This window comes from Hippopotamus amphibius, chromosome 3 (assembly GCF_030028045.1).
Source record: "Hippopotamus amphibius kiboko isolate mHipAmp2 chromosome 3, mHipAmp2.hap2, whole genome shotgun sequence".
In the NCBI taxonomy this organism is placed as follows: Eukaryota; Metazoa; Chordata; class Mammalia; order Artiodactyla; family Hippopotamidae; genus Hippopotamus; species Hippopotamus amphibius.
Genome location: NC_080188.1, coordinates 42,019,662 through 42,091,750, shown reverse-complemented (window position 1 = coordinate 42,091,750; position 72,089 = coordinate 42,019,662). Strand labels below are relative to the sequence as shown.

General features: G+C 37.1%; 1 protein-coding gene and 1 pseudogene across 1 annotated transcript; one reads left to right on the top strand and one right to left on the bottom strand.

The window, feature by feature from the left end:
* Positions 1 to 5,763: 5,763 nt before the first annotated feature.
* LOC130849758 (UDP-glucuronosyltransferase 2B4-like) lies at positions 5,764 to 7,252 on the bottom strand (annotated as a pseudogene).
* Positions 7,253 to 25,910: 18,658 nt separating this feature from the next.
* On the top strand, positions 25,911 to 57,216 carry LOC130848587 (UDP-glucuronosyltransferase 2C1-like). Its single transcript, XM_057727035.1, has 6 exons — positions 25,911 to 26,675; positions 33,452 to 33,600; positions 35,182 to 35,313; positions 45,253 to 45,340; positions 46,672 to 46,891; positions 56,707 to 57,216. Exons 1-6 carry the CDS (start codon positions 25,955 to 25,957, stop codon positions 56,984 to 56,986), a joined length of 1,590 nt encoding a protein of 529 aa, XP_057583018.1. The 5' UTR covers positions 25,911 to 25,954; the 3' UTR covers positions 56,987 to 57,216.
* Positions 57,217 to 72,089: the final 14,873 nt, after the last annotated feature.

The following is a 72,089-nucleotide window of genomic DNA, read 5'->3' as shown; positions in this document are numbered from 1 at the left end:
AATAATTAAGATCTAGTCTTATATAAGACTAGAATAATTAAGATCTAGTCTAATATAATATTATTATCTATATTCACTATTCTGTACGTTAGATCTCTAAGACTTCTTACTATGAGATGCAGGTTTGTACTCTTAGAAAGCATCTCTTTTATTTTCCCAGGTCTCAGCCTCTGGTAAGCAACATATTTTTATTTTTACAAGTTTGACTTTTTTGGATTCCACATACAAAGGATATCACACAGTATTTGTCTTCTTTGTCTTTTCAAAAATTTAAACAAAAGTGACACACTTTAGCTAGACTAGCTAAGGAAAGAAAACTCATATAAATAAAATTAGAAATGAAAGGGAGACATTACAACTGATACATTAGAAATACATAGCGTGATAAGAAACTACTGTGCAGAATTAAATGCCAACAAATGACATGCCGAGAGGAATAGATAAAGTCCAAGAAACACACAATCTCTTAAGACTGAATCAGGAAGAATTAGAAAATCTGAACGGTCATAATTAGTACAGATATTGAATCAGTAATCAAAAATCTCCCAACTCAGAAAATCCCAGGATCAGAAGTCTTCACTGACAAATTCAGTGAAATATTTAAATAATAATTAATGCCAATCCTTCAGGAAGTATTCCAACAAATTATAGAGGAGAGAGGAAACACTTCCAAACCCATTCTGCAAGGTTGGTATTACCTTGATATCAAATAGATAAGGACATTACAAGTAAAGAAAGCTATAAACCAATAACCAGGATGAATATAGAGGGAAAAATTCTCTTCCAAATATCAGGAAGCCAAATTCAACAACACATTGAAAGAATTATATACCATGACAAAGTGGAATTTATCCTTGGGATGCAAGGATGGTTCAACGTACCCAAATCAATAAATGTAATACATTGCATTAATAGAATGAAAGATAAAATAACTTGACCATCTCAATAGCTGTAGAATAACATTTGACAAAACATAACACCCTTTCCTGATAAAAACCCTCAACATGCTGGGTATAGAAAGAACATACCTCAACCTAATAAAGACTACATATGATGAGCCTAAAGCTAACATGCTCAACAGTAAAGATTTGAAAGTTTTTTCGCTAAGACCAGGAACAAGACAAGGATGCCCACTCTCACACTCTTTCAACATAGTACTAGAGGTCCTAGCTAAAGCAGCTAGGCAAAGACAAAGAAATTAATGGCCTTCTAATCAGAAAGGAAGAAATAAAATTGTTTCTTTTTACAGACGACATGATTTTCTATACAGATAATTGCAGAGATTCAACCAAAAGCCTGAACCAATCAACAAATTCAATAAAGTTGTATGATACAGAATTAATTTACAGAAATTAGTTGCATTTCTCTATACTAATAATAAAACATCTCAAAAAATTGTCACATTTACAATAGTATCAAAAATAAATTGACTACAACAATAAAACGCCTAGAGGAAAACATAGGCAGAACTCTCTATGACACACATCAAAGCAAGATCCTTTTTGACCCACCTCCTAGAATCATGGAAATAAAATCAAGAATAAACAAAAGGGACCTAATGAAACTTAAAAGGTTTTGCATGGAGAAAGAAACCATAAATAAGACAAGAAGGCAATGTTCAGAACGGGAGAAAATACTTGCCAACAAAGCAACGGACAAAGGATTAATCTCCAAAATATACAAGCAGCTCATGCAGCTGAATACCAAAAAAGCAAATAACCCAATCCACAAATGGGCAGAAGACCTAAATAGACATTTCTCCAAAGAAGACATACAGATGGCCAACAAACACATGAAAAAATGCTCAACATCACTCATCATTAGAGAAACAGAAGTCAAAGCCACAATGAGGTATCACCTCACACCAATCAGAACGGCCATCATCACAAAATCTAGAAACAACAAATGTTGGAGAGGATGTAGAGACAAGGGAACTCTCCTGCACTGTTGTTGGGAATGTAAGTTGGTACAGCCACAATGGAAAACAGTTTGGAGGTTCCTTAAAAAACTGAAAATAGAACTACCATATGATCCAGTAATCCCACTATGGGCACATACCCAGAGAACACCATAATCCCAAAAGCAACATGTACCATAATGTTTATTGCAGCACTCTTTACAATAGCCAGGACATGGAAGCAACCTAAATGCCCATCAACAAATGAATGGATACAGAAGATGTGGCATATATATACAATGGAATATTACTCAGCTATAAAAAGGGATGAGATGGAGCTATATGTAATGAGGTGGATAGAACTACAATCTGTCATACATAGTGAAGTAAGTCAGAAAGAGAAGGACAAATATTGTATGCTAACTCACGTATACGGAATCTAAAAATGGTACTGATGAACTCAGTGAAAAGAATAAGGATGCAGATACAGAGAATGGACTGGAGAACTCCAGGTATGGGAGGGGGCGGAGGGTGAAGGGGAAGCTGAGATGAAGCGAGAGAGTAGCACAGACATATATATACTACCAACTGTAAAATAGTCAGTGGGAAGTTGTTGTATAACAAAGGGAGTCCAACTCGAGGATGGAAGATGCCTTAGAGGACTGGGGCAGGGAGGGTGGTGGGGACTCGAGGGGGGGCAGTCAAGGAAGGGAGGGAATATGGGGATATGTGTATAAAAACAGATGATTGAACCTGATGTACCCCCCCCCCAAAAAAATAAAATAAAATAAAATTAAAAAAAAAAAAAACTGAAAATAGAACTACCATATGATCCAGTAATCCACTATGGGCACATACCCAGAGAACACCATAATCCCAAAAGCAACATGTACCATAATGTTTATTGCAGCACTATTTACAATAGCCAAGACATGGAAGCAACCTAAATGCCCATCAACAGTTGAATGGATACAGAAGATGTGGCACATATATACAATGGAATATTACTCAGCCATAAAAAGGAATGAAATGGAGCTATATGTAATGAGGTGGATAGAGCTCATGTCTTTCATACAGAGTGAAGTAAGCCAGAAAGAGGAAAACAAATATTGTCTGCTATCACATATATATGGAATCTAAAAAGGAAAAAAAAAGGTACTGATGAACCCAGTGAGAAGAGAAAAAATAAGCATGCAGATGCAGAGAACGGACTGGAGATCATGAGGTTGGGGAGGCAGGGGGCAAAGGGGAAGCCCAGACGAACTGAGAGAGTAGCATAGACATATATATACTACCAGCTGTAAAATAGATAGCCAGTGAGAAACTGCAGTATAACAAAGGGAGATCAACTGGATGATGGATGATGTCTTAGAAGCCCGGGACGGGGAGGGTGGCGGGGAGTCACAGGAGGGAGGGAATATGGGGATATATGTATAAATACAGCTGATAGACTTTGGTGTACCTCAAAAACTGATCCAAGAGTGTAAAGCAGTTATATTCCAATAAAGAGCTAACAAAATAAAATAAAATTAAATGACTACAAATAAATTTAACCAATGAAGTGAAAAATCTATACAGTTATAACTACAAGATGTTGTTGAAAGAAACAGAAGAAGACACAAATAAAATGGGAAAATATCCTGTGTTCAGGGATCACAAGAGTTAATATTGTTAAGATATCCATAGTAGCCAAAGCCAACCTCAAATTATAATACAAAGCTATAGTATTTAAAACAATATGGCATTGGCCTAACTATAGACAAATAGAACAGTAGAACAGAATGCAGTATCCAGAATTAAAACCCTGCATTTATAGTCAACCAATATTCGACAATGAAGGCAAAACACCCAATGTGGAAATGTTACTTTGTTCTTTCTCTTCTGAGAAAACTAGTTACACACACGCAAAAAAGTGAAATGAGACCCATATCCTACACCTTTCACAAAAATTAACTCAAAATGTATCAAAGACTTAAGCATAAGACCAGATACCATAACACTCTTAAGAAAAAAAAGTGGGGAGAAGCTCCTTGACATTGGTCTTGAAAATAAGTTTCTTAGATATAAGGCACAAATCACAGCAGAAGAAAAACTCAACAGTAGGACCACATTAAACTTAAAAGCTTCTGCACAGCAAAAGAAACAATAAACAAGATGAAAATAAAATCTACAGAATGGGAGACAAGTTTTGCAAATGACATATTGAATGAGGTGTTGCTATCCAAAATATTGACGCATTTTGTAAAAAGTCTTAATTCTTCAAAAAGTACTGAAATTTTCTAGAAACCTAATAATTAATGGAAAAGTTAATTGTTTGAAAGAATGGTTTCTTTATGTAATGAAATCTTCACAATCATTGACTTGGATTCAATTCTTGTTCTGCAATGCAGTAACAGCATTTACTATTATGAATTATTATAATTATACTACTATTCATCTGTTCTTTGTCATTCTCCCTCTCCTCCTAACTTCCCCTCCTACCAACACTCTCACTTTCCTGAAACGAGAATGGGGAAATCTTTCAAAATATAGTTAGATAGCAAAGAACTTTCACTAATTTTATTTCAGCCTTTGGACACTGTGAAAATTACCATAGATAACCCAAACAATTTGCAATCCAATGAGAAATTGAGTTTTACTCTTGAAAAAGATATCAGTTATATTTTTCCACCAATAAAGGAGGCGACAAAAGGATCTCCTAAGAAATCACAAAATAGTTCACTAAAGATTGTTTACTTCCTATTTATGTCTTACGTAAATGTAAAACAGATCATATTAGTTTAAAACAGATTACATTCTAGCATCCTGTAAACTGAAGAGAATTCTTTACAATTTTAAACAATGAGCAGTTTTCAGATTCCAGTGGTACAAATTATTTGGTCTTTAGTATATGCGCAGAATTGATGATTCTTATATATTTAGCGTACATTTTCTCTGTGCTCATTGTGTTTGGCAGCTATGCTGTTGAGACCTATGTTCCTTAAGGGAGCTTTCTCTACTGAGGTTTTTGTATAGGGTTGGTGTAGGCAGAAAACATCTGTTCTAATACACTAAGTTCTCTCTTTCATGCTGTAAGATGTAAAACCTTGGGATTTCAAATGAGGTCTGATTTAAATGCTGATGGGAAAGCAAGGAAATGTTGAATTAGGCTGCAGAACTTGTTAGGGGATATACTTGTATTATTGAAGAATGGTCTTTTTTTTAGCTGGAGCACTGGTGAAGAGTTTCAATCTTCAGAAAATAATTTTAGCATTTTATCTTGTTCATCTGATTGCTAAAACCTTAAAAAATTCTTAACATTAAAAAATTTTAATTGTGTATTAAGTTATATTTTATTTGCATTAAACTTTATTAAGTTACTTTTATTAACTTAAAGTTTTAATTAAAAATTTTCTAAATTTACCTATAAATCATTCCATGCAATATCAACTCTCTAGGACTTTGCTAGAGGATACAATCTTGATGTGTTGGAAAGCCAGTTCAAATTCAAGTAGGAATTTAATCCAGGTGGTTGGCACATATTGTGTCATTGATAGTATGTAATAGCAACAAAATGACAGTAATGACAATAGTTAACATACCTTCTGGATCACCAAGTCTGTGCCAAGGACATTTTGGATGTTTCATATGTACTAATAATTTTTTCCCCACAAGAACAAAATGAGGTTGATACTAATATAACATTATGAGTTAATGCTGTCATATAAATTGTGTTGGTATAGAAGTATATGTTTCTAATTGTCAGGTTACTTTATCTAATTTCTCACATCTCTCTCACTGTTGCTAAACATTCTAAATAAGGAACGCAGGATTATTCCTAATGAAAATGCAAAGTAAACAAAGCAAAATAAGCAGGAATAGGTTACCTAAGGCAGGGCTTTGGCGGGTTTGCAATGGAAGCCTCCAAAAAATTCAAAAGTTGGTAGCAGTAGGTGAGGAAATTCAAAATCCCGATAGGTTCGAATGAACCACATTTCAGCTTTCCCCATTGTCTCTAATAATTTAGTGTGTCTTCCTGAAAGCCAAAACAAAAGCAACAGCAACAAAAGTTAGATCAAAAGAGAATATTGCCATGTGTATATACTAGGTAAATTTTGGAATGTAGTTTGGAATGACGTAGTCAAAGATGTTTAAATGTTTCTGCTTTTTGTTAAACAAACATATATGTATGTGTGTTAAATATAATATTATATAATGCAATGTAAGATGGAAACTGAGCTACACTAGTAGAAACAATTTCTAAATGCTACCCAGATACTTATGCTACAAATATGTGTGTCACTCTTCAATCTATATGTTCATTTATTAAGACATTTTATGAAGTTTCTAGTGACATTTTTTAAGTTAAAAAAAGAAGATTAGTCAGATGGATATACAATTGCTTGGAAAAGTCCTAAGTGTTTCAATGTGTGGTTTATGACTTCCTGGAGGGTCCTGTACTAGCAGTGGGCCACAGGATTATATCATACACCATAATTTAATGTTTCCATAATATTTATGGGATTGATGGAACATTTTATATTTTCATTTCATCATTTCATTTATAAGAGATGAATTATTGTGACTTTATACAAACACACCTTCCAAGGCACTAGGATAGTTAGGACATCATGCTACCAACTGAAGACATGATTTACCTAGTACTTCGCTGTAAAACTGAATCCAGTTTTCATTATATGCCTGGAACCAAAAGTGAAAATAAAGTACATATATCATATTTTTTACCCTTTCCATGAATGTCATGTGATCTCTTAATTCTGACCAGAAAACAGGTACGTAGGATGGTGTTAATGGAAGTCTTCCACTGTACTTTTCAAGTGAATAGCCAGGGAAGAAGCAAAGACTGTACAGTAAAGGCACTTTAAGTATCTCAGGCAGCAGCTCACCACAGGGTCCAATGGCATCTGTAAGAATGACATCAAACCTTGATTCCTGCAGTTTTATCAGAAGTTTCTTGCTCGAAACAACATCTTTACAGTTCTTCATAAGAACAACAGAATATTCCCATAATAAATTATTCACTGTTGAAAAATATGTCCAGAAAGAATCTTCTGCCAGATTAGTCCATTTCTCAATAAAATGCTTGACAAAATTCTCAAAATCATCTTTAGTTAAAGATGAAGGGAAAGTCTCCATGTCATAGCAGATGGTTTGTTGGAATCAATAATGGCAGCTGGAACATGTTAGAACAGTCACCTCAGAACCCCTCGTGACAAGTTCTTCCAGAATTGTCTTCATATTCATCCAATGACTATATTCCACTGGCCACACCAGCACCTTCTCACAACTCCCAGAGCTAAAGTAGCAAGTCAGCTGTAGTAGCGGCAGAAGTGAGAGCCATTTCATACACATCTTGCTCACATGTAATATTTAAAAAAAATACTCTGTCCTTTTGCTATTGCTCATGCTTATATTTAAGGAGAAATCAATCAGGAAGTTAAAATTTAACTCCTACACCTCAAGTAACTAAATTTTATGAATAGTCAGCAGCTGTGGACATCAAATGAAAGGGCAAAGTGATTATACAGTGTGTTTAATATTGTTTTGTCAATGTTATCACTGATCTAAAAGTCAATGAGCTTGCACGTGCATGTCAACTATATATTACATGACAGTAGACCAGTGTAACAGCACTGGCAAGTGAGAGGCTCTTGTGTCTGCAGTCTCCTTGACACAGAGTTAGAGATAAGGTGACATCAGAAAGATGGAGGGTTGGGAGCTCCAAACACTTTTATCCCCCATAAAAACAATAAAAAGAATAAACAAGCAAGTACAAACCCATGTAAATTACATTGGGAAAGCGCTGGACTACAACACAGAAGGAGCAGGAACCCTGCAGAATGCCAAAACTGAGGATGGCCACGTAGGAAGGCTTGGGAAAGATTTTACCTCGATTACTGCATCCTCCAGTTCAGAGCAGCCTGGCACCAGCAGGGATCCCCTCAGAGGGATTTCATCCCATGGGGAAAAGGAGAACAGAACTCCAGCAAGCCTTACCACCACCTCACCACCTCACCTCCTTGCAGACTTTGCTACTGAGGACTTGCACAGTCTTCACCAGCACTGATTCCATTTGACAGAGCTGCCCAGAATCCCTGCTTCTGTGTCTTTCCTGAGGCTGGGCGTGTCTCTGTGGTGAGCCCTGACGCTTGGGGCCCCATCACTCCTGTACCTTGCATTCCCTGGTTAAGTTGCCACAATGCCTTAGCATCTATGAGACTAGAGCTGCTGCTCTGTGCCCTTCCCCCAGACTCTAAGTGAGTGCTTTGTCTTGCCATAATGGGGGCAATGCTGCTATGCCTTTGGATCTCATCCTGTATCCCTAGTTGTGGCTTTGATGGCCATTACCTAGGCTGAGCTGCTGCTGTTCTACACACCATCGCTGTGCCCTAAGCCACGGTTTTAACCTATCATTGTTGGGGCTATAATCCTGCTACTTTGTACCTTACCCTGGGTCCCAGTTCAGCACTCTGACCCATCGTTACCAGGGCCACACCAGTGCTGCTCTGCATCACCCCACCATGACTTCTGGCTTTAATAGGTCCTCAGTAGGAGCATGCTGCTGCTACTCTGATTTCCCCTGGGGCCTGATTTGAAACCTGACCCACCATCCCCAGGCTGTACTGCTTCAGAACCCTTCACCTCTAGGCCCAGGCCATTGGTGGACCCTGTCATCTCAGGGCCTATACCACTGCTGCAACACCCCCCACCCCACTTAACATATTAATTGTATGTTGTGTCTAACAACTATATGCATGTTTTACATGCTTGCTTTTTATATTTGTTAAGAGAAGAAAGAAGAAGAAATATGTGTTTATGCAGTCTTCTATAATTAATTATCTTCACCAGTGTTCTTTGGTTTACCATGGTGATTAGAATTGTAGTCTGGGTTTACTTTCTTCAGCCTGAAGACCTCCCTTCAGGTTTTCCTGCAAGGCAGATTTGCTAGCAATGAATTCTTAGTGGGGGTTGAGGGAATGAGGAATATCTGTACTTTGCCCTAATTTTTTGTGCCCATGAAGGTGGAGTTTTTCCAGCACAACGTTTAAATTAATCCAATAACTAAAATCTGCAGGCCATACACGTACTTTCCCAGTCATTTCAGGGTCAAAGTGATGTAGATGCAACATGAAAAGGACACAGAGACTTGCACAGTCTTCATGATTAACTCTTGCTCAAACTATACCAGGGCTTAAGCTAAGTGCATGAAACTCACAATCCAAGGATCTGTCATGGACATTCCTAATCAATTTATACTAGGTTGGGCTGAACTTTGAATTGTCTACTTTGTATTAAAGTTTAAAATGAAATGCAACTGCAGTGATGGGGGAAAAAAGATTAATAATGTCAATAAAATAAGTTAGGGAAAAAACTCAGAAAAAGAGTTTCCAAACTTCTTTTAGAGGATATCAAAGCAAAGGGACAAAGTTAAACACACATCCATAACAACGTTTAATAAAGTTAAGAAAATCCATCATCATGTTATGCATATTCAATTAAGACTAGATTCTTTAGATATTTTCTCTCGTTTTATTTAAATATTCATTTCAACAGGATGGTCTCTCTAGTATTTTTCTTTCTTTTTTTTTATTTATGTATTGTTTATTTTATTGGCTGTGTTGGGTCTCCTTTTTGATGTGCGCAGGCTTTCTTTAGATGCAGTGAGTAGGAGCTACTCTTTATTGTGGTGTGCAGGCTCCTCGTTGCCGGGGCTTCTGTTGTTGCGGAGTATGGGCTCTAGGCACATGGGCTTCAATAGTTGCAGCACATGGGCTCGGTAGTTGTAGCTCAAGGCTCTAAAGCACAGGTTCAAAAGCTATGGCACACGGGCTTAGTTGCTCCATGGCATGTGGGATCTTCCTGGAGCAGGGATCGAACCCATGTCTCCCGCATTGGCAGGTGGATTCTCAACCACTGCGCCACCTAGGTAGCCCTCTCTAGTATTTTTCTAAATGATAATTATTGTAGATATTCTATATAGGAAAGAGACCATTACTTACCAACAGAAGGAGAGAATTTGTCCACAAAAAGAAGTGTTAAGGTAGGGAGATTTAAATATAAATATTCTGATGCTAAAGTGCCCTTTTTGCTAAAGCACATCTATCTTTTAGAAAAAAGGAAAATATATCTTTTTACTATTACTGCAGACATGAGTTCAAGTTTGGATTTGAGGTCAGATCATTATGTTGTGAGGAGATATCTTAGAATGGAAAAGGTTAGTCATGAAGAACATAACTTGATAATCTTATCCTTCCTTCAGAGTAGCCATTTCTACTTTGCTTTCTTGTTCTAAGATACTTCTTATAATGTAAAATTCCATCTTTTTGCTAGGATCGTCACACATGGAAGCCATGACCCCGTGTAGAAATGGATCCAATGATATTTAGAACAATAACTTCACTTATAATCCTTTCGCTTAAAAAGTTAATTTTCTTCAAGCAATTAATCAATAGGGGTATATTATGCTAATAACATCGTCATAGGAATAATTGGCTAATAAAGAAATTATAATTCATAATTATTCAAGGAGAAAATTACAAAAGCACCATGAGAGAAGTAAATTAAACAATCAGTTAATTTACCATGTAAAATTGCTGTAAATGATACATGTACAGATTTTCTGTTCAAATATTCAATTGTAAACTTCTTGTTAAGACTGTTATGTTTCTATTGCTTTTGTATGGAATGACATTGCAAAAATCAATAGGACCTTCTTTAACTGAAAAAAAAAAAGGAATCCTTCGATAGATATCATTGGATTTCTCAGAAGAAACTGGAGGCCTGTTCACAGTTGATTTGTATATTCAAAGTTCTGAAAGAAAAAAAACTGCAACCCCAAAATATTTTACCTGAAAATGACATCCTTTGGAAATAAAGGAGAGATAAATACTGTCGCAGATGAACAAAATCTTAGTCAGTACAAAATTTCAGACCAATGTCTTTGATGAGTGTGGATGTAAAAAATTTTCAAGAAGACATTAGCAAATTGAATGAAATAACAAAAAAAAAAACTGACCATACACCATGAGCAAATGGAATTTATCTCTAGGATTGGAGGACAGGTCAGCATACATAAATAAATAATGTGATTCACAATTCTAAGAAAATGAAAAACAACAATGATACAATCATCTCAATAGATGCCAAAAAAGTTTAAAAACATAACATCCTTTCATGCTAAAATTACTTAACAAGTTGGGTATACAAAAAACTTGATTCAACATAATGAAGACCATCTATGACAAGCCTACAGGTAGCATCATAGAAAACTATGAAAAAGTTTTTCCTCTGAAATCTATTAGGAATAACTTATGTGCCCTATTCTATAGAGCACTCGAAGTTCTGGCTAAAGCAATCAGGCAAGAAAAGGAAATAAAAGATATACAAATTGTAAAGGAAGAAGTAAAATTGTCTTCCTCTACAGATGAATGATCTTACAATCTTATGTATGGGACGTTCTAAGATTCCACCAAAAAACTGTTAAAAGCAATTAGTGGGTTCAGGGTATTTTCAGGATAAAAATCAACATATGGAAATGAGTTGTATTTCTGTACACTAACAACAAAACTTCTAAAAATGTGATAAAGAAAACAATCCTATTCAAAATAGCACAGATGAGGAGAATTAAATTGTTAAAATGCCCATACTAAACAAAGGTTACTTTATTCAATGCGATGAGTGTAAAAATTCCTAGGCCTCTTTACGTAAATAGGAGAAACAATCCTAATATGTGTATGGGCCATAGAACACCCTGAATTGCCAAAGCAAGCCTGAGAAAGGACAAAATTGAAGGCATCACACTTCTTGATTTCAAATTATGTTACAGAGCTATAGAAATCAAAACAATATGGCACTGGCATAAAAGAAAAGGTATTTATTTGTTCTCTTAATCTTAGTAAGTCTGGAAAAATAAGAGGATGTTCTATTACATGTGAGTTTAGTGAGTCACGAAATTTCTGCCTTACAAAAATTCCCTCTTTGTTAGAAAGCTTCTTCAGTTTCTACTTCAATTTTTCCACTCAAAGACTACTCCAAGTTGTTTAAACTGCTTAGTAATTAAGTTTTTTAAGTTATTGACTCAATTTCGGTCCATGATTGTGTAAAAGTGGAACCAGACTAAACCTCTGCCATAAACAACTAGAAAACTGACAAAGTATATGTAACAACTGTTTTCAGTTATCAACATGAGGCATCAAGAAACATGACAACTAAAAGGGAAACTAATTAGGTGAACCCTAAGATCACTATAGCTTTCCGACTACAGGCACTTTTGAGATTACATTGCCCAGAACAGAATCAACAGCAGAAACTGGGGTATCAATGAGTGAAGAAAAAGAAACTGGAGTTTGAAGAGAGTTGACATCTGGAATAGGAACAGCACAATTTGGAAATTCAAATTGTCCCACACTGTTTTCTACTGAAAAATTAAGTTGCTGAGGTAAGATTTTGTATTGACATGCTAAAGTGAAATTTCACTGATGGCCCTAAAATATCTCAATTTTTATATGACTTTTATATATCCCAGCCTTATAAACTCTTAAAATTGCTAAAATTTCAGCTTAATGGAATGTGACCTTTTTGCAGAGTTTCTGCAGATAATAAGATAAAGGCATTCCCAGTATAGGTGGCTATTCCTGTCAGGGTAAATAGCCAATGAGGAGGAGATCCAAGTTAGGAAATTAGCCCCAAGTATCCAGTTGGTCTACTCAAACAACGGTGCCTTATCAGGAACTCAGTATTTAGACTCCTAGCAGATGTGATCCTCTTGCCACTCAGGGAGTAGTTACATGAGCCTTGGTAAACAGGAGCCCATACATTGGGGCCCATCTGCAACTTCACTCTCTGTCACCATAGTCTCTTTGTTAATTTGTTCTAGGGATTGGCCCTGGAGTGAATGATGATAAAGGCCGTCTGATGTGACCTGGGTGGGTAATTTTGCCTACTTAATTGCTTAATGCCAATTCTATGATGGATGATCTTCGGTGGGAAATAACAAGGTGTCCCATGGTTGAATGCTACATCTCCAGCAAGGTCCCATAGCCTGCCAGGAGTTGTTTTCACAAATACATGTAATTCTTCAGTCCAGATGACATTGTTTTGCTGTGCTGCCATTAAGCAGGGCAGAGATTCCACAGAGTTTTTTTTTTCTCACCACTGATGTATTTAATACTATACAGTTTACCTCATATTATAGACCATCACAAGTTGTGACCTACTGCAGAATTCTGTCCTGCTCTGGGTTCATAGCTGGCAGTCTGTTGAGTTACCTGGCATATGTCACAGAATGGAATACATATCTTTCCCCCAGTTCCTGAAAAGGCCTACACATAATTATTGTACTATTGTCCTTTGTAGAAAGAAAGGAAAAGTGCAAAAATCTATTCTATTTTCGAAATGATGACCTCAAATACTCCTGGTCACTGGATCTCAATTAATGTTATTGATGTGGCAGATCACAATCAAATATTCATAGGGTTTATCTCCCACTCTCTAAGGCTCATGTGTCTTACACTGGTGTCCAACATACTAGCCACTTCTTGCTCACCTGTCTGATTTGCATAATGTTACCAACACAGTCGGTTAGTACAGTTTTCTGAAGGATATCGAGATAATTCATATCTCACGGGCCTAATTTATGAAGGAAGAGAATACAGTTTAATTTATGTAGTCCTTAGAGAAAACTGTAAATGTCTGCTGCTGTCTGTTCCAAGTGAATGAGAACTCTGTCTGATCTTTTCAGATAAAGATGGCAGAGAACACAATCACCAAAGCAATAACCTCAAACTATGCACCTGAAAATGTGTTCATTTACTCTAGCAGACATTCCCACATGTGATACAGAGGCTAAGAGTAGAGTGAATTTTTGGATGAGTTTACAGGATTTCACTACCATTTTCCAGGATCTGTTGGTTTTGAAGGGCCCAGATATACCACCCTGCATTTTTAAACTCTTTAAGATCTTTACTTTCCATAGAAATGTGACCTTATTTTCTGTTTGTGTTTGAATTGGGGTAAGGGTGGTGGTGAGAGGAAGCTGTTTCAAAGCTATCGTGAGTTGAATAGTGGACATCCCAAAAATATGTTGGTTTTGTTAACTCCCAGCATCTATGAAATTGATCTTATATGGAAAGTGTTTGAAATGTACAAGTACACTTTGTTTTGTTGTACTTTGCTTTACTCTGCTCCACAGTTATTGGCGTTTTACAGATTGAAAGTTTGTGGCTATGCTGAGTCAAGCAAGACAATCTGTGCTGTTTACCAACAGCCTTTACTCACTTCATATGTCTTGGTAATATTTGGGTAATCTTGCAATATTTCAAACTTTTCCATTATTATTGTATTTGTTGTGGTGATCTATGATCAGTTATCTTTTATGTTACTATTACAATTTTTAGCGGGCTCCACAAAACCTCACCCATATAAGATGATGAAGTTTATCAATTATATACGTGTTCTCATGTATATGAGTTCTCTGCTCCATCAACTGGCTGTTCCCGTCTCTCTTCCTCCTCTCAGATCTCCTTAGTCTCTGAGACACAACAATATTGAAATTTAGCCGTGTATAACTGCAATGGCCTCTAAAAGTCAAGTAAAGAGTTGAATGTCTCTTCTTTTGAATCAAAAGCTAGAAATAATGAAGCTTAATATGAATGCATGTTAAGAGCTAAGATAGGCCAAGCGCTAAGCCTCTTCCACCAAACAGAGAAATTTTTCAAAGGGAAAGCTCTTAAAGAAAGTAAAAGTGCTGCTCCTGTGAACACACAAATGATAAGAAACTGAAACAGTGTTGTTGCTGACATGAAGGAAGTTTCTGTGGTCTAGGTAGAAGATCAAATCAGCTACAACATTTCCTTAAGCCATAGCCTAAACCAGAACATGGCCCTAACTTTCTCCAATTCTAAGAAAGCTGAGAATAGTGATGATGCTGCCAAAGAAAATTTGAAACTAGCAGAGTGTGGTTCATTTGGTTGGAGGAAAAAGCCAGCTCCATAACATAAAAGTGCAAGGTGAAGCAGCAGGTGCTGATGTAGAAGCTGCAGCAAGTTTTCCAGAATATCTAGCTAAGGCAATTCATGAAAGTGGCTACAATAAACAACAGATTTTCAGTGTACACGAAAGAGCCTTATCTTGGAAGATGTTGCCATTTAGGACTTTCAAAGCTAGAGACGAGAAGTCAATGCCTGGTTTCAAAGTTTCAGAGGCAGGCTGACTCTCTTTGCTTAGGCAGGCTAAATTAGCTGGTGACTTGAGTTTGAGGCCAGTGTTTATTTACCATTTCAAAAATCCTAGGTCTCTTGAGAATTATGGTAAATCAACTCTGCCTGTGCTCTATAAATGGAACAAAAAAGGCTGGATGGCAAGACATCTCTGTGCAATGTGGTTTATTGACTATTTTCAGCCCATGTTTCAGAACTACTTGTTCCGAAAAAAGATTCCTTTCAAAATATTGCTGCTCATGGCCCAATTGAAGATGGCAGAGGAGTAAGACATGGAGATCATCTTCTTCCCAAAGATACATCATAAATACATCTATGTGTGGAACACTTCCTATAGAATATCTGCAAAATCCTGGCAGAAGACCCCAGACTTTCCAAAAGGCAAGAAAATCTCCATATAACACAGCAGGGCAAAAGAAAAAAGAAAAAAAAAAAAGAGAAAGAGACAAAGATTCATGACAAGACCTGAGCTTCTAGGAGGGAGTTGTGAAGGAAGAAAAGTTTCAGCGCACTAGGAAGTCCCCTCACTGGTGGGGATGGGGAGCAGGGAGCTTCGGTACCTCAAAGGAGAGCACAGCAGAAGGCTTCTGGAGGGCAAAGTGGAAAGACCCTGCACAGAGGGCCAGTGTCAACCAGAACTCCCCAACCAGAGACGCTTGTCTGCTCACCCACTGGGGCAGGTGGGAAATAGGTGCTGAGGCTTGAGCTTCGAAGGTCAGACCCCAGGGAGAAGACTGAAGTTGGCTGCATGCAGACAGCCTGAGGGGGTTAATGCACCACAGCTCAGGAAGTCCAGGAAGGAACCGGCACCTGCCAGAGAGGCAAGGGACCATTGTTGGGTGGGGGTGCACAAGGGGGCAGGCCACACAGGTGCCATAGGATCTTCTTTATCCGTGTACTCACAGATGGCAGGCCACTGCCTACATGCGCCTCATGGGCCAGCGCAAGCCGTGCCTGCTATCTTGGATGACAAAGTCAGGTCCTCTACTGCTGCTATCACTGCCACCAAGGGTTATGAGCAAGCACAGGTCACTGCCCACAACTTCCCAGGAGCCTGTGCAGCCTGCTCCAGCCGAAGGTCCCACAATCGGAGACCAGCTTCCCTGGGAGAGTAAACGACACTGTTGCAACTTCCTGCTGGCCTCTGCTGCTGCAGGCACTCCCTGCACATCCCAATTGTGACTGCTGTATCCCTCCCTCTCCCCATCCTGAGTGTGCAAGTGAGCCCTAATAGCCACTGTATTCTTCCCCTCAGCTGGGTGGGAAAAAGATGCCTGAGGCTGGCCCATATGCAGAGGCAGGGGCAAAACCAAAGCTGAACCCCATGGGTGGTGCAACCAAAGAAGAGGAAGAGAAATCACTCAGTGCAGCTGCAGGAGCAGCAGATTAAATCTCCTGCAGTCACCTTGATAAAGCCTGCATCTGGAATATCTGAATTCATTAGTATTCCCAAAATTGAGGCTGTGGACTTCCAGGGCAACTGTGGACTTTGGGGGAAAGTGCATGAGGGAATAAGGCCAGGTCAGAGTCTCAGCTGGCCCCATAATGCCCACAGCAGGTCCAGAGACTTAACTAGAGGTATTGGAGACCTTCCTGGGTAGGTGGGGTTTGGCTGCGGCTCATCATGGGGTCAAAAACACTAACAGCTAAGGCCCCAGGACAGTATCATTATTATCACTATTATTCTTTATTTGTTCTGTTAGTATTCTTTTTTATTATTCTTTTAATTTTTATTTTTTTATTTATTCTTTTCTTTTTAATGCTTTCATTTTTAATATGTTTTTCTATTTCTACATTTTTATGTTTTTTCCTTGCTTTTGGTTTTTCCGTTGTTTTCCTTTCTTTTTAATTTTTAAACTATATATAACATTTTTCTATTTTTACTTTACTTTTTTCATCTTCTGTGATTTTTTCCCTTTCTTTTCTTCTTTCTTTAGTTTTTATCTCTTTTATTGATCATTTTTATATGTTTGTTTTCTGCATTCTTTGCCTTTTCCTAGTTTGCTCTCTGTTATTGATTTGTTTTCAGTTTTTTGATTTTGTTAGTTTAGTATTTAGTGTTTGTTCTCATTTTGGGATTCATTTATGTGTTTCCTTGCTCTATTTTGTTTTTGCATGTGTATGCACCCATGCATGAGTGTGTGTTGCTTTGTGTATTTGGTTTTGCTTTTAGCATTTGTCCTGGGGTTCTGTTTTTCTATTCATTTTTTAAATTTTCTTCCATGCTGTGCAGCTTGGAGGGTGTGGGTGCTCTGGCTAGGGGTGGAGCCTGAGCCTCTGAGGTGGGAGAGCTGTGTCCAGGATGTTGGACTACCAGAGAACTCCTAGACCCAGGGAATGTTAACCAAAGTGATCTTTCTCAGAGGTCGCCAGCTAAAACCAAAGACCCAGTTCCACCCAAGAGCCAGCAAACTCTAGTGCTGGATGCCTCATGCCAAACAACGAGCAAGACAGGAACACAACCCCACCCATTAGCAAACAGGCTGCCTAAAGTCATAATAAGCTCACAGATACCCCAAAAACACACCACAGGACAAAGTCCTGCCCATCACAGGGACAAAATCCAGCTTCATCAACCAGAAGGCAGGCACCATTTCCCTCCACCAGGAAGCCTACACAAGCCAGTGGATCAACCTCATCCACTGGAAATAGACACCAGAGATAAGAAGAACTACAACCCTGAAGGCTACAGAAAGGAGACCACAAACACAGTGAGGTAAAAAAATGAGAAGGCAGAGAAATATACTGTGGATTAAGGAGCAAAGTAAAACAACACAAGGCCAAACAAATGAAGAGGAAATAGGCAATTTACCTGAAAAAGAATTCAGAGTAATGATAGTAAAGATGATCTAAAATCTTGAAAATAGAATGGAGAAAATACAAGTAATGGTTAAAAAAGGAACTAGAAGAAATAAAGAATAAACAAACAGTGAAGAACAACGCAATAACTGAAATGAAAAATACACTAGAAGAGGTCAGTAGCAGAATAACTGAGGCAGAAGAATGGATAAGTGAGCTGGAAAATGGAATGATGGTAATAACGACTGAGAAGCACAATAAAGAAAAGAGAATGAAAAAAATTGAGCACAGTCTCAGAGACCTCTGGGACAACATTAAATGCACCAACATTCGCATTATGGGAGTCCTAGAAGATGAAGAGAAAGAGAAAGTGTCTGAGAAAATATTTTAAGAGATTATAGTGAAAAACTTCCCTAACACGGGAAAGGAAATAGACACTCAAGTCCAGAAAGCACAGAGTCCCATATAGGATAAACCCAAGGAGAAACATGTCGAGACACATATTAATCAAACCAATGAAAATTAAATACAAAGAATAATATTAAAAGAAAATATGGAAAAGCAACAAATAACATACAAGGGAATCCCCATAAGGTTATCAGCTGACTTTTCAGCAGAAAACCTGCAGGCCAAATGGGAGTGGCCAGATATATGTAAAGTGATGAAGGGGAAAATTTTACAACCAAGATTAGTCTACCCAGAAAGGATCTCATTCAGATTTGATGGAGAAATCTAAAGCTTTACAGACAAGCAAAAGCTAAGAGAGTTCAGCACCACCAAATCAGCTTTATGAAAAATGCTAAAGGAGCTTCTCTAGGTGGTAAACACAAGAGAAGAAGAAGACCTACAAAAACAAACTCAAAACAATTAAGAAAATGGTGATAGGAACATACATATTGATAATTACCTTAAATATAAATGGATTAAATGCTCCAACCAAAAGACACAGCCTGGCTGAATGGATACAAAAATTAGACCTCTATATGTACTGTCTACAAGAGACCCACGTCAGACCTAGGGACACATATAGACTGAAAGTGAGGGGATGAAAAGGATATTCCATCCAAAGTGAGATCAAAAGAAAGCTGGAGTAGTAATACTCATATCAGACAAGATAGACTTTAAAATAAAGACTGTTACAAGAGACAAGGAAGGACACTACATAATGATCAAGGAATCCATCCAAGAAGAAGATATAACAATTATAAACATATATTCACCCAACATAGGAACACCTGAATATATAAGGTAAATGCTAGCAGCCATAAAAGGGGAAATCAGCAGTAACACAATAATAGTGGGTGAATTTAACACCCCACTGACACCAATGGACATCATCCAGCCAGAAAATAAATAAGCACACACAAGCTTTAAATGACACAATGCACCAAATAGATTTAATTGATATTTAGAGGGCATTCCATCTGAAAGCAGAAGAATACAATGCCTTCTCAAGTGCACGTGGAACATTCTCCAGGATAGATCACATCTTGTGTCAGAAATCAAGCCTTCGTAAATTTTAGAGAGCTGAAATCACTTCAAGCAACTTTTCTGACCACAACACTGTGAGATTAGCAACCAATTAAAGAAAAAAAATGTAAAACACACAAACACATGGAGGCTGAACAATACATTACTAAATAACCAACAGATCACTGATGGAAGCAAAGAGGAAATCCAAAAAATACCTAGAGACAAACCACAATGAAAACACAAGAAGCCAGAACCTATAGGATGCAGCAAAAGCAGTTCTATGAAGGAAGTTTGTAGCAATACACTCTTACCTCATGAAATAAAAAAATCTCAAATAAACAACCTAAACCTATACCTAAAAGAGCTAGAGAAAGAAGAAGAAGGAGAAGAAGAATGAAACCCCAAAGTTAGTAGAAGGGAAGAAATCATAAAGATCAGAGAAAAAATAAATGAAATAGAAACAAAGGAAAAAATACCAAAGATCAATGAAACTAAAAGCAAGTGTTGATCTTTGAGAAGATAAACAAAATTGATAAACTTTTAGCAAGACTCATCAAGAAAAAAGAGGGAGAGGACTCAAGTCAATGAAATTAGAAACGAAAAAAGGAGAAGTTACAATGGACACTGCAGAAATACAAAAGATCATAAGAGAATACTACCAGCAACTATATGCCAATAAAATGGACAACCTAGAAGAAATGGACAAATTCTTAGAAATGTGCAATCTCCCAAGACTGTACCAGGAAGAAATAGAAAATATGAGCAGACAAATCACGAGCAATGAAATTGAAAGTGTGATTAAAAATCTTCCGACAAACAACAGTGCAGGACAAGATGGCTTCACAGATGAATTCTATCAAACATTTAGAGAAGAGTGAACACCCATCCTTCTCAAACTTCCAAAAAATTGCAGAGGAAGGAACTCTCCCAAGCCCATTCTATGAGGCCACCCTCACCCCGATACCAAAACCAGACAAAGATATCACACACACACACACACACACACACAAAAGATAACTAAAGAGAAATATCATTGATGAATATAGAAGCAAAAATTCTCAACAAAATAGTAGCGAACAGAATCCAACAACACATTAAAAGGATCATGAACAATGTTCAAGTGGGATTTATCCCAGGGGGGCAAGGATTCTTCAATATACACACATCAATGAATGTGATACACCATGTTAACAAATTGAAGAATAAAACCATATGATCATCTCAATGGATGCAGAAAAAGCTTTTGACCAAATTCAACACGCATTTATGATAACTCTCCAGAAAGTGTGCATGGAGGAAATCTACCTTAACATAATAAAGGCCATATATGAAAATCCCACAGCAAACCTCATTCACGACAGTGAAAACCAAAAGCATCTCTTCTAAGATCAGATACAAGAGAAATATGTTCACTTTGCCACTATTATTCAACATAGTTTTGAAGTCCTAGCCATGGCAATAAGAGGAGAAAAAGAAAGAAAAGGAATCCAAATTGGAAAAGAAGTAAAACTGGCACTGTTTGCAGAGGACATGATACTATACATAGAAAATTGTAAAGATGCCACCACAAAAATACAACAGCTCCTCAATGAATTTGGTAATGTTGCATGATACAAAATTAACACACAGAAATCTCTTGCATTCCTATACACTAACAACAGAACATCAGAAAGAGAAATTTAGGAAAGAATCCCATGCACCATCACAACAAAAAGAATAAAATACCAAGGAACAAACCCACCTAAGGAGGTAAAAGTCCTATATTCAGAAAACTATAAGACACTGCAAGAAATCAAAAATGACACAAACAGAGGAAGAGATATACCATGTTCTTGGATTGGAAGAATCAATATTGTGAAAATGACTGTATTATCCAAAGCAATCTACAGATTCAGTTCAATCCCTATCAAATTACCAATGGCATTTTTCACAGAACTACAACAAAAATTTTTACATTTTGTATGGAAACACAAAAGACTCCAAATAGCAAAAGCATCTAGGGAAAGAAAAATGAAGCTGGAGGAATCAGGCTCCTTAACTTCAGACTATACTACAAAGCTACCATTGATGCCATAAAATCCATCTAGGGGTGTGGATGCGTGATCTCCAGAGGAAAAGAATTTCTCCTGGGATCAATATCAAGCTGCTGCTCAGGTTTAAGTAGCAGAGTGACAGTTTATTAAGGAGAGAAAGTGCAATAGCTGATGGCACAGACACCAGGAGGGGGTGGAGAGACCCACAATGGAGTCGTACATGTGTCTTATATAACTAAAAAATAGAGGAGTTAATCATAACCCACACCTAGTTACCTCTAACAATAGGAATTTACAACAGCAATGGATTGATTACTAAAAAAAATGACATTAGCCGAAGGATTAAGGATTGATCGTTCCCTGGAAGGGTCGTGATATTCATCAGAGTTTCGGAATTTCTTAACCTAGTGATCTGGGATGTCCCAAGTAATCATTGCCCTAGCTTACAGTTAAGATTATAAAGGGGTGTTGTAAGAATCAATCTTAAAGAAAGAAGGAGCTTTAAATCACATTGTCAAGTTTTTCCGCCCTTCCCTGGCTGGTCAGGCCCTGAAGCTCTCACAGTCATCAAGACAACATAGTACTGGCACCACAACAGAAACATACATCAATGGAACAGGATAGAAATCCCAGAAATAAACGCACAAACCTATGGTCACCTAATCTATGACAAAAGAGGAAAGAATATACAATTGAGAAAAGACAGTCTCTTGAATAAGTGGTGCTGGGAAAACTGGACAGCTACATGTCAAAGAATGAAAGCAGAACATTATTTAACACCATACACAAAACTAAACTCAAAATAGATTAATGACCTAACTGTATGACCAGACACAATAAAACTCTTAGAGGAAAACATAGGAAGAACAGTCTTTTACACAAATGACAGCAAGATCTTTTTTGATCTACCTCTTAGAGTAATGAAAATAAAAATGAAAGTAAACAAATGGGACCCAATGAAACTTAAAATCTTTTGGGCAGAAACGGAAACCATAAATGAGATAAAAAGACAACCCTCAGAATGGGAGAAACTTTGTGCAAACGAAGCAACTGACAAAGGATTAATTTCCAAAATACACATGAGCTGTCTGTAGAGCTCATGTAGCTCAATATCAAAACAAACAAAGAAACAAAAAAAAACAACCCAATGGAGGAAGACCTAAAGAGACATTCCTCCAAAGAAGACATACAGATGGCTAACCAACACAAACAATAGATGCTGGAGAGGGTGTGAAGAAGAAGGAACTTTCCTGCGCAGTTTGTGGGAATGTAAATTGATATAGCCACTATGGAGAACAGTATGGAGGCTCCTTAAAATACAAAACTAGAACTACCATATGATCCAGCAAACCCACACTGGGCATATACCCTGAGAAAACCATAATTCAAAAAGACACATGTACCCCAATGTTTATTGCATCACTATTTACAATAGCCAGGACATGGAAGCACACTAAATGTTCACTGAGGAATGAAAGAGGAACATGTGTAACATATATGCAATGGAATATTGCTCAGCCATAAAAAGACGCATAATTGGGTCATTTATAGAAACATGGATGGAATTAAAGTCTGTCATACAGAGTGAAGTAATTCAAAATGAGAAAAGCAAATATTGTATATTAAGGCATATATGTGGAAACTAGGAAAATGATACAGGTAAACCTATTTGCAGTGCAGGAATAAAGATGAAGATATAGAGAATGGATGTGAGGACACAAGGGGAAATGGGGGTGGAATGAATTGGGAGATTGGAATTAACATATATACACTACCATGGGTAAAACAGATAGCTAGTGGGAACCTGCTGTATAGTACAGGGAGCTCAGCTCTGAGCTCTGTGATTTCCTAGATTCATGGGATGGGGTAGGGGTTGGAGGAAGGCCTGGAAGGGAGGGTACAAATGTATACATATAGATGATTCACTTTGTTGTACAGCAGAAACTAACAACACAATGTAAAGCAACTATATCCCAATTTTTAAAAAAAAAATTGGAAAAGAAGTAAAACCATAACTGTTTGCAGATAACATGTTGCTATACATAGAAAATCCTAAAGATGCTACCAGAAAACTACTAAAGCTCACCATTGAATTTGGTAAATATGCAGGATACGAAATTAATGCAGAGAAATTTGTTGCATTTCTATTCGCTAAAAATGAAAGGTCAGAAAGAGAAATTAAGGAAAAATCTCAATTACCATTGCATCAAAAAGAATAAAATACCTAGGAATAATCCTACCTAAGGAAGCAAATGACCTGTATTCTGAAAAGTTTAAGGCCCTGATGAAAGAAATCGAAGATGACATAATCAGAAAGAAAGACATAACAAACTGGATTGGAAGAATGAGTACTGTCAAAATGACTCTACTACCCAAGGCAATCTATAGATTCATTGTAGTCCCTATCAAATTACTAATGGCATTTTTCATAGAACTAGAACAAAATTTCTTTAAATGTGTATGGATACATGAAAGACCCCGAATAGCCAAATCGATCATGAGAAAAGAAAAACAGAGGTGGAGGAATAAGGCTCCCTGACTTCAGACTATACTACAAACCTTCAGTAATCAAGACAGTATGGTATTGGCACAAAAACAGAGACATAGATCAATGGAACAGGAGAGAAAGGCCAGAAATAAACCCACAGACCTATGGTCAATTAATCTATGACAAAGGAGGCAAGCCTATACAATGGAGAAAAGACAGTCTCTTCAAGAAGTAGTGCTGGGAAAACTAGACAGCTACATGTAAAACAATGAAAGTAGAAGATTATGTAACATCATACACAAAAATAAACTCAAAATGGATCAAAGACCTACATGTAAGAGCAAACACTATAAAATTCTTAGAGGAAAACATAAGTAGAACATTCTCTGATGTAAATCGCAGCAATATATTTTTTCATCCATCTCCTAGAATAATGGAAATACAAACAAAAATAAACAAATGGAACCTAATTAAACTCCAAAGGTTTTGCACAGCAAAGGAAACCATAAACAAAATGGGAAGACAACCTTCAGAGTGGGAGGAAATATTTGCAAATGAAGCAATTGACAAGGGATTAATCTCCAAAATATACACACAGCTCATGCAGCTCCAGATCAGAAAAACAAACAACCCAGTCAAAAAATGCATAAGATCTAAACAGACATTTCTCCAAAGAGACATCCAGATGGCCAAGAAGCCCATGAAAAGTTCCTCCACATCACTAATTATTAGAGAAATGCAAATTAAATGCATAATGAAATATCACCTCACACCTATCAATATGGCCATCATCAAAAAGTCTACAAATGATAAATGCTGGAGAGGGTGTGGAGAAAAGGGGACTCTCCTGCACTGTTGGTAGGAATGTAAGTTGATACAGCCACTGTGAAGAACAATATGGAGGTTCCTTAAAAAACTAAAAATAGAGCTACCATATGATCCAGCAATCCCACTCCTGGGCATATACCTGGAGAAAACCGTGGTTTGAATAGATACGTGTACCCCAATGTTCATTGCAGCACTGTTTATAAGAGCCAAGACATGTAAGCAACCTAAATGCCCACTGACAGATGAATGGATAGAGAAGATGTGGTACATATACACAGCGGCATACTGCTCAACCAATAAAAAATGAAATAATGCCATTTGCAGCAACATGGATGGATCTGGAGGTTATGATACTAAGTGAAGTAAGTCAGACAGAGGAAAACAAATATCATATTGCTTATATGTGTAATCTAAAAAAATGATGCAAATGAACTTATTAATAAAACAAAAACAGACTCATAGTCTTAGAGAATAAACTTATGGTTACCAAAGCGGAAAGGTGATGGGGAGAGATAAACTGGGAGTTTGGGATTAGCAGATACACACTACTATATTTAAAATAGATAACCAGCAAGGATCTACTATATAGCACAGAGAACTCTGCTCAATATTCTGTAGCAACCTAAATCGGAAAAGAATTTTTAAAAAAATAGATACATGTATATATATAACTGACTCACTTTGTCATACACCTGAAACTAACACAACATTGTTAATCAGCTATACTCCAATATAAAATAAAAATTAAAACTAAAATAAAATAAATCTTCTTGACTTAACATCTTTTAAAGTGTGCATATTCTCTACTTCTGGCAGTAAGCAATGGCCTCTTTCATATCTAGACTATCTAGAAGTGTTATCAGTAAGAGAAACGCTACAGAGATCATCCCTGTTCAAATAAACCAGAAAAAAATCTGAAAAATCTAGCCTTAATTGAATATGCAGTTACATGATGTTGGATTTTCTAATATTATTTAGAAATTATTCTGGATTTGTGTTTAAGCCTGAGTACTTTTTCTTATCTCAGTGTATTGAGTTTATCAAGCTTTTATTCCCATCAAAGTAGTTGTATTTCATTTTAATCCATAATACAAAGTACACATTTCAAAGTCCAGCCCAACCTACTATAAATTGATTGGGAGAGTCAAAGAGAGATGTTTGGATTGTGAGTTTCATGCACTTGGTTTAAGCCCAGTTTTAGTTTGAGCAAGAATTAACTATGAGGACTGTGACAGTTTTCTGTGTCCTTTTCATGTTGCATCTATGTCTCTTGGACTCTGGAAGAACTGGGAAAGTTCTTGTATGGCCTATGGATTTTAGTCATTGGATTAATTTAAAAGTTATTCTGGAAGAACTTCACCTTCGTGGGCATGAGATAACTATTCTGGTACATTCAGCGAATCTTCTGCTGGATCATACCAAGACGCCTTTTAATGTGGAGATCCTCCAACTTTCGATAACTAAAGAAAATTTTATGGAAGAGCTCAATACCGTACTCTATGTAGCTTCTTTTAAACTGCCAAAACTCTCATGGTGGGACATGCAAATAGAACTGGCAAAAATTACCAAAGAATTTTTATCAACAGCCAAAAAAGTGTGTGACAGTGCTATCACAAATAAGGGATTACTCAGCAGGCTACAGGCAGCTAAGTTTGATATCTGTATTGCTGACCCTTTAAGTTTTTGTGGGGAGTTGGTGGCCGAAATCCTGAATATTCCATTCATATACACTTTTCGGTTTTCCTTTGGGAATGTCCTTGAAAGATTGTGTGCTGGGCTCCCTATGCCTTCTTCATATGTTCCTGGCAGCACATCAAGACTGACGGATAACATGACTTTTCTACAGAGGCTGAAGAACTGGTTGTTGTATGCAGTGAGTGACATGATATATTTATATTATGTATTTCCGGAATGGGATGAGTATTACAGCAACGTTTTAGGTAAGAGAAATGTGTATATAATAAGTATTCTTATATCCTTCAAAAAACTGTAAATATTTATCTGACTGTATGAAAACTTACAAAAGGAATTTTTAAGTGAAGATCCAAGCTCCTGCGGCTACACTGCTTTCAATTTAAAAGAAAATATTAATGCTCTTTTTTTTTTTGATTTTTATTTCATGAGTGAGTACTGATAATATATGAGAGAAGGAATATTCTCTATATTTATGCATAAATCCTTCTTGATGCTACTAATTTTTTTTGAGTGTCTTGAAAACCCAAATCTGACAGTATGCTTAAGTTCCATAACCTTGGCCTACTTCCCTACTGTTTACTTCTCCTCTTATACGGCCTGTTTTCTTTCTGACTAACTTGCTGTTTCTCAGGCTTTATATTTGTATACTACAAAGGCTTGGTTGATTGGTGGCCAGGTTTGGCATGTGGTGAGCATGAAACTAGAAAATAAATAATGTAGCTTGGTTTCATCTGCTCTTGTCTTCCAAAAGGGGAAAAGGGAAGATTTTTTTCTAAAGGACCATATTTCTAGATTTTTAACATCACCTCATTGTTTTGTTCTTGTTATTCTATTTTAAATTGCATCAGAGGTCAACTAGTGAGCTTTGACCCTGAGCACAAAGTTTTTCTCTGTTTTAGCAAGTCCACTTACCCCCTCTTCTTTCCTCTTGCATAATGTATTTTTTATTAAAAATTTTTTCATATGATTGTATTAAGGAAATTTCACATGAGGTCAATTAGAGAAAGCAGTACCCTTCTTACATTATTAAGTTAGATTTTTATTAAGATACTCTTAACCTGTAACATTGAATTAGTTTCAGATAGTGACAAAAAATTAATCAATGGTCAACCTAAGAAAGAAATGGAAAATAATATTTGAGCCAACCTGAGGATTCATAACCCTGGAGAGAGTCTGTTGGGAAGATCTGAGGAATGTTCTGCCCATTAGAAGTCAAAGCACAGTCATATAAGTTTTTGAGGGAAAGGGTTATACATCAAAGAGTTATATATCAAAGCAATATATTGCCAGTTTACGTAGTCCTAAAAGGTGAGCAGTGGGTCACTGTGACCCCTTATGGGATTAAGGAAGGAGTGTTATCTCTCAAGGAATTACCTTGCTGGTGCCAAGAGGAAATTACTTTTTTTTTCTTTCAAATATGCTTTTCTATGTCTCTAAGGGGAATCTAGTTAATGTATAATGCAGAAGCACATTGCACAGTAAAGCACATTGCCCTTTTGAACTGGGCAGTGCCTCAAATGGAAGAGAATATTTTTATGTAAAAATTGCCTTGTCCTGCCTTTAAATCATTTTGTTTCACCAGAAGTGTGCAATAAAATGATTAGATATTTGTGCATATTGTAAAATAATCACCACCATAACTCTAGATTATATCCATTACTACACATAGTTATAAAAGGTTTTTATTTGAGAACTCAAGATCTACCCTCTTAGCACCTTTCAAATATACAATACAGTATTGTTAACTATAGGCTCCATGCTGTAAATTACATCCCCTGGATTACTTATTTTAGAAGGGGAAGTTTGTACCATTTGACCACCTTCATTTACCTATTGTGCCCACTCCCCAACCCCCGTATCTGGCAACCACCAATCTTCTCTGTTTCTATGAGTTCATTTAAGTTTTTGTTTTGTTTTCTTTTTAGATTCCACATAAAAGTGATACATTTCTCTGTCTTACTTCACTTAAGATAACATCCTCAAGGTCCATCTATGTTGAGGCCAATGGCAACTTTTCCTTCTTTCTCATGACAATAATATTCCATTGTATATATAACAATCTTTTCTTTATCCATTCACTTATCCATAAACACTTAGGTTGTTTCCATGCTTTTGGCTGTTGTAAATAATGCTGCAGTAAGCATAGGAGGGCAGTGATTTGTTTTCCTTTAGATATATAGCCAGAAGTAGAATTACTGGATCTTATGGTACTTTTTTTTTTAAATTTTGAGCAACGTCCATACGATTTTCCATAATGGCTACACCAATCTACATTCCCACCAACAATGTACAAGCCCTCTCTTTTTGCTACATCCTTACCAGCATTTGTTGTCTCTTACTCTTTTGATGACAGCCATCATAACAGGTGTGAAATGATAATTCAGGCTTTGCTTTGAATTTCCTTGATGATTAGTAATGTTGAGCACCATTTCATATTCGTATTGACCATTTGAATATTTTCTTTGGAAAAAATGTTTGTTAAGGTCCTTAGCTAATTTTTTATTGAATTATTTGTTTTTGTGCTATTGCATTGTGTGAGTTCCTTCTATATTTTAGGTTGTAATACTTACTCAGACATATGGTTTGCAAATATTTTCTCTCATTTCATAGGTTGCCTTCTTATTTTGTTGATCGTTTATTTTTCTGTGCAGTGTGCAGAAGGTATTAGTTGGAAGTAGTCCCACTTGTTTATTTTTAATTTTGTTACATATGTTTTAGGTGTCACATTTTAAATTCATTGCAAAGACCCACATCAAGAGTCATTTCCCCTTTGTTTTCTTTCAGGAATGTTATGGTTTTAGGTCTTATATTTAAGTCTTTAATCCATCTCAATACAATATTTGAAGTGGAGTAAAATCAAGGTCTAGTTTTTTCTTTTGCATGTGAATATCCATTTTTTCAGCAAGGATTATTTAAAACACTGTTTTGCTCCATTGAGTATTTTTGGCTCCTTGAGAAATATTAGTTGACTATACAGGCATGGGTTTATTTTGGGGCTCTTGATTCTGTTCCATTGGACCACATGCCTGTATTTATGCCTGTACCATATGTGTTGATTACTATAGCTTTTATAATATTGCTTAAAATCAGAAAAGTGTGATGCCTCCAGGTTTCTTTTTCTTTCTCAGGATGGATTTGATTATTTCAGAACTTTTTCACTTTATATGAATTTTAAAATTATTTTCCTTCTTACAAATTTTTAACAGATATATCTCTAATACCCTACTATTATTAAAAATTGTTTTTATTCCTAAAAATTTTTTAAAGTTATTTATAGTTGTGATATCTTGTTTTATATAGCCACTTTTGTTTTCCTTTTTTTTTTTTTTTTTGAGTATCTGTTCAAAATTTCCTCTGAGAAATTATTCAACAACTCACAAACAACATGAGTGCTTGAAATGATCTACGCTGCCCAGGAATATGGAATATGTTCAAAAGGCATATCACCTAATCAAGGTTGACATGTTGCACTGAGATTTTTCTGGACATTTTGTGACAGAAACAGGTGCCTGTATCTCTAGACATGATCCTAAAAAAAAGTGGGTAGAAATTGCTGTACCCATCGAGCATCCATGTTCAGAGTCCAAGCTACAAAAGGCAAAACTGAGAAGAGATAACTTAAAATCTCATCCTAGTGACATTTTCTGAGTCATGGATCAGGCATTGATTGATCTACAGCTGCATTGAAGTTGTTTGTTTACTTCTGGTTCCAGCAGCTTGACACTCAGTTTAGAAACATCTTTTCGAGTGAAGCATTAGTGATAGGATGTTACTCTGTCCCTGATTCTTTCCTAGTTCTTAGCAACTTAGGATATTCTTTGGGGGAATATATCAATAATCTGAGAAAGAAGAATAAAAGTTTGGCAAATAGAAGAAACACATTTTGTCTACTCTCATAAATGTTAAAATGCTATAAGATATAGATGTGATTTGGCTATTTAGAATTTAGGATCTTCATTATATAATGCATTCCAAGTATGTTTTCCAAATTTAAGAAATATGACTCATAACTTATGAAATTATTAATTGAAATGTCATAGATATATTCAAATAATTGATGAGGAAACTAGTAAGAATTCATTTCAAAAAGTTATTTGAGGAACTATTTATAAACCTTTTGGGGAATAAAGGAATGTTAGGAAAATAGTACTAGATTAGACATAAAAAAGCTCAAAATCCTTTAGGGCAGGGCTTCCCTGGTAGCACAGTGGTTAAGAATCTGCCTGACAATGCAGGGGCCACGAATTCAAGCCCTGGGCCAGGAAGATCCCACATGCCGCAGAGCAACTAAGCCCGTGTGCCACAATTATTGAGCCTGTGCTCTAGAGCCTGTGAGCCACAACTAATGAGCGCATGTGATGCAACTATGGAAGCCTGTGTGCTTAAAGCCTGTGCTCCACAACAAGAGAAGCCACCACACTGAGAAGCCCACACACCACAATGAACTCACCACAACTAGAAAAAGCCCATGTGCAGTGATGAGGTCTCAACACAGCCAATAAATAAAAACAAAATAAATAAATTTTTAAAAAATCCTATAGGGCAATAAAATCATACTTTGGGGGATGATCTTTTCTACCGGACAGAAGTATGCCAGTTAACACTTAACTTCAATGTATTTTATAAATTTATTTACTTACATATTTTTATTTATTGGCTGTGTTGAGTCTTCATTGCTGCATGCAGGCTTTCTCTATTTGCAGTGAGTGGGGGCTACTGTTCGTTGTGGTGTGCAGGCTCCTCATTGCCGTGGCTTCACTTGTTGCGGAGCACGGGCTCTAGGTGTGTGGGCTTCAGCAGTTGCGCCCACGGGCTCAGTAGTTGTGGCTCACGGGCTGTAGAGTGCAGGCTCATTAGCTGTGGCGCACCGGCTTAGTTGCTACATGGCATGTGGGATCTTCCTGGCGCAGTCCCTGATTTGGCAGGCAGATTGTTAACCACTGAGCCACCTGGGAAGGCTCAGCTTCAATGTATTTTAACTCAAAAGTCCATAGTAAATCAAAAATATGTGACAAAGTAAAACACATACACTTTGCCCTAAAGATGAAAAACATCCTTCAATCATTCATTCTTCAACAAATGCCCCAGCATAATATAAAAGTGATATGTGCTTTTGGAAATGTGGGAAATGTCTTTCCAAGTTTGGGACATTTTCTCAAAATCTCTTTATCCATATCAATTCTTTTTTTTACTTCTTACACTATATCATCTTCAGTTCAATAAGGTGCATTAAGCACACTAGATTACTAAATTAGGAGTGGAGATTTAACAGGTAAAAGTTATTTTCTTGATATGAAAGAGAGAGAACCAACCATAGGACCCCACGATTCTACTCCTGTGTCTGTAACCAAGAAAAATGAACACATATGTCCACACAAAACATATATATGAATGCTCAGAGCAGCATTATTCATAGTAGCTTAACATGAAAACAACTCAAATTCATCAACTGATGAATGGATAAACAAAATGAAGCATAACCATACAAAATATTATTCAGCAACAAAATGTAATGAAGTACTGATACACATGACCATAGGGATGAACCTTGAAAACATTATGCTAAGTGAAAGAAGTCAGCATAAAAGATCACATAGTGTATGATTTCATTTATATTAAGGGAAATAAGATTAGTCTGGAATAGACAAAGAAAAGTAGATTAGTGGTTGTCAGGGGCTGTGAAGAGGGAGAAATGGAGAATGGCTGCCTATGGATACAGAATTTCTTTTGGGGTAATGGCATTTTCTAAAATTTAATAGTGGAGATGGTTTCACACCTTTTTGAATATACTAAAAACTAATCACTTGTGTATTTAAAAGGAAGGATTGTATGGTATATATGAATTATATCTCAATTAAACTACCATAAAAAGAATGAGGGAGTGAAGCATCATAGAAAAAAATAATAATAATATTATACCCATGGCTGACACCAATAAGTCTCCAAAATGGGATATGTGCTGAGTATGGATTTTGTCATGACCAGAATCAAACCCGTAATTTACTGAGATTTGCTTGTGATCGCTTATGCAGATAGGTTTTCCTAGCAGTTCAAAATGCATTGTATTTTCTAATCAAAACTTTAGCACACTTAGAACATCAAGGAGAATATTCAAAAAGCCCTGTGGTGAGAAACCAGACAGCTATGAATTCCTCATAGCAGTGATATGGAGTACATATTTCAAAAGGACACCAAAACTCTGGGTAAGGTTCCCTATATCACAGTAATCGACTAGAATTCAGAAATGAAGCTCTGGTTCCAAACTAAGGAAGATGATTCAATTCAGAGTCACTAATCTGAGTTCTCATTCTGTAAATGTTCACTTGGTTTCCACTTCAGTTCAAAGAAACTTTTTGTAGTGTTTGTCAACTGAATATGTCAAAACAGCAAATATTTCACCACCAGATTATCATGCAGTGCAAGATCCTTTACCAAAGAGGATAAAATCTTATAAAACAGGAACTTTCATTTTCTATAGCAAAGGATATAATCACTTAAAATTTTATTAAAAGTATTCAGTTTGTAATTAGTTGTGACAGCACACTTGAAAACACTAGAAAAAAAAAAAAGATGGATAAAGCACAAGTTGTTTTTTAAAGTAACCAGAGGCTTTTGGAGCAATGAGGGTGAGATAAATTGGAATTCCAGAAGCAGAGGTGACTCTACCATAGCAGGCCGAGGATCACTGGCTGAGTTTCTTGTACTTGCTAGAAACATATGCTGATTCTGAACAAGGTGTAGGGCTCAGGCTTAGCTCAGGCTTAGCTCAAGCTGAAACATTCCATTGGCAGAGAGAAAGCAGCAGGCTTTTGACTTTGCTCCATACTTAAATCTGTGTTTAATTATTCATAATCTGACTATTGTGTACTCTTGGGAGGAAAAGGCCAATTGATTTAACCTAGGTTACATAGGCCTAGTATTGGTCTTTAATGATTTTTCCTAGAAAAATAGGAGGAGAAATGTCTTGCATTTAACCTATCATCAGTTTGTTTTCCCTCTGTTATCCTTCATTTTTATTCAGGAAAACCTACCACACTATGTGAGATGTTGGGGAAAGCTGAAATGTGGTTGTTGCGAACTAACTGGGATTTTGAATTTCCTCAACCTTATTTACCTAATTTTGAATTTGTTGGAGGACTGCACTGTAAGCCTGCAAAGCCCCTACCTCAGGTAATTAAATGTGCTTATTATTTTCCTATTTGAGTATTTATCTCTTAGAATGATTTCTAGTATATCATTGATAGTATTTGATCTGCAAACTGAGAACACAGACACCGAAATTAATGGTCATTATTTCCTTAAACTATTACACTGCAATAAGTAGGTCAGTAGCCTATATTTTGTACTATGTATTGTTATCTGACAGAAGTAGCCCCCATATATTTCCTTTTCCTTTTCACAGTTCATTCATTATTGATGAAGATGTATTTTTATACAAATTTTAAAATATTTCCCAGTATCTCAAGTATACTATGCTATAATTGAACATAAATGTAAAGATAGCCTTACATATTAAGTTAAAGCATCTATACACACAGTGTAATGGTTAATTTTACCTTTCAAGTTGCCTGGGCCAGGTACCCAGCTATTAGTAGACAAACATTATTGTATTAAAGAAACATTATTCTGGAAGTTTCGGAGAGGGTATTTTTGGATGTCATTAACTTTTAAATATGTGGACCTTGAATAAACTAATTGCTCTCCATTATGTGGGGGAGCCTCATCCACTTAGTTGAAGACCTGAATAGAACAAAAGACTGAAGTCTAGCAGTAGACAGCCTTCAGATCTGAACTACAGCAGTGGCTCTTCTCTGAGTCTCCAGCCTGCAGGCTTGTTCTGCAGATTAAACTTGCCAGCCTCCATAATCATGTGACTCAATCCTTTAATATAAATCGTTTCCTTGTCTTTCCATTTCAAGCCTCACACCTTCTTTTCTTGTGTTATTTGACTTAGTTTTGTTCGTAGTTCGACCTAGGATGAAAAGATTTATTTTTATTTCAGTCGCATTAAATATGCTGTTTTTATTTTGAATCCAAAGATATTATATTCCTATCATCCTCAGAGCATGCTTTATAGGTTTTTCTGCATTACCTATCTGGTCAGGTGTTATATGGCTGCCTCAGTCCTAATTGTGTTTGTGGAAGCTTATGTAAAGAACCAATATAACCAAAATAAAAGAGACTTGAAATGTAGAAAAGAGAAAAAAGTAAATATACCAAGATTATGTCATTGTATTGACCATGATTCAGCAGAAAAATGAAAGATAATCTTATTAGCATCCAAGGCTAAACATAAAGTGAAGCACCAGAACTATTTAACTTTAAGCTAGAAATTTGGCTCTGTCAGCTACGGCTGTGTAGACTTGGACAAATTTCTTAACCTTACTGAGATAGCTTTCTCATCTGTAAATGTATGCATACGTCTTAAGATTACTGTATATCTAAGTCAAATGATACATGTAAAGAGCTCAGCAAGTGGCAGAAGATAATGTGTAGTCAATAATTTGTGAACACAAACAACATGCACACAGACACACACATACATCAAATAAGGTACCCCAGATGAACCTTTAGTATAAATAATTTTTAATTTGCCTAATAACCCATGATTTCAGGTCATATTTGATACTCTGAAATGATTAACCTATGAAAGTACAGAATTGTTCTAATAATTCAGACACACTGAGAAAAGTGTGCGACTCATTCGTGCAACTGTAAACTTTCATATTTCAAAGACTGTTTTCTTTACAGGAGTTTGAAGAGTTTGTTCAAAGCTCTGGAGAAGATGGAGTTGTGGTGTTTACTCTGGGGTCAATGATCAAAAACCTCACAGAAGAAAAGTCTAATGTGATTGCATCAGCCCTGGCCCAGATTCCACAGAAGGTCAGATAATTGTATTTTTTGAGGGGCAGTTATTTTAACATCCGTGAAGATCTCCTTAAAAGTGTACTTTTAAAATGTAGGAAAAGCTATTGTTATTGTTAGTATCAACTTAACTGAACTCTGAAGAAAAAGTATAAATGTTAAAAAGAGATATTTGATTGCTACGTTGCTTTAAACCTGGCATTACTAGCATGAAAATATATTGCAGTGTTTTCCTTAAATAATGAGGTAAAACTTAATCATCCGTTACTGTTAAACAGTCAGTCAGATTTGTGTCTAGGTTTTAAGGCATCCACGTAACCTAACCTTGTTTTGTTTTTTTGGTTTTTGTTTTTCTAATCTGAAGCATATAAACAATACACTTAACGTGACAGAGAATAAAAGAGAATCAAAATAATAGCCTTGATTCACAGGATGACTTGGGACTATATTTTGTTTCAATTTATGATTTTGAATGTAGCCCTAGCTGAACATGGAACTGAGAACGTAGATTCTGAAAATAATCCTAAATAGTGATTCTTCTGTTTAAATAGTTAAAACGTTAATAATATGGTAAAATATGCAGTATACTCTACGATGTTACAGCAAACTATGTGTTTATTGATACCATTCTAGGTTATAACTGAGTGATGTTGTCCTTAAACTACCAGAGACACTTTTTTTTCTACCTTTAATTAAAATAGACCATTACAGTAATTTAAGTTCCAATTGATTATGACAATTCTTATATTTATACGGAAATTACTTTCAAAAATTATTTTGTGGAGGTCATACCCATTTAAACATTTAATCTAAAAAGCATCTTCATAAAAACATTGAATATTCAATTGCATTAATATACAGTGCTTAAGTGTTGCATCAAGGAAGGGTTAGAAGAACCAAGAACTGTCTCTCCAAAATTATGTTGGGTAAAAGTGGCAAGAGAGGACATCTTTGTCTTGTTCCCGACCTTAGAGGAAATGCTTTCCATTTTTCACTGTTGAGAATGATGTTTGCTATTGGTTTGTCATATATGGCCTTTATAATGTTAAGGTAGGTTCCCTCTATGCCCACTTTCTGGAGAGTTTTTGTCATAAAAGGGTGTTGAATTTTGTCAAAAGCCTTTTCTGCATCTATTGAGATAAGCATATGGTTTTATTGTTCAGTTTGCTAATGTGGTGTATCACATTGATTGATTTGGGTATATTGAAGAATCCTTGCATCCCTGGGATAAATCCCACTTGAACATGGTGTATGATCCTTTTAATGTGTTGTTGGATTCTATTTGCTACTATTTTGTTGAGAATTTTTGCGTCTATGTTCCTTAGTGATATTGCTCTGTAATTTTCTGTTTCTGTGATATCTTTGTCTGGTTTTAGTATCAGGGTGAGGCTGGCCTCATAGAATGAGCTTGGGAGAATTCCTTCCTCTGCAAGTTTTTGGAAGAGTTTAAGAAGGATGGGTGTCAGCTCTTCTCTAAATGTTAGAATTCACCTTTGAAGCCATCGTGTCCTACACTTTTGTTTGTCGGACATTTTTGAATCACAGCTTTAATTTCAGTACTTGTAATTGGTCTGTTCATATTTTCTATTTCTTCCTGGTTCAGTCCTGGGAGAGTCTACATTTCTAAGAATTTGTCCATTTCTTCTAGGTTGTCCATTTTATTGGTGTATAGCTGCTAGTAGTACTCTCGTATGATCCTTTGTAATTTTATAGTGTCCATTGTAACTTCTTTCTTATTTCTAATTTTATTCATTTGGAACTTCTCCCCTTTTTTCTTGATGAGTCTGGCTAAAGATTTGTCAATTTTATCCTCTCAAGGAACCAGCTTTTAGTTTCACTGATCTTTGCTATTTTTTTCTTTGTTTCTATTTCATTTATTTCTGCTCTGATCTTTATGATTTCTTTCTCTCTATTAACTTTGGGTTTGCTGCTGTTGTTGTTGTTCTTTCCTTGGTTCTTTTCGATGTAAGGCTAGACTTGTTGGGGGGATTTTTCTTGTTTTGTGAGGTAGGATTGTATTGCTATAAACATCCCTCTTAGAACTGCTTTTGCTGCATCCCATAGGTTTTGGATCATCACGTTTTCATTGTCATTTGTTTCTAGGTATTTTTTGATTTCCTCTTTGGTTTCTTGAGTGATCCATTGGTTGTTTAGTAACATGATGTTTAGCCTCCATGTGTTTGTGTTTTTTCCAGCTTTTTTTCTGCAATTGATTTCTAATATTATAGCATTGTGCCTGGAAAAGATGCTTGATATGATTTTAATTTTGTTAAATTTACCAAGGCTTGATTTGTGACCCAAGATGTAATCTATCCTGCAGAATGTTCCATGTGCACTAGAGGAGAAAGTGTATTCTGCTGCTTTCAGACAGAATGGCCTGTAAATATTAATTATGTCTATCTGATCTAATGTGTCATTTAAGACTTGTATTTCCTTACTGATTTTCTGTTTGGATGATCTGTCCATTGGCCTAGGTGTGGTGTTAAAGTCCCCCACTATTATTGTGTTGTTGCTTTCCGCTTTTATGGCTGTTCTCCTACTATGGGTGCATATATTTATAATTGTTATATCTTCCTTTGGGATTGATCCCTTGGTCATTGTGTAGTGTCCTTCCTTGTCTCTTGTAACAGTCTTCATTTTAAAGTCTATTTTGTCTGATATGAGTATTACTACTCCAGCTTTCTTTTAATCTCCATCTGCATGGAATATCCTTTTCCATCCCCTCACTTTCCGTCTGTATGTGTCTATAGGTCTGAAGTGGGCCTCTTGTAGACAGCATATATAAGGGCCTTGCTTTCTTTATCAATTAAGCCAGTCTGTGTATTTGGTTAGAGCATTTAACCGTTTACATTTAAGCTAATTATCGATATGTATGTTCTTATTGCCATTTTTGTAATTGTTTTGAATTTGTTTTTATAGTTTTTTTTCTTCCCTCCTTCTTTTGTTCTTTTCTCTTGTGGTTGCATGACCATCTTTAGGGTTGTGTTTGGAATACTTTTTCTTTCTTTTGTGTATCTATTGTAGTTTATGGCTTGCATTTCCCATGAAGTTTTGATATAACAGTCTATATATATATAAAAGTTTGCTTTAAGTTGCTGGTCTTTTAATTTCCAATGCCTTATCTTACATTTGTAATCTCCTCTTCTTATGATTGCTGGTTTTGATATCATATTTGTGTGTGGATGCTATCCTACCTTTACTATATGTTTGTCTTTACCAGTCAGCTTTACCATTTGTGATTTTCTTATTTCCAGTTGCGGCCTCAATGTTTATCCACTGCCCACAGAAATTCCTTTAGGAAGTCCTAATTATGACAATCAGAGAGAAAAAAAAAATAAAAGGAATCCAAATTGGAAAGGAAGAAGTAAAACTATCACTGTTTGCAGGTGACATGATACTGTAAATAGAAAATCCTAAATATGCTACTAGAAAACTACTAGAGCTCACCAATGAATTTGGTAAAGTTGCAGTATACAAAGTTAATACACAGAAATCTCTTGCATTCCTATACACTAACAACAAAAGATCAGAAAGAGACATTAAGAAAACATAACCATTTACCATCACATCAAAAAGAATAAAATACCTACGATTGAATTGAATCTATAGATGGCTTTGGGTAGTATAGTCATTTTCACAATATTGATTCTTCCAATCCAAGAATGTAGTAATCTCTCCATCTGTTTTTGTCATTTTGATTTCTTTCATCAGTATCTTATAGTTTTCTGGGTATAAGTCTTTTGCCTCCTTAGGCAGGTTTATTCCTAGGCATTTTATTCTTTTTGTTGCAATGGTAAAAGAGAGTATTTCCTTAATTTCTCTTTCTGCTATTTTGCTGTTAGTGTATAGGAATACAAGAGACTTTTGTGCAATAATTTTGTATCCTGAGACATTACTAAATTCGTTGATTAGTGCTAGTAGATTTCTGGTAGCAACTTTAGGGTTTCCTATGTATAATATCATGTCATCTGCAAAGAGTGACAATTTTACTTCTTTTCCAATTTGGATTCCTTTCATTTCATTTTCTTCTCTGATTGCTGTGGCTAAAACTTCCAAAACTATATTAAAAAATAATGGTGAGACTGGGCACCCTTGTCTTATTCCTGTCCTTAGAGGGAATGCTTTTGTTTTTCCTCATTGAGAATGATGTTGGCTCTTGGTTTGTCATACATGGCTTTTATTATGTTGACGTACTTTCCTTCTATGTGCTAGCCAGGACATGGAAGCAACCTAAATGCCCATCAACTGATGAATGCATAAAGATGATGTGGCACATATATACAATGGAATATTACTCAGCCATAAAAAGGAATGAAATTGAGTTATCTGTAGTGAGGTGGATGGACCGAGAGACTGTCATACAGAACAAAGTAAGCCAGAAAGAGAAAAACAAATACTGTATGGAAACTCATATGTATATAATCTAAAAACAATGGTACTGATGAGCCCAGTGACAGGGCAGGAATAAAGATACAGATGTAGCGAATGGACTTGAGGACACAGGGAGGGGGGCAAAAGGGAAGCTAGGATGAAGTGAGAGTAGCATTGCCATATATACACTACCAAATGTAAAATAGATAGCTAGTGGGAAGCTCAACATCACTAATTATTAGAGAAATACAAGTCAAAAGTATCATGTGGTATCACCTCACACCAGTAGGCATGGCCATCACCAAAAAGTCTTCAAACGATAAATGCTGGAGAGGGTGAAGAGAAAAGGGAAGCCTCCTACACTGTTGGTGTGAATGTAAATTGGTACAGCCACTATGCAGAATAGTATGGAGGTTCCATAAAAAACTAAAAATGGAGCTACCATATGATCCAACAATCCTGCTGTTGGGCATATATCTGGAAAAAACCATAATTCAAAAACATACATGCACCCCATTGTACACAGCAGCACTATTTACAATAGCCAGGACATAGAAGCAACATAAATGTCCATCAACAGAAGAATAGATAAAGAAAATGTGGTACAAATATGCAATAGAATACTATTCAGCCACAAAAAAAGAATGAAATAATGCCATTTGCAGCAATGTGGATGGACCTAGAGTTTGTCATACTCAGTGAAGTAAGTCAGACAGAAAAAAACAAATGGCATATCATACCAATTATATGTAGAATCTAAGAAAAGGCTACAAATGAACTTACCTACAAAATAGACATAGAGTTTCAGATGGAGAAAACAAACTAATGGTTACCTGGGGGTGGGGGGAATGGGGAGGGTAATTTGGGAGATTGGGATTAACACATAAATACTACTATATGTAAAATCGATAGCTAGTAAGAACCTACTGTATAGCACAGGGAACTCTACTCAAAACTCTGTAATGAGCTATATGGGAAAAGAATGTAATAAATGGTGGATGTATGTATATGCCTAATTGAATCATTTTGCTGTACACCTGAAACTAACATGACATTATAAATCAAATATACTCCAATAAAAATTAAAAAAAGAAAAAGAAACTGTCTCACCACCTACGCAAAATTGTACTAGCAGAAACTTTCTGAAGTAACCATATTGGAACTCTGAATTCTATCTGAGCAGTTGCAACAAGCAGGGGAAAGCCAGACTGGTAAATTGTGGTTAATTTTGGTCAATTTCAGCCTTTAACATAGCAGCAGATTCAGAACCTCCATTACCCAACCTGGTGGCAGTCAACATGCCTATGTTCCTGGTATAATTTACTGACATCATGATGAGCAGCAAAGACATTCTTCTCCACATACTGGGGTTCTTCATTCTATTGCCGATTACTGCCCTTGGTCACTGACTTGTAGGCACAGAAGCTGGCCACAGCTGTTTCAAACCTTGTTATCAGAAGCTTCCAGAGGTTGTAAAGGACAGCACTATTTTTTTCTTTTTTTCATTTTCTTTTTTTCTTCATTGGAGAAACAGACATTAAAGAATTAGGCCATTAAAAACAACAACATAGCAACTCACATACAGTGGAAATTAGAGAGCTGTGCTCATGACCAGGGAAAGACACAGGCTCAGAAAAGAACTGAACAGATCTAACATTAAAGACCTAAGTCTTTAACTGCAGCCTGATTCCTGGCAAAAATAAATTCTTCAATAAATAAAAGAAAAAAAATCAAACCCCAAGGAAAAGGGGAATCTGATTGCTGGAATTAGTACATTATAAAAATCAAATGTATACTTCTCAACAAATATAAAAGGGCAAAAACACTAGTTAAAATACAGTCCAATCAAAGGAACAAAATTAACTGAGAAAAACCATTCCTGAGGAAGATTGGATGTTGGAATTATTGGAAAAAGCCTTTAAAACCACTGTCTTAAAGATGCACAAAGAACTAAAGGAAGGCAATAATAAAGAGAAGATAATGTTATAGAAACAAAGTGATATTGATAAAGGGAAATATTGATAAAGGGAAAAATTATTTTAAAAGAAGCAAAAAAAAAATTCTGGAGCTAAAACATTACAATAACTAAAATGAAAAATTTCCAAATCAGACAACAGCGGGCAGAATTATCAGCACACCTGAAGAAAGGATCATTGAAATTACCAAATTAGAGGAATAGAAAGAAAACAAATGAAGAAAAATGAACAAACCCTAAGGCACTTGTGGGACACCACCTTGCAAATGAGCATAGAGACTGTGGGAGTTCCAGAAAAAGAGAAACAGACAGAAAAGATATTTAAAGAAATAATGGCTTAAAATAATCCAAATTTAATGAAAAATATGAATCTACAAATCCAAGAAACTTATTGACGTTCAAGTAGGATAAAATCAAAGCGACCTATACAAGGACCTATTAAAATCAAGCTGTTGAAAGCCAAAGACAATGAGGAAATCTTGAGAGGAGCAAGAGAGAAGGAATTCATCATATAAAAGGTAACTTCACTAAGATGATAAGCCAATTTCTCATCAGAAATCTTGAAGGCCAGAAGGCAATGGACTGATAAATTCCAAGTGCTGAAAGAAAAAAATGTTACCCGAGCATTTTTTCAGGCAAAATTTCCTTCAAAGATGAGGTAGAAATTATGACATTACCAGATAAACAAAAGCTGGGGAACATCATTACCAGTAGACTTTGCCTGTAAAAAATGCAAAAGGGAGTCTTTCTGGCTGAAATAAAAAGCTGCTAGACAGTAACACAAACCACATGAAGAAATAAATATCTTCAGTAAAGGTGAAAAACAAAGGTAATTTAAAAAGCTAGCATCATTCTAATTTTGGTTGTAACTCCAATTTATTTTAATTTCCTCCATAATGTGAAAGAAAATACATACAAACACTTATTAATCTATGTAGCTAGGAACACAGTGATTAATATGTAATTTATGACATCAATTAGAAAGAATTGGATGGAGATATAAAGGAGCAGAGTTTTTGTATGCTTTGAAGGTACCAAGAAATAGGTCAAAGAATAAATCCCAAGAAAATTTAAAAATACTTTTTAAATTAATGAAAACACAAGAGACTGAAACAAGAGAGGCAGAGGAAGCAAGGATCAGAGGGAAATTTATAGCTAAATTTGCCTATTGGAAAAGAAGGAAGATATAAAATCAATAACCACACATTATACCTTAAAGAACTATAGAAAGAAGGCAAAGAGCACTCAAAGCTGGCAAAAGGAAAGAAATAACGAAGATTAGAGCAAAGATAAACAAAACAAAGTTTTTGAAAAGAGAGCGAGAATCAATAAAACCAAAAGCTGGTTCTTTGAAAAGATCACCAAAATTATCAAAGCATTAGCTAATGTGGCAAAGAGTCGATGCAAATAATTAAAACCAGAAATGAACCTAGGGGGATTACTAATGGCTTTACAGATATGAAAGGGATTATAGGAAAATATGATGGAGGTGCAGCCAAGATGGCAGAGAAGGAAGACGCTGAGCTCACTTCTTCCCTCTGGCATACCTAAATAGCAGCATTTCATAGAGCAACTATTAATGAGAAAAACCAGAAGACTAGAAGAAAAGACCTTGATATCCACGTGCAAAAGAATAAAATTGGACCTTCACCTTATAACGTATACAAAATCAACTCAAAATCTATCAGAGACTTAAAGTTTGAAGTAAAACTAGAACACTTTTACAAGAAAATCCTAAACGAAAACTATCACATTGGATTTTCCTATGATTTCATAGGTAAGACACCAAAAGCAAAAGCAGAAAGAAAAAATATATAAATTGGACTTCTTCAAATGAAGAACTTTGCGCATCAAAAGATACTATCAAGAGAGTGAAATAAAGTGTACAGATTTTGAGAAAATCTTTTCAAATCATGTATCTGATAAGGAATTACTGTGCACAATACATAAAGAAATGCTACAACTCAACAACAACATCAAAAACCCAATTGAAAAATGGGAACATACTTGAATAGACTTCTCCAAAGAAGATATATGAATGGTCAAAAAGCATAGAAAAAGAAGCTCAATATCATTAATCATTAAGGAACTGCACATTAAAAGCGCAAAGAGATATCACTCCACTCATTAGGATAGCTACTATCAGAACAGAAAAAGAAGGAAAATAAGTGTTAGTGAGAATGTAGAAAAATGGGACTTGGTGTACTGCTGCTAGGAGTGTAAAATAATGCATCTACTGTGGAAAACTTTTCTGTGGTTACTCAGAAAGTTAAACGTAGAGCTATCATGTGACCCAGACATTCTAATCTGGGCTATATATCGAAAGGAATTGAAATCAGGGATTAAAACATATATTTGTACAACAATGGTCATAGCAACAAAATTCATGATAGCAAAATGAATGGATAAAGAAATTTTTTATTTTTTATATTTTATTTTGGGGGGTTTCATATTGTTATTTTTATTTTTTTTAATTTTTATTGTTGGAGTGTAGTTGCTTTATAATATCATGTTAGTTTTTGCTGTATAGCAAAGTGAATCAGCTATACGAATACACATATCCCCTCTTTTTGGATTTCCTTCCCATTTAGGTTAGTGCAGAGCATACAGTAGAGCTCCCTGTGCTATACAGTAGGTCCTCATTAGTTTTCTATTTTAGACATAGTATCAATAGTGTATATATGTCAATCTCCATCTCTCAGTTCATCCCACCCCCTCTTCCCCCTTGGTTTCCATACATTTGTTGTCTACACCTGTGTCTCTATTTCTGCTTTACAATTGTTTATATATATATAAAATATATATATGAAATATTCAACCTTAAAAAGAAAGGAAATTCTGATATGTTACAACATGCAAGAAGCTTGAAGACATACTGCTAAGTAAAATACTGCTAGGTCAGAAGAAGACAAATACTGCGTGATTTGTATGTATACAAATACTGTGTGATTCTGCTTATACTTGTTTCCTAGAATAGTCAAATTTATGGAGACAGAAAGTAAAAGAGAGGTTATCAGGGCCTAAGGAATGAGAGCAATAGGGAGGTATTTAATGATACAGAGTTGACGTTAGAGATGATGAAAGCATTTGGAATATAGATAGTGTTGATGGTTACACAATGTTGTGGATATTTTTTATGTCACCAAACTCTATAGTTACAATACTTGAAAATGATAAATATCATTATGAACGTTTTAACTATAATAAAAAAGGCAATGCTCGAGTCTTTGTTACTGCCGAGTATATAAGAAAGATCAAAGCACTAACACTTTCTTACTGAGGTAAATGACATGCCTCCCCTTTGCCTCTGAAAACTTTGTTTCAAAAATCCCCTTTACCAGAATGGCCTGGTAACACTAATATACAATTGTTTCAGATACAGATTAGAATTAACCCAATGATGATAGCCTATCGACTAGGATTATCGCAAGCCTTTGTAAACATGGTTGTAGCGTCAGTGATTTAAAAACATTGATTACTTAATCACTTAGGGCTTCAGTTTGCTTCTGTATTACCTGGAGGCATTGAATCGGATTAATTATAGGTTAACTGCCTGCTTTTGACCGGATATGATTCCAAAAGTGTTCTAGTAAAGACATTTATCTTAACAGGTTCTGTGGAGGTACACAGGAAAGAAACCAGAAACATTAGGAGCCAACACCCGACTATATGAATGGATTCCACAGAATGATATTCTTGGTAAGACCAAAGAGAAGCAAAAGTAAACAGAACTGAATGAGGGATAATCTGAGTGACTACTTAGTAACAAATAAATCCAACAAATTTGTATTTTAAATAATCAAAACTATGCTTTAATGTTTTCTTCACATTTCTTCTGGAGCTTCTTAAACAAAAAACTATTCATGACACTTGTTAAAGACTAAGGCACACTTTCTTCAACACCATCATAGTAAGTATAGTTGACTTGGTTATAAAAATTCCTTGGTTATAAGGAAAAGTGGGAAATTAATCCCAAAAGAGCAGAGTGAAAAGCCACTGGGTGGAAAATTACAAAGAGGAAACATCAGGGGCGAAGGAGCAGTCTGGCAAATCCAACATAATTAGATTCTTACTGAAGGCACACTAGGGTCATCAGATATCACTTGGGGGATGGTGAAAGATGAAGTGACAGCTATAAAAAGTGATCCGATATCAAGGCTGCGAGAATCTAGTTAAACTGATTTAATAGAATGCTTGCTAAAATTGGGCAATGCAGAGATAAAGCTGCCCCCAAATCAAGTTCTATTTGAGAAGAGAGTTCAGAGGAGCCTGACTAGACTTTGGTCAAGGATAGAATCTTTGTCAAGCTCTAACATAACTGTGGAATTTATAATTCTCCTATTTTTGATAGTCTCTCCCTCCTCAAAATCAGAGTCAAGGAATATACCTTTAGATCAGGCTCTCATTAACTTTTGATTAGAATATTGTAGAACTCTCCTGACTTTCTACATCCATTTTCTCCCACCTCTCTTCTCATTTCCCCACTATAATAATTTGAAAAAAAATCAGGCAAACCATTTCACCATCCTTAATATTATGAATGTCTCCATATTACTCTAAAGTCAAGTGCAAATTCCTTTTTTCTTAAATGGAGTACTTCACGAACTTGCCTTAGCCCATCTGTCTAGCCTGTTATGCCAACTTTCCCATATTGAAACCTTGCACATCTCACTTTCCCTTCGCCATGTACAAAAACATTTGGTTTCCTCAATTCCTCCATTCCTTTTTAGTAATGTATTCTCACCCTCAATAACTTCTCAAGTGACACGTACTCCTCATCATGTGTTCTGCAGGAAGCTTCTCAGTTGTTTGTGGAATGACTTAACTGCTAGAATCACTAATTGCTGCTCAGCCTGGAATAATTAATTGCTGCTTTCTTTGGAGCCTATTCGAATTTATATATGGCCTCATGGCACAGAACTATAAAGAAGATGCTGTCTAATTGAATTAATGATTTATAGAGGTGTCATGATTTTGTGTTTCTGAAACTCTTACAACTTAGAATAATGATATATTCTTTTTATTTTTAGGCCATCCCAAAACCAGAGCTTTTATCACTCACTGTGGAACTAATGGGATCTATGAAGCTATTTACCACGGGGTCCCTATGGTGGGAGTTCCCATGTTTGGTGATCAGCATGATAACGTTGCTCGTGTAAAAGCCAAAGGGGCAGCTGTTGAAGTAGACTTGCAGACAATGACAAGTTCCGATCTGCTGAATGCTTTGAAGGCAGTCATCAACAACTCTTCGTGAGTACAGAATTTATTCTTTTGTAAGAAGCATCTTGTTTTTTAAAAGGAATAATCAGTTTCATAAATTTTAAGTTGATTACTGTTACATAATCACCGGCACATGGCTAATATCAAATAAGATTGTTTTCTACTTCCTAAATTTTATGAAGTTATTTTGTCACCTACCATTACTGGGCAATAGATTACAACCTCAAAGAAATGTCTCATTTAAAGAAAATAAGCTATTATTTACATGATACAAATCATTTTATTAATAATAGCTTTTTTTATTTTTTGGGGGTACACCAGGTTCAATTATGTTTTTATACACATATCCCCGTATTCCGTCCCTTTCTTGACTCCCCTCCCCGAGTCCCCCCCACCATCCCCACCTAAGTCCTCTAAGGCATCTTCCATCCTCGAGTTGGACTCCCTTTGTTATACAACAACTTCCCACTGACTATTTTACAGTTGGTAGTATATATATGTCTGTGCTACTCTCTCGCTTCCTCTCAGTTTCCCCTTCACCCTCCACCCTCTCCCATACCTCGAGTTCTCCAGACCATTCTCTGTATCTGCATCCTTGTTCTTGTCACTGAGTTCATCAGTACCATTTTTAGATTCCGTATATGTGAGTTAGCATACAATATTTGTCCTTCTCTTTCTGAGTTACTTCACTCTGTATGACAGATTGTAGTTCTATCCACCTCATTACATACAGCTCCATCTCATCCCTTTTTATACCTGAGTAATATTCCATTGTATATATATGCCACATCTTCTTTATCCATTCATTTGTTGATGGGCATTTAGGTTGCTTCCATGTCCTGGCTATTGTAAAGAGTGCTGCAATAAACATTATGGTACATGTTTCTTTTGGGATTATGGTTTTCTTTGGGTATATGCCCAGTAGTGGGATTACTGGATCATATGGTAGTTCTTTTTTTTATTTTTTTATTTTTTTATTTTTTTTTATTTTTTGTAGGGTACACCAGGTTCAATCATCTGTTTTTATACACATATCCCCATATTTCCTCCCGTCCTTGACTCCCCGCCCTCGAGTCCCCCCCACCCTCCCTGCCCCAGTCCTCTAAGGCATCTTCCATCCTCGAGTTGGACTCCCTTTGTTATACAACAACTTCCCACTGACTATTTTACAGTTGGTAGTATATATATGTCTGTGCTACTCTCTCGCTTCATCTCAGTTTCCCCTTCACCCCCTGCCCCCTCCCACACCTCGAGTTCTACAGTCCATTCTCTGTATCTGCATCCTTGTTCTTCTCACTGAGTTCATCAGTACCATTTTTAGATTCCGTATATGTGAGTTAGCATACAATATTTGTCCTTCTCTTTCTGACTTACTTCACTATGTATGACCGATTGTAGTTCTATCCACCTCATTACATATAGCTCCATCTCATCCATTTTATAGCTGAGTAATATTCCATTGTATATATATGCCACATCTTCTGTATCCATTCATTTGTTGATGGGCATTTAGGTTGCTTCCATGTCCTGGCTATTGTAAATAGTGCTGCAATAAACATTATGGTACATGTTTCTTTTGGGATTATGGTTTTCTTTGGGTATATGCCCAGGAGTGGGATTACTGGATCATATGGTAGTTCTACTTGTAGTTTTTTAAGGAACCTCCAAATTGTTTTCCATAGTGGCTGTACCAACTTACAGTCCCACCAACAGTGCAGGAGAGTTCCCTTTTCTCCACACCCTCTACAACATTTGTGGTTTCCAGATTTTGTGATGATGGCCATTCTGACTTGTGTGAGGTGATACCTCATTGTGGCTTTGACTTGCATTTCTCTGATGATTAGTGATGTTGAGCATCTTTTCATGTGTGTGTTGGCCATCTGTATGTCTTCTTTGGAGAAATGTCTATTTAGGTCTTCTGCCCATTTGTGGATTGGGTTATTTGCTTTTTTGGTATTAAGCTTCATGAGCTGCTTATATATTTTGGAGGTTAATTCTTTCTCCGTTGTTTCATAGGCAATTATTTTTTCCCATTCTGAGGGTTGCCTTTTAGTCTTGTTTATGGTTTCTTTCACTGTGCAAAAGCTTTTAAGTTTCATGAGGTCCCATTTGTTTATTCTTGATTTTATTTCCATGATTCTAGGAGGTGGGTCAAAAAGGATGTTGCTTTGATGGATGTCATAGAATGTTCTGCCTATGTTTTCCTCTAGGAGTTTTATAGTGTCTGGCCTTACATGTAGGTCTTTAATCCATTTGGAGTTTATTTTTGTGTATGGTGTTAGGAAGTGTTCTAATTTCATTCTTTTACATGTTGCTGTCCAATTTTCCCAGCACCACTTATTGAAGAGGCTGTCTTTTTTCCATTGTATACTCGTGCCTCCTTTGTCAAAGATAAGGTGCCCATATGTGTTTGGGCTTACCTCTGAGTTCTCTATTCTATTCCATTGATCTTTCTTTCTATTTTTGTGCCCGTACCATACTGTCTTGATCACTATGGCCTTGTAGTATAGTTTGAAGTCAGGAAGCCTGATTCCACCAACTCCATTTTTCCTTCTCAAGATTGCTTTGGCTATTCGGGGTCTTTTGCGTTTCCTTACAAATTGTAAGATTTCTTGCTCTAGTTCTGTGAAAAATGCCATTGGTAATTTGATCGGGATTGCATTGAATCTGTAAATTGCTTTGGGTAGTACAGTCATTTTCACGATGTTGATTCTTCCAATCCAGGAACATGGTATGTCCCTCCATCTGTTGGTATCGTCTTTGATTTCTTTCATCAATGTCTTAAAGTTTTCTGCATACAGATCTTTTGCCTCCTTAGGCAGCTTTATTCCTAGGTATTTGATTCTTTTGGTTGCAATGGTGAATGGGAGAGTTTCCTTAATTTCTCTTTCTGCTCTTCCGTTGTTAGTGTATAGGAATGCAAGAGATTTCTGTGCATTCATTTTGTATCCTGCTACTTTACTAAACTCATCAATTAGTGCTAGCAGTTTTCTGGTAGAGTCTTTAGGGTTTTCTATATATAATATCATGTCATCTGCGAAGAATGACAATTTTACTTCTTCTTTTCCAATTTGGATTCCTTTGATTTCTTTTTCTTCTCTGATTGCTGTGGCTAAAACTTCCAAAACGATGTTGAATAATAGTGGTGAGAGTGGACACCCTTGTCTTGTTCCTGTTCTTAGAGGGCATTCTTCCAGTTTTTCCCCATTGAGAATGATGTTGGCTTTTGGTTTTTCATATATGGCTTTGATTATGTTGAGGTAATTTCCTTCTATGCCCATTTTCTGGAGAGCTTTTATCATAAATGGATGTTGAACTTTGTCAAAAGCTTTTTCTGCATCTATTGAAATGATCATATGCTTTTTCTCCTTCAATTTGTTGATATGATGTATCACGTTGATTGATTTGCGTATATTGAAGAATCCTTGTATCCCAGGGATAAACCCCACTTGATCATAGTGTATGATTTTTTTAATGTGCTGTTGCAGTCTGTTTGCTAGTATTTTGTTGAGGATTTTTGCATCTATGTTCATCAGTGATATTGGTCTGTAGTTTTCTTTTTTTGTGACATCTTTGCCTGGTTTTGGTATCAGGGTGATGGTAGCCTCGTAGAATGAGTTTGGGAGTGTTCCACCTTCTGCAATATTTTGGAAGAGTTTGAGAAGGATAGGTGTTAACTCTTCTCGAAATGTTTGATAGAATTCGCCTGTGAACCCATCTGGTCCTGGGCTTTTGTGTGTTGGGAGATTTTTAATCACTGCCTCAATTTCCGTACTTGTGATTGGTCTGTTCATGGTTTCTATTTCTTCATGGTTCAGTCGTGGAAGATTGTATTCTTCTAAGAATGTATCCATTTCTTCCAGGTTATCCAATTGATTGGCATATAGTTGCTTGTAGTAGTCTCTCATGATGTTTTGTATTTCTGAGGTGTCCGTTGTGACTTCTCCTTTTTCATTTCTAATTCTGTTGATTTGCATCTTCTCCCTTTTTTTCTTGATGAGTCTGGCCAATAGTTTATCAATTTTGTTAATCTTCTCAAAGAACCAGCTTTTAGTTTTATTTATTTTTCTTATGGTTTCTTTCCTTTCTTTTTCATTTATTTCTGCTCTGATCTTTATGATTTCTTTCCTTCTGCTCCCTTTGGGGTTTCTTTGTTCTTCTTTCTCTAGTTGTTTTAGGTGTAAGGTTAGGTTGTTTATTCGATCATTTTCTTGTTTCTTAAGGTAGGACTGTATTGCTATAAACTTCCCTCTTAGAACTGCTTTTGCTGCATCCCATAGGTTTTGGGTTGTTGTGTTTTCGTTGTCATTTGTTTCTAGATATTTTTTGATTTCCTCTTTGTTTTCTTTAGTGATTCCTTGGTTGTTTAGGAGTGAATTGTTTAGCCTCCATGTGTTTGTCTTTTTTGCAGTTTTTTTCCCTGTAATTGATATCTAGTCTCATGGCATTGTGGTCTGAGAAGATGCTTGATATGATTTCAATTTTCTTGAATTTGCCGAGGTTTGATTTGTGACCCAAGATGTGATCTATCCTGGAAAATGTTCCGTGTGCACTTGAGAAGAAAGTGTAGTCTGTCATGTTTGGATGGAATGTCCTATAAATATCAATTAAGTCGAGTTGGTCTAATGTGTCATTTAGCGCTTGTGTGTCTTTATTTATTTTCTGTTTGGATGATCTGTCCATTGATGTAAGTGGGGTGTTCAAGTCTCCACTATTATTGTGCTACTGTCGATGTCCCCTTTTATAGCTGTTCGCATTTGCCTTATGTATTGAGGTGCTCCTATATTGGGGGCATAGATATTTACCAGTGTGATATGTTCTTCTTGAATGGATCCCTTGATCATTATGTAGTGTCCTTCCTTGTCTCTTTTAATGGTCTTTACTTTCAAGTCTAATTTGTCTGATATGAGTATTGCTACTCCAGCTTTCTTTTGACTTCCATTTGCATGGAATCTCTTTTTCCATCCCTTGACTTTCAGTCTATATGTATCCCTTGGTCTGAAGTGTTTTTCTTGTAGGCAGCATATAGAAGGGTCTTGTTTTTGTATCCATTCAGCCAGTCTTTGTCTTTTGGTTGGAGCATTTAATCCATTTACATTTACAGTGAGTATTGACATGTGTGTTCCAATTACCATTTTCTTAATTGTTTTGGGTTTGTATTTGTAGGTGTTTTCCTTTTCTTGTGTGTCCTACTTAGAGAAGTTCCTTTAGCACTTGTTGTAAGGCTGGTTTGGTGGTGCTGAATTCTCTTAACTTTTCCTTGTCTGGAAAGCTTTTGATTTCTCCCTCAAATTGGAATGAGATTCTTGCTGGGTAGAGGATTCTTGGCTGTAGGTTTCTCTCTTTCAGGACTTTCAGTATATCCTGCCATTCCCTTCTGGCCTGCAGAGTTTCTGTAGAAAGGTCAGCTGTTATCCTGATGGGTTTTCCCTTATATGTTGTTTGTTGCTTTTCTCTTGCTGCTTTTAATATTTTTTCTTTGTGTTTAATTGTCGTTCGTTTGATTAATATGTGCCTCGGTGTATTTCTCGTTGGGTTTATTCTATATGGGACTCTCTGTGCTTCTTGGACTTGGTTAATTATTTCCTTTCCGATGTTGGGGAAGTTTTCCACTAGAACCTCTTCAAATATTTTCTCAGACCCTTTCTTGTTTTCTTCTTCTTCTGGGATGCCTATAATTCGAATGTTGGTATGCTTTATGTTATCACTGAGGTCTCTGAGACTGTCTTCTCTTCTTTGTATTCTTTTTTCTTTTTCCTGCTCCGTGGCGTTTATTTCCCCCATTGTATCTTCCAACTCACTTATTTGTTCTTCTGCCTCAGTCATTCTGCTGGTTATAGCATCTAGAGTATTTTTAATTTCAGTTATTTTGTTATCCATTGCTGTTTGTTTTTCTGAGTTCTTATGAACTGTTTCTTGTACTTTCTCTATTTTGTTATCGAGATTTTGTATCATTTTTACTATCATTACTCTAAATTTTTTTTCAGGCATTTTTCCTATTTCCTCCTCATTTATTTGGTCTTGTGGGTTTTTTTCCTGCTCCTTTGCCTGCATGGTGTTTCTTTGTTTCCCCATGGTTGTCCAAACTTTTGGGGTTGCTTGTCCGGCTATGTCGGGTTCCCTGCAGCCCTTTCTGGTGTCCGAGGCCGTCTGCTGGTGTTCAGCTGGTTCTCTGTGGGAATTACTGTGTCCTTCCATGCATTTCCAATGCATCTGTGGAGAAGGATGCACGCCACGTCTCTCTACTTCGCCGCCATCTTTTCTCCATCAATAATAGTAATTTTTTATTTCTCAAAAATTGCAGCTATTACTACTGTAAAGAATGTAGGCAATGTAACAAAAACATAGGAAAATAAACATGAAAAATCACTTAGCTGTCTTCATGTAACTATAACCAATTACCAGTAAAGAAATATTACTTCTGATATTTCTTTGTGCTAATTTATAAAGAGAAAAAAAATAGAAATAATTTTATAAAAATAGGACTATGATACTTGTTAGCTAAAAATATTCTTTATTGGTATATTTTAACTTAAAACAAGAGAAAGAGAATGAAGTAAAACTGAGAGATCCAAATGGAGGCATAGAAGAACCCAGCCTTCTTGTTCCCTGACAGAGAACAACAATGACATTATCCATGAACAAAATCATCTCCAGCAGTGCTCTAAAGTGTGGGTAAGAAATTTTAGCAACCCAGTGGAGCAAAAAACATGAGAATAATCACCCAATAACGAAATGAAGACAATTTTATTTTACCTGAAACATCCCCAAGACAGCATTCCTCAGCACCAAGAGAGAATTTCCCAGCTAGAAAGAGTTCCTCACCAGGAAAGGAAGAATGAGTTGAATGACCAACTTCTAAGGCCTTTTGGGGCACAAAAATAGAAAAACCAATCCCAAATTGGTGAAAAGCCACAAGAGGTCTAAGATAGCCAAAGTGGTGCCAGGAAAAAGAATGAAGTCGAAGGCATCCCGCTTCCTATTTCAAGCTGTACTACAAAGGTATAGCAATCTTTAAAAGATGGTATTGGCATAAAAGTAGACACATAGACCAATGGACAAGATTGAGACCTCTGAAACAAACCATCACATGGAAAGTTTAATAATATTCGACAAAAAGCAAAGAATACTCAATAGGAAAAACATTATCTCTTCAATAGGTGGTTCTGGGGAACCTGGATAATCATATGCAAGAGAATGAAATTTGATACTACATCACTTACAAAAATTGACTAGAAAAGAATTAAAGACTTAGACTTAAGAGCTGAACTCATAAAACTCCTAGGACAAAACAGGGTAAAAACTCCTTGATAAGGATCTTAGCAACATTTTTTTGGATATGACGCCAACAGTACAAGGAACAGATGCAAGGACTACATCCAACTTAAAAGCTTCTGCACAGCAAAAGAAATGATCTACAAAATCAAAGGCAACCTACAAAATTGGAGAACATTTTCAAAACTACTTATCTGATAAAAGGATAATACCTAAAATATATAAAGAACTCGTATAACTCAATAGCAAAAAACATCTTTTTTTTAATGACCAGAGCTGCTGAATAGATATTTGTGCAAAGAAGACATGCAAATGGCCAACAGGTACATGAAAAAGGGCTTGACATCACTAAGCATCAGGAAATGCAAGTCAAAATCCCAGTGAGATGTCACCTCACACCTGTTAGAATGGCCAGCATCAAAGGAGAAATTATAAGTGTTGGTGAGGATGTGGAAAAAGGGAAACTCTGGGGCACTCTTGGTGGGAATGTAAATTGGTGCAGCCACTATGGAAAATAGTATGGAAGCTCCTCAAAAGAGTAAAACTAGAACTACAACACTAAGCAGTAATCTCACTTCGGGGTATATATCTAAAGGAAATGAAAACAATATGGAGGAGATATCTTCACTCCCATGTTCGTTGACAGCGTTATTCACAATAACCAAGATACACATACAACCTAAGTGTCTGTCAATGGATGAATGGATAAAGAAGCTGTGGTATATGTATGTAAGGAAGAGCATTCCACAAAGAGAAAGAAGGAAACCTTGCCATTTGTGAAAACATGGCATTATGCTACATAAGTCAGACAGAGAATGATAAATATTATTTAATATAATTTATATGTATAATCTAAACAGTCAAACTCATAGAAACAGAGAGTAAAGTGGTGGTTACCAGAGGCTAGGAGTTGGGGGAATGGAGAGACTTTGGTTAAAGGGTACAAATTTTGAGTCATAAAATGAATAAGTTCTGAGGAACTTTGTACAGCATGGTGATTAGCTGTGATCATAAACAAATAAATAAATCCTCAACAATGCATGATAACATTTTAATGTTATTATATTTCATATAAATAAGATAAATATATTCTTGGGGAAAAAAAAACTATATTAAAATGAAAGGAATTGCCAGGGTTGGATAACTGTTTCTTCAATATCAGATAAATTCTTACTAAAAATTTCATATAAATCTATAAATAAACATTGACATTAGAGATTAAAATAATTTTTAAAATATTTATAATCTTTTCAATCTTTTCAATATTGAATGGCTTTTCACTATGAAGTCACTTCTCAGCTTCCCATCAGTGTCTCATAAACATCACATCTTATATTTGTTTGCTATATTATCATTACAACATTATCAAAGCTTACAATGTATACATCTTGTCCATGACCACAATTTCCAATATCGTTCAGCCTTAATTTTTTGTATCTAAATGGATTTAATGATGCGATTTGTGTTTTACTATAGTCTTTCTATTTGTTTGTATTGATATTTTATCCAATAAATATTTTGTTTCTGTGTCTTGGAACATTTTTTGCTATAGTTTCCTTGTTTTCCTGAGATATATCCAGAGGTACTTATTCCATAAATTATTGTGTATTAAGGCCTGCCTTATTTTCTTAAAACCAAAGAGCAACAGGGCTTTGTTTAATTTCTTTCTGGTTCACAATTCTCTTCCTCAGAACTTTCTATATGCTGTTTCTCTATTTTCTACAATTTAATGTTCTGGTATTCTCCATCAATGATGACTGCAGTCCAGTGTGGGAGAAAAACCTCCCTCCTTCATCTCCTTCACAAACCCAAGGAAATCCTTCTTCTACGTTAGCCATTCAAAACCTTAAACCAAAACCCTGGCCTGGTCTTCTGTTCCTTGACAGAGTTAGAAGGGTTCGTGTTCTAGCTATTGCCACTGTTCCATCTCAGCACTGGCACTTGCATCCCTCTGTAGCTTGAAGCAAAGTTCCCAGCATCTACTCACTCTCAGCCCTTACTTCTTGCCCACAGGATCACATTAAGATTTTTATTTTCAGCTGGAATGTCAGGGCCATGAAGCTTATAGACTGAAATCATTTCCTGTTACTGTTGAAGATTAGCTTCTTGTTATCACTGACTCTGCAGAGTGAACCTAGGCATAGCTGAAGGGGAGAGGGGAAGGGTTCCTTTCTCATAGACTTGCCTGTCAGTGCTGCTTCCTGTCACTATCTTGTTCCCAATACCACATTCAGCAAGTGAGATCAAAATTCTATATTCTCAACCTACATATGCTACATTCCTATTTCTGAAATTTTAGAACACTATTTCCTATTAGAAATTATTTTCTCTCCTACCTCCAATAATTACTGAGATTATAAAACATCCAACAAATCCCAGCTGATAGGCCACCATATTTAGAAACATCTCAAGAGGAAACAATCTTTCATATGCATTTTGTACTCTTGGTGATATAATTTATGACATAATTTATATAATGATGTAATATACTTTTAATAATATGTAACAGTTTTAGGTAGATCATGTCCTGTACACATTTTTCAACTTGCTATTTATGTATCCAATTTTAGCTATAAAGAGAATGCTATGAGGTTATCAAGAATTCACCATGATCAGCCTACGAAGCCCCTGGACCGAGCAGTCTTCTGGATCGAGTTTATCATGCGCCACAAAGGAGCCAAACACCTTCGGCCAGCGGCCCACGACCTCACCTGGTACCAGTACCATTCTTTGGATGTGATTGGCTTCCTGCTAGCATGCGTGGCAACCATTATATTCCTGGTCACTAAATGTTGCCTATTTTGTTGGTGGAAGTTTGGTAAGACTGCAAAGAAGAAAAAAAGAGAATAGTATTTGTTTTAACAGTTGGGCTGGGAGCCTTCGTAAGGTCCATCTGAATTCACTCAGCCACCACTTAAAATAGATTCCTCTCCTACTCCCCCAGGTTCTTGTGCATTCCTCAGCTTATCAAGTCAAAATCAAAGACTCACCCTAAAAATATGCCACATGATTCCAAATTAAGGTTTAAAATAATCTATTCTTTTAAAAGAGAATGTAAACAATTAAACACATGGAAGTTACTACCATTAAAGTGTCAGTGCTTTATTTATTTGTTTAGGTTCAATTGAGATGCCGTTTGAGCCCTTATGAACAGAATGATTCATTCCATTTTCAGTACTAGTCATGTTAAATATTTCCTAAATAACATCATTTTGTGTTCAGTGTGTAAGGATTATTGCATATTCTCTAAAGGAACTAGACAAGAAGTCATGTAAAGCACACTCTAGCCAGAGCTTCCTTTCCAGTCAGGAAGATCAGGAGACTGTTAGGGTTTTTACTCTGCTGTAAAGCACATTTCGTTTGTGCTGTAAAGCACAATTGCCTTTCATATGATACATCAGACTTTTCCCCCTTGGAATACAAAACACTAGTTTTTGTCTTTCATTTGAAGATTACCCTTCATTTGGATATTAATGATGATAGGACATGATTTGTATTGTAACACTTCCTGGCTTCAGAGAACTAGCTAGTTTTCATACGTTAGCATGGTTGCTGGTTTGATGGAGCAAAACTAAATGACTGGAATTTAATACTTACCCTTTTAAATTAACTTTAAAAAGTATTTAATTCTTTCCTACATTAATTTACTTACAATGTACATATTTGAAAAGACAAAACAAACTACTTAAGAGCTACACTGCAAATACTTTGGGAAGAAAATGTGTTTCTCAGAAATGCTATTTGCTATGGGGATGATTTCTCCACCTGAACAGAAACTTAGGAGTTTGCCCATTTCCTCCTTTTCCCTTCTCCAATCACTTCCCCTGGTCCTCTCATGAACTGTGCTGTGACCACTATGCTAAGCACAAGTACTGAGGCTTCTTATTAACTAGCATCAGCAAGAAATCTGCAGTGAACATGAAGACACAAGTTGAATTTTAATAAAAATAAAGATGTATTTTACTTCTTTTTCTAAAAAGTCTATTTTCCATTATGTTTGTTAGTGTTTTCCCCTTGAGGTCAAAAAATTATTCAATCTAACTGCGAAGGCATTACATGGTAGTAACCAAGTTCATTAAATGATTTACCACAGAGTTCAAAATTTATAACCCAAGCCTATGAGGCCTAAAACTACAGCTCCATCTTAGAATAGTTATAAATCATTTGGGCAATCATCTGTTTTTTACAGGAATGGTGGCACAAATAAGTACAAGATAAAAATAAATTTATTCTTAGACATGGAACTAACTAAAGAGATATAGGAAAAAAGATATTTTCTCAGTGTCATGAGGTTTGCAGACAATTAACTAATTATAATGCTCTAAGGCATATATTTTTTAAAATGTAGACATCATGCTGCCTTGCTTATGATCTGACTAATGTAGTCATAGCAACAATTTGCCACATTGTGAAATCATTTATTTTGGCAATAAGATAATGTTCTTTCCTAAAATACTCTTTAAAATTATAGTTTAATCTTTGGCTACTTTATATCAATGTCAAGATATCCCTTCACTTTTTCTCATTGTTATCCAATGATGTAACATAAAGGCGTTTAAGTATAGTCAAGATTTGGATACCTTGCTAGCAATTTCTGAGTGTATTCAAAAGAACTGCCCTGGCAAATAAGTGAATATATTCTATCTTGTAGAGACCAAAGCTTTTCTTAAACACACAAGTATTTACCTATTTAAATCATGTATGCATTACTGTATTAAATATATTAATACTCTGAAAATAATTTCAGGTGTTCAGAAGATAAACCTTTGTAACATGTCATATTTTTTCCAGTTTAAGTTTTGACAGGAACATATTTTTCAGGAATCCGATGATCTCTGGTTTTCTAGTCAGTTAAAATAACTTCTTAAAATATATTTTTTTAACTATTTACAATTCACATGTGACTATATCATGAAATCCTGCTCAAGTTTCCTCTGGATCATGACGACTGAAAATGCTACTAGGTAGATGCAAATATTTTGTACATGTGTACATGCATACATATGTGAACACAAAGTCACGTTCTATATATTATTAAAAAAATAAGTGATTCATATTGTAGTTTTGATTTTCAAACTTGCTTGCTTTTTACAAGGGAAGTATTTGTTTCTGTAACGTTCTACATATTCTATGAAAGATAATGATTCACCTGTATCTCAGATTTACCATACTCCCTAATTTATGAGAATATCAACTGTATTTTAAACAGTAATACAGTTAGGACTTAGAAGGGTCTGCTGCCTATAAAACAGAGAACCGTAAGTTCTGCAATGCACATTGAATTGCTACCAACCTTCTGCTTCTCATTTCCTCCCCAGGTTCTTTGATTCTGAATCCTACTCCAGTTCTAGCATGGTTCTAGATTCAGGCTCTAAACTTAGCCAAAAAGGCTGAGATTCTAACAGCTCATTGTCAGTCTCTGCCATTCATTTCCCCCAGAGAGTGTCTTCAATATACTCAGGTGAAATCCTCTATGACGTCAGCAATCCACATGTCACCATGAAATGAAAGCACCTTTCACCCTTAAAGGAATTGTCAGATGCTAAAACTATGATTTTGCATGGAGGGAAGCCACCCCACCATCCTAGAGATCCTTTGGCCTGATTAGCATGCTTCAGTTTAGTTCTTGCCTCCTTTCCAGCACTCTGAGACAAATTCTCATCAGGCAGGTGATGATAGGGGAAGTCCTAAAACTTATGGAGAGTTTGGAATAAACTAGATCTTTCTTCCTTTGTTGAGATAAAACTGCTATTTTATCAGTCATTACTAGGAACTGAGGGAGGAATCACTGTCCAGGTGTCATGATGGTATTATCTTACCTGTGTAAGAGGTAGAGGAAACTACCTCTGGTCCTATTATTTCTACACCATCCCTTTGCAATTAGCAGCCAGTTTCCATTTCAGTCTTCACAAAACCCAATGTGAACCACTGGAGAATCTTAAAATTAGACATGTGAATCCATCCGTTATTTTCATATGTTTACAAAGCCAGATGATGAGGATGCTCTTCCCAAATTAGTTGCTACTCTTAGAAGCTCAAAAAGCCAAATATGGAGAATATTATCTGCCAATGTTTATTACAGAACAATGGCTCTGCTACCCAGTCATGCTCATTTCAGAAGAACTATGAATGTGGACTTGATCATGGACCAGTCCCTCATTCCTGGGTGCATATAGTAGCTAGTTATGAGGTGCAGATTTGCTAATGGACAGTAGCTGTGATGGGGTTGCAGCTAAGTAGGGAGTACATCAAGATCTGTGGGGACACAGCCTTGAGTGTCTTTTACTGGGTCTTCATGTTAGCAGGATTGTTTGCAGACTATAGCTAGAAAGGCATGGAGCCAAGTGTAGGGCCCTTTCAGAATCTCTAGGTTGCAGATCAGAGTGTCTCCCTCTGGGACCCTGAACCCTTATGACTGCTGACAGACCGTGGCTGTGAGGAGGCTGGAGTTAGGTATAGGACTCTTTCAGCATCTCTTGGGGTGCAGACAGGACTGTCTACTTCCTGGTTGCAGTACCAGCAGGGTTACTTGAGGAATGTGCCTGGGAGGGACTACAGCCCAGTTACAAGGCCCTTTCAGAATCTACAGTCTGACTAAGTTTGGCAAACTAGCCTCCAGGGATCCCATAAGGGCTCGAGCCAGTTCATGGGCCACTTCAGGGTTCACAGCTTAGACCAAGGACTATATGTTTATTATCAACATGCAGGGGCCATGACTCCTCTTGGGTTCCTTGGCATGTGGTGCTGGTGACAGGAAAAAGGAGAAACAGGCTGTAGCTGAGTTCTCAGAAGTACAGAGCTTTATTCCATGCCTGTAGCCAGGATCATACTCTGAGGGTCAGTCAGCTGGTGGCAAGCTTGCCTTCGCAAAAGGTCTTTGTTTTGGCCTGCACTCAGATTTCATAGTTTCCTATCTGGACCCCAAAGCTCCCACGAAGGCACATTTGTCTATGGATAAGTGCCAAATCATTGTTGAGGAGGGGATACATAAGGGACACCTTATTTGGTCATCCTGCTCAAAATACCTGGAAGGGTAATATCCTCTCCTCTTGTATCTCTTCTAGAGTAACTTGATTATCCTTAGCTGTTTGCTCTTTTATTATAGAGTTTAAAAATTTAATGTAAAATTCTATAAACGTTATCAAGTTTCATGATGTTGAGATTTTAATGAGAATTTCAAGAAATCTGTAGGTTGACTTGGAAAGAATGGACATCTTTTTGAATTTTGATTTTCCTATCAATGAACATGACAGCTCTATTTATTTTTCTATGATGGGTTTCAATAAGACATTATAATTCTAATCATGCCTAATTTATACAACTCTTACACAATTATTCAAAACATAAGTTGAAGTATATATTTTAGTTATATATTCTTTTATTCACATGCAGAAATTGCAGTTGCCTTTTCATACTTTTTGCATCCATTGAAATTTTCAGACTCATATTTATTCTAATAACATACCTGCATATTCTTTTGGAATATACAGAGAGTTTCAGCTTATCTGAACAGACACTCAAGAGCAGAGACTCAGGATTGGAAATCACCACAGGAACCAGTGCCTGGGTAAGAAGACCTGAACTACAATTGGTGAATTGCTGGAGGTTCCGTGTGGACAAATTTGAGAGTTAAAAATCCAGTGGAACACAGTCATAGAGGGGTCCCCACAGTGTTGTGAGATTTACTTCCAGGAGCTCAACCAATTTTCCATAGTAAATATCAAAGAAAAATCCCTTGCTTCCAGTTAGGGGAGGGGAAAAGGAATCACGTTGACGGAAGCCAGAATATTCTGTTCTTCCTGACATGGTCTGTCCTCAGAGTAAACTAGTTAACCAGCGCACAATGTGCTGAGGTGTTGCCAGAGCCTAACTGACCTGGGGGAAGGAAAATACTCAACTCCAGGCCCCTCTCGACTATCACATGGAAAAGGGATATACCCAACTCCAGACCATCCTGCTCCATACAAAGTGGGAGAAAAAATTGAGAAATAGTTGTGAAGAGCCCAGAGGTATAGACTCAGTAAAATACTGAGACCAATCTTAGGACTATAGAATGCTTCTCTCCCCACAATTCACCACCACATTTAAAAAGTCAATTTACAATAGTGTCTTTTATCCAGCACATCATGTCTGGCTATCAAGAAAAAATTACAAGGCATACCAAAAGGCAAAAACACATTTTGAGTACACAGAAAAATCATCAGAACCAGAGATGGCAAGGATGTTGTAATTATCAAAATGAGCCTTTAAAACAACTCTGATTAATATGCTAAGGGCTCTACTGGATTAAGTGGACAGCATATAAAAACAGATGAACTGTGTAAATAGAGAGATGCAAATCCTAAGAAAAACCAAAAAAGAAGAGGTAAAAACATGTAAGAGAAATGAATTCAAAGATGAAAATATCCTAATTCTTTCTAGACACTTTCAGAGGATAGAAGTTGAGGGACTAATTTCTAACTCATGAGAATTTCTATTCCTTGAGGATAGCATTACCTAGATGTCAAAACCAGACAAAGACATTACAAGGGAAGAAAGCTACAGATCAATATTTCTTATACACATAGATGCAAAAGTCCTCAATAAAATGTTAGAAAACCCTGCTCTGTAAAATACAACATCAACAGAATGAAATGAGAAGGAAGAAACTGGGAGACAATATTTGCAAAAGACAGGTCTGATAAAGAACTGTTTATCCAAAGTGTTTTTAAAAAAACTCTTAAAACGCCACAAGAAGAAATCATGAAAGCTGATTAAATAGTGGGCCAAAGACAATAACAGATACAGCATAAAGAATATATTTAGTTGGCAAATAGGCATATAAAAAGATGCTCCAAGTCATTTGTTTTGAGGGAAGTACAAATTAAAATAATAATGAGATACCACTACACATCTCTTAGAATGGGCAAAATGCAGAACACTGACAACACCAAAATCTGGAAAGTTGTGGAACAGGAACTCTCCTTATTGCTGGTGGGAATGTAAAATGGTACAGCCATTTTGGGAAACACTTTGTTGGTTTCTTATAAAAGTAAACATACTCTTACCATACTGTCACACTCCTTGGTATTTACCCAAAGGAGTTGAAAACTTATGATCATAGAAAAATGTGCACATAGATGTTTATAGAAGTTTTATTCATAATTGCCAAAACTTGGAAGCAACCAAGATGCCCTTCAGTAGGTGAATGGATAAACTTGGAAGCAACCCAGTGGCAGATCCAAAAAAAGGAATATTATTCAGCCCTAAAAATGAGTTATCAAGCCACAAAGAGATGTGGAACCATGGAAAGACCTTAAGAACATATTATTAAGGAAAAAATTCAATCTCAATAGTCTACATGCTGTATGATTCAAACTCTGACCTTCTGGAAAAGGCAAAACTATAGAGACAACAACAACAAAAAAAATCATTGTTTGCTGGGGGGAGGATAGGGGTGGGAGATTAACAGGTAGAGCACAAAAGAATTTGGGGGCAGTGACAAGACTCTGTATGATACCATAATGATTGATACATGTCTTTATTACTTGTCCAAAAGCACAGAATTTATAATACTAGGAGTTAATTATAATGTAAACCACAGACTTTGGGTGGTTATAATGTTTCAATGTTAGCTCTTCAGTTGTAACAAACTAACTTACCATTCTGTTGGGGGATGTTGATAACAGGGGAGTCTATGCATGTGTGAAGACAAGCATACATGGGAAATGTCTCCACTTCCCCCTCAATTTTGCTGTGGTCTAAGGATTACTCTAAAAAAGGTAAAGTATTGATTTTAAAGAGTGATATGGTAATTATATATGTTAGTTTTCTCACATGCCTTTGAAAGAAACTAATAACCTAAGGAGCCTAGAAAAGTTATCTCTAGATTGCTATCTACAGCTTGCATGACTTACCACTGAGAGATTGGGTACATAGTAATTCAAATGTAACGGCCATTTATCAATTATTTATATAATTCTCCACTGTGTTCATAACTTATTTTGTGCAAAAACAAAATTATAGGAAAAAGATTGGTGGTAAACTTTAATTCCATATTTTTGTTTTACAAGTCCTCAGCATAATGTTTAGAATGTCTTATGAAATTATTTAACAACTTTTGTGTACTTTTGCTCAATTTTGCTCTCACATTTGATTGGCTTTGTATTTCATAGTGGGCATAACTGCTTCAAATATAGAATTTTAGCTTATACTTTAAGCTAGATCCTTCTTAAAATGTAGTCTACAGGTTTGCACAATAATTTCACCTAAGGACTTAGTAATCAAGGTAGGATGTCATACACATGGAACAAGACATCTAAAGAACAATAATATATTGGTGGGGAAACTGTGAAGCAGTCTAATCTCTGGTCATTGCAAGCTGAGTGTCCTTGGAAATTGCTTCCTTATTATCAAGTTAGATCATTGCCTATGTAACTTCAAACACACATCCAAACACTACAAAGAAGTAACAATTCTAAAAAGAGGCTATCCAGTCTGGGGTATAACTGATCACCAGTTTTGAATAGAATCCTTAAGAAAGGAACATTCTTGTCTGAATTTTTCTTTTCTTAGATGCAAAGCACGTTGTGTCTACGAATGACTGACTTGGAAATTTGTAACTACTCATCCTTCTCCAAAAATCTCCTAAAATGAATACTTAGAATCTGTCCCTTTCAAAAAACATCATTTAAAGGTAACACTAAAAGAAGTGTGTGATGTTAATAGTGTATGCATTTGTACTTTACATTCCAAAGGGGATTGTATTAGGTATAAATTACTCAGGGATTTCCTACTGAGAAAATAATGGCAAATCAATGAAGTGATAAGATTTGACTTAGCAAGATAAGGTAAAATGATATTGGTGGGATTATTCAACAATATGAGTGAACCAGAAACTGTTAACAAGCCGAAAGGTAGAAATACAGTCCTGACTCGAAATTAGAAAACCTCTGAGAGTTAATTTGGTGTAATGTGATGGGGCTAATCTGTCATCTGTCATTTAATTGGAGAGAAACAGTATTAAATCCATCAATACTTGGTTAAAAGTTTTGATTGAATTCATTTCCTGAAAGAACTTATTTTTATAAAAGAATTTTGTTTTATTTGATTTTACTGAATTAATTTTTATTTTACATACTACTGTTCTTTCACTACCCATTCTTTCTCCCTCTTCCCACCTTCCATCCTTCTCTCTCTTCCTTCCTATCTTCTTTCCTTTCTTCCTTCCCCCCTTCCTCCCTCCTTCATTATTACTTTAAATTCCCTTTCCTTTTAACATCTAGAAATGATAAGTAATTTAGAGGAACTAGATTAATTTTTTTGCTTAATAGCACATGAGAAAATTAGTGGCGCAATTTTTCCCCAGAAAATATATATGCTAATAACTTCCAGCTGACTTTCTTCATTTTCTCCAGAAGACCCACTACCTTATGTGAGACTATGGGGAAAGCAGAAATTTGGCTAATCAGGACATATTGGGATTTTGAATTTCCTCGTCCATACTTACCTAACTTTGAGTTTGTAAGAGGATTGCATTGTAAACCTGCCAAAACATTACCTAAGGTAAGTTTATTTACAGCAGAGGGCTTTTTGGTACCTTATGATAAAATCCTGATTTTCCTTGAAAGATTACAGTGTCAGCAACAGAGTTATGCTGCTGGATGTCTTTAGTTTGCTACTCCAAATCTATTTTCAAAATCATAGGGTCTCTTATGAATGATAATACTTTTTTTTTTTTACTTTACTTCAATATTTAAGCAGAAGAGAGAAGTCTTCCAAGTGGCATATTAGAAATATCAGTGTGTCCACAGTGTAGTTATTGGACTGAGGAACAGGAAGGTAGAGGCTTGGAAATCACTAAGGAGACTGTTGTCGTCTTCCTAACAAGCATGATCTAGTTATGAACAGGGATGTTTACTATGATTGCTTGAGTGATAAAGATGCTTTCATGAGCCAGGAAATAGTTGGTTGAAAAAAGTTTTTTGAGATGGCGATGATGAGTTCAATTTCAAATTCACTTTAAGAAGTCAAAGGAATTTTCAGGTGGAGACTTCTAGAAATCATCTGGTTAATGCAAGGTTGCAGTCTCAGCAGAGAGCATTAGAAAGAAATTGGGAGTCATCCACATATAGTAGAAATCATAAAGTTGAGAAACCCAAATGCTGAATTGGTTCTTTATGACCATGATATCAGGGTTTTTTGGAGTGAAAAAGGAAATCATATACCCATATTCGAATGTTATCAAAGACTAAATATGGACTGCCAGAAATATTGGAAGAAGATATTGAGAAATAAAAGAGAATAATAGGTAAGCATAGTACATATATTGCATTTAACTATCTTTATCAATAGGCAATAAAGAGACAGATATTCATTTGCTTGTGTTGTAGGTAAAGGAGCATAATCTCTGCAGAAGATAGTGAGTTAAATGATGTTCCCAGGAGAGTTCTTGATTTCTGCTTAGGGTAAGATGGATATTGAAGTTTAAAAACTTTCACTTCAAGATTCTGAATGTGCTTTTCTTACCCACTGAGTCATAGCTGAAGACGTGTTCTATTGAGTGTTATTACTGGAGATAATAAACCAATATCTAAAATAAAGATACAGAAAGAGACAGGACATATTCCATGGCTCACTAGGTAATACCTTGCCATACTACTGTGTTTATCCTTCCACCCCCACTTTTCACATGCAGACAGTTTCACAAAAATGACTCAGGCATATTTCACAAGAGGGGAAAATTATTCCATTCCAAACCCAATTATTAATGTAGCTATTTGGGCAATATGAATACCAGTCATAGCTTATATCTCTGGTGAAAGAATTATGCCAGTCACTGGATACACAGAATAGAAAAGCAATGAGAGTTAAATCAAGAATCCAAATCAAACAGGTAAGTCTGTAAGTCTTAATTTACCTGTGTGTGTATGTGCCTGCATGTGTGTGTGTGTCTGTGTGTGTAATGTTTCTTACTCAATCACCATCTTTTGCGGCGTTGAATCAAAATAGTAAAATACCAGTTCCTGGGACATCCAATATTCTCGTAACTGTAAGTAAGCTAAAAATAGCAGTCTACTTTCATTTATGGCATTTTCCTGCTGGTAATTTTACTAGCCTCAAACTGAGAAACATCAGTGATCACAGGGTGACCACAAATAATTGCAAAGAGATAACATTTCTAGAAGGTGACATTCACATAGATTATTTGAAAGACCCCAGTCCCAGACTCTTCTGTGCCCAATTTGCACAACTGTAAGTGATAATCAAGAGAATTTTATTTGCAGAGAAATGTATATTTTACTTCAGTGCTAAGGCTCAAATTTTGGGCATGCAGTTAGTGTCACACTCTTGAGGGAAGGCAGAGAAACACTGTCTCATAAGTGTTATTGAAGAGGAAAGTTAGAAACTTACACTCAGCTAAAAACAACTCCATGCTTTTTTGCTTTTGTGAAATATTCTTGCCTCACTGAGAAAAACAGAAAAACAGGATGATCTAACAATTCAGTGTAACTTTAAGATGTTTTGCTAAAAACTGGGATGTTCTGCACCTGATCTTGTAAGTTTCTGTTTGGAAACTTCCATGCTCTGTAAACATGTGCACTAGAAAAGTAAAGCTTACCCTGAGTTCGGGGTCCAGAACTTTGGAGTGTTAGCTTGTCTGCTGCCACCAGCTTAATAAGTCTGAGTTCTACAAGCCTCCAAGTGTGGTTCTTGGTTTCTCGGTGGACCGATTTCTGCAACATTCTGGAGGCCCCAGTGAGATTCCAAGCTTGCTGGACCCTTGAGCCACCAGAGTGGTGGCTCGGCTGATTAGGAGCAAAGGAGCTCCGAGATGAACGAGGAGGTGCGCCACCTGACAGTATTCTGGGGTCTCTTTCACACTGGTGCTCTGACTCTCCAGATGGCTGGGCCTGATCGGACTCATTGGAGGGATAGACCAACTCACTAGGAATGGCCACAGGATCAGGTAAGGTCCCAGGGCACTGAATCCAGTCAGGTCCCATCTCCAGAGAGAAGAGCAGCTTGATCACCTCCTATGGTCTTCAGTAAGAAGAACACCAGTTAGGGACCTTCCCAGAGTGGGGAGGCACTGTGATAACCTCTTGTGTATGTGTGTGTGAGTGAGTGCCCTGGTTCATCCTCGTTCCAGGGTGATTGTGTGGCCCATGGCCTTCGTGGTTATGGAGTCTGAGTGGGCCCTCACCTGCGGTTTCGTGGTGGCCTCATATGGCTCAGGGTGGTGTCTGCCTCTGAGGGACCCAGCCCCTCCCCGCAAATCAGATTCAAGTCAGGACTCTATACCACCCACCAAAGCTAAGAGGCAGGTAAGTTCCCCATGGGGATGTGGCCAGGTGGGTACCTGAATGGTCTCCTCTTCTGAGAGGGCACCCACCCTTGCTTGTTTTTGCGACACCGACATGTGGCAGGATAGACGTAAAGGGGGGGGGAGACAATTAAGTACTGATTTGATTTAGCAATTTTGCATGTCCAAGTGGCCCTTTTGCCCTAGGGCCCTCCGTCAAGATTATTTTCTTAAAATTTTATGGCTCACTCTCCCCTTCCATACCTAACACTTTGAGCTGACTTATTGAGAAATTAGGTTTTCCCCAAAATACTTGCCCCATTTGCCAGACAGATCTGTACCTCCCTCCCTCTTGGTCCCCTAGACCAGTCTGTGCAGAGCAGCACACTCTGACGTGTTCTTGTTACCTTTCCGATTCTCATTACAAGGCTGCCTTCCGCTGTCACCTTTCCTTCATAATCTCCTGATTCCCTAAGGATTTCAGGCTCTTCACTTAGGCAAAGAGTACACATACTTGCTCTCTCCACCTGCTCAGTGCCCACAAGAGGGTCAATCACCCCACATGCCCTCCGGGGCCTCACCTGAAGTTATTCTTCTGCAAACCCCATTACAAGACACCGCCTCCTTACAGCCCTGTCTCCCTGACACATTTAACGATCAGGGCCATCTTTAAGGAGGCACGTGCTCATGCTGTCTGGGAATACTGGGCTTTCCAGGAGTAGTGACATCAGCACTACCTGGGTTATAAGGCCCTAAGACAAGGCCCTTCCCATGCACGCCCCTATCCTCCATGGTCAAAGAGGTAGATTACACTTGTCAACATGGGGGAAAGTTCCTCTAAGCTGACTGTTTTGGGTTGTATGATGAAAAACTTTAAGAAAGGTTTCTCCAGAGACTATAGGGTTAAGATGACCTCAGGAGAGCTCCACACCCTGTGTGAGTTAAAATGACCCACCTTCGGGGTGGAATGGCCCACGGAGGGTACTCTAAACATTCCTATGGTTAGAGCTGTGTACCAAGTTTTGACAGGGAGCCTCGGGCACCCAGATCAGTTTCCATACATAGATACCTGGTTGCAAATCACCATTCAGCTGCCTCCTTGGGTTCGGTTCTGTGCAAATAGGCAGGGACAGTGTAGGATCCTCGTGGCCCAACTGGCTCCGATGACAAGTAAAGAAAAGCTGGCAAAGGTTATCCACCAAGTAGACCCTAAAGAAGAGCCCCCTGTGCCTCTGCCCTATATGTCAGCTGCTTCACCAGGTCCCATTCCACCTCCTCAACGTTTACCAGACAGCCCTCCACCATCTGTGTCTCCACCACCTACAAATCCATTGCATTCTCCAAGCCCACTGCAACTTCGCTTGGCCAACCAACTAGTTCAAAAGCCTGCGGCCCTGCAGATGCCCTTGCAAGAGCACTGAGGCCCACCCTAGGTCAATAAGGAGAGCTCCGTCCAGCCAGGATGCCTGGTCCTTTATTATCAGCCCTTCAGCACCACCGACCTTCTCAAATGGAAACACCACACCCCGTCCTATTCAGAGAAGCCACAAGCAATGATTGACCTCCTTGAGTCTATTTTTTACACCTACCAACCTACCTAGGATGACTGCTGCCATCTCCTCCTGATTCTCTTCAACACCAAGGAATGCTGCCGGATGCTGTCAGAGGCACGGAAATGGCTCCAAGGGCAGGCACCAGGTTGTACAGTAGATCTGGCAGCCTGGGCCCTGGGGGCTGCACTAGATGATCGACCCAACTTGGACTTCAACGCCCCAGATGGGAAGGATTCCCTTGATAAATACTGACAAGCCCTGCTGTAAGGACTGAGGGCAGGAGCCAGAAAAACAACCAACATGTCCAAGACAAGAGAAGTGCACCAAAAGACAGATGAATTACCCATGGAGTTCTTTGAGAGACTGTGTGAGGTGTTCCAGAGGTATACCCCATTTGACCCTGAAGCATGGGAAAACCAATGCATATCAAGGCAACGTTCGTGGCTCAGTCTCATGCTGACATCCACCATAAGCTTCAGAAGCTTGACGGCTTTGCTAGAATGAATACCACCCAACTGCTGGAAGTCACAAACAAGGTGTTTGCGAACCACGACCAAGAAGCCCAAAAGGTGACTGACAAGTGCATGAAGCAGAAGGTGTCCCTGCTGGCTGCTGCAATGGGGAACCCAGGTCCAGTTAAGCAGACTGAACCCCCACAGAAAGAGGAAGCCAAAAGGAGACAGCCACTATGTCACGACCAGTGCGCCTACGGCAAAGAGACCTGACACTGGAAGAATAAAGGCCCCCACAATAGAGGGACAGCTGAAGGGTCAAAGAAGTTCAGTCAACCCAGCAGAGGAAGGTACCAGCCTGAGCCAGCCACCCAAGACCTTACCAGCCTGGCCAGAGTAGTATCGGCATAGGGAGGACTAGGATCCTTGATCCTGGGCCCCTGGGAGCCTATGGTCACAATGAAAGTAGGGGGCCAATCAATGACTTTTATGATGGATACTGGAGTGAACACTCTGTGGTAACCACACCTGTGGCTCCCCTCACAGGTCAAACAGCAACTATCATTGGGGCCACAGGGGACAGGACTGCCTGTTCATTCTGCAAGGACCGCTCATGTCAGCTAGCGGGCTACCTAGTGACTCATGAATTCCTGTACCTACCAGAGTGTCCCATTCCCTTGCCGGGCAGAGACTTGTTGACAAAGCTTGGGGCACAGATCACCTATGTCCCCGGGAACCCACAAGCCTCACCCTGGGGAGCAAACCAGCTCTGATAATAGCTGTGGCCATGCCCAGGGAAGATGAATGATGTCTCTATTCTTCAAAAAGAAAATTTAAAAAATCCAACTTGCCTGCTAGAAGAGTTCCCTGCTGTCTGGGCAGAAAAGGGGCCCCCAGGTTTGGTCAAAACCCATGCACCCATCGTGGTGGACCTGAGGCCAGGAGCCACTCCTGTCAGGCAGAGGCAATATCCAGTACCGCGAGAGGCATGTCTGGGAATTCAGGACCACATCCAACACCTGTGTGAAGCCAGAATTCTGATTGAATGTCAGTCTCCTTGGAACACTCTGCTCCTACCAGTCAAGAAGCCTGGAGGGAAAGACTATCACCTGTCCAGGACCTCCACGCTGTCAACAATGCAGTGATCACCATCCATCCAGTGGTCCCCAACCCTTACATCCTCCTGAGCCTCTTACCCACCCAAGAGAGCTGGTTCACCTGCCTGGATCTCAAGGACGCCTTCTTTTGCCTCTGGCTATCACCAGCCAGCCAACCCTTGTTTGCCTTTGAATGGGAAGACTCACACAAATGGAGAAAGACACAGATGACTTGGACCCGACTGCCATAAGGCGTCAAAAATTTGCCTACCTTGTTTGTTGAAGCACTGGCTGAGGATCTTGCTGCCTTCCCTGGAGAAGCCCTGAATGGCACCCTACTCCAGTAACAGATGACCTGTTGCTAGCCAGTCCCACCCAAGAGGACTGCTGGAAAGGCACCAAAGCCCTACTGGCCCTACTCTCCACCACGGGGTACAAGGTGTCATAGAAAAAGGCGCAGATCTGGAGACAGGACGTCAAGTACCTTGGGTTTGTCATATCGAGAGGGCCTTGGGTGCTCGGACATGAAAGGAAGCAAACCATCTGTTCGATACCTCGGCCAAGCAC

Coding starts and splice junctions, on each gene's coding strand:
- LOC130848587 (XM_057727035.1), top strand. CDS start 25,955: ATGAGGACTGTGACAGTTTTCTGTGTCCTTTTCATGTTGCATCTATGT. Junction 33,601..35,181: donor CTGCAAAGCCCCTACCTCAG/GTAATTAAATGT, acceptor TTTTCTTTACAG/GAGTTTGAAGAGTTTGTTCA. Junction 46,892..56,706: donor GCAGTCATCAACAACTCTTC/GTGAGTACAGAA, acceptor ATCCAATTTTAG/CTATAAAGAGAATGCTATGA.